Below are 72,089 nucleotides of genomic sequence, written 5' to 3'. Positions count from 1 at the left end.
GGGCCCAGGAATATGCATTTTAAACAAATCCTCCAAGTAGTTGTGATGGCCAGGGAACTTCTAGACCTGCTTCATCTATCTGCCTATATATGGAATTTTCTGGGCCTTTGGGCTTATTTCTCTCCAATACTTAGCTCCTCAAACCCATCTTGAACCACTACATGGATCCTCTTGCCTATAGCTGGGAATACACAAGCTATACTATTAATTGCAAATAAATAGTCTGATTGATTGCTAAACAATCTGTCTACCAGGTCTCAGTCACAGGTGAAACTATTCAGAACTGCTCACCAGACATTGCTGAGTACATGCATGATCTTTGTCATATGTGCCCTTAGAGAGTAATAGTTGGTGCGAGGTTCCAGCCTTCAGATTTTGCTAGGTTCCTGCTGCGGGTCATTAGAGACAGATAAAGAAATGCTCTCTGTATTTCAAATACAGTGCCAGCTCACACCTCCCAGGTGTACAGGCTCAATACCAATGGGGCTGGAGGAGGGGACAAGAGTAGTGAGAGACACAAGGCACAGTGCTTTTAAGGTGCTTTTGTAGAAAAAGGATGACCAGCAATTTTGAAGCAGAAGGTTAGCCGAATGAAGCAAAGTCCATTCTCATGTGTGCCCCCTCAGCACAAGCCCCACTGATTAAAGGCAGTTCCATGGTCTTTGCTCGGCAACACTTCTTAGCTACCTAAGCAGCAAGATTTGGTGGAGGGAAAATTTGCAAAATCCATAGACATAACAATTTCCAGAAAGCTAGACTTTCTGTTTGGATCCAGGCTAAGGCAATGATTAGACAAGGAAGTAGTCAATATTATTTCTCATCCCAAATCTACCACTGACTTGCTGGGGACCCTAGGAAAGTCCCTTATCCTCTCTGGGCATTAGTGTTTTCCTGATGATACATCAGTGCATTTGGATTCTGAGCCCTGTATATAAACAGTGGCATTCTAGAATTCCCTCTGTGAGCTACTAACTCAAGTTCAAGTCTGTTCCAGCCTTCAGAGGCAACGTTTTAAAAATACTGAACAAACCCTCATAAGGTGATCTCCTTTTCCCCTAAGAAAATTCATCGTGTATTTGTTTAGTTTCTTTTTTAGCTCCCTAAACTTTCTTGAAATAAAGCCTGATTTTCCTGGAAAAAAAATAAAGCAGTCCAGAGAATTTAGAGACAGCCTTCATCTCTGGGCCTCCCTACCATCAAAGAATTATTTTCGTATGAGTGAAAGAGTATGCTCTCCCTACTTCAAAGCCTTCACCATCCTGAGCATAGATGTGGAGGATACAAATACTTTAGCAACCTAGTGGGATTCAAGAGAGTTGGAAGCCTGGAAGATATCTTTCAGGTTTTCAGTGAGTGCCACAATCTCAGAGCCAGGTCTGAATCCTTTCTTCCTAGTGTTGTTCTCTCTCCCTAGGGCTCTTCTGTAGGAGTGACTACCTTGAAGGTCAACTGCCAAGTATTGGCATGACAGGAAATGCCACACATAGGTGCTTTTTTCTGACTGAGGCCAGGTAGCAAGGTAGTGACCACAAATCTTGAGGAATTGGTGACTTCTTCCTTGACCTTGGTTAAGTATGAGCTTCCAAATTTCAGATTTCTTATAGAGAGGGAACACAAAACATAAAGACCCTTACATAATTCTTGTATTAGTTGCTGTAAACTTAAGCTACTAAAACTGAACTAATAATAGAGCTGTTAAAAACTAAACTGAGGCATATTAAAATTTTTGAGTTTATCTGAGCAAAAATTAATTCAAGTCAGGCAGTGCCAAATCAGAAGTAGTTAGGAGTGGTCCACCTAGAGGAGCTAGAGGCAAGACTTTTGTAACCGTGAGGCACTCATAGGCTTAGATTTTGGTTTGGTTACATAGGCCACCGTAGCATTAGAGCCACCTCAGTCTAATGGCCTCCTTGTTTAATTAATTTAATAGAGTGGATTAAAGAATACATATGATATATATCACATATATGTCATATATATTTCTCTTTCACATAACAGACAATGTGAAAGATCCAGATCTGCATCTCAAGATCATTCTGGACCCATTTTCTTTCCCTCCAAGTCATTTTCTCCCATCCACTTTATCCTTCAGGACACGTCATCTTCTACATGATTCAAATTCAGTAGCCACCAAAAAGAATTTCAGCCAGCAAGAATGGGAAAGAGAGCATCAACTCTCTTAAGATCCATATTTTATTGTTCACACCAAATTGCAGAGAGTGTTGGAAAATGTAGTTAACATGAACAGCCATGTATTATCTTATAATTCTATTATATAGAAGAAAGAGAAAGTGGGATTTGATAGACAATTGACAATCTTCATTACAGTCCACCTCAATATTTGTATGTGCCTGTCTTTGCACATAAAAAACATAGTTTCCACAAGGAAGACAACCCACAACTTCATCCAACTACTACATGCACCCATTATCCAAAGTCTCCAGGTTATAAAATTTTGGAGAATATATATTTTATGGGAGCAGATTTAGAGCTTAAACAATCAAGAAATTTGGCAGATCAAGGTTGTGATTTGTGTATGTGTGTGTGTGTAACAACGTTAATGAGATATAATTTGCATATCATACATTCATTCATAAAGTTTATAATTCAATGTTTTTCAGTATATTCACAGAGTTGTGCAATCATCACTACAATCCATTAGAACATTTCTATCACTTCAAAGAGAAACCTCATACCCTTTAGCTATCACTCCCTCCCCAATCCCTTCATCCTCTCCAGCCCTAGGAAACTGCTATCTACTTTCTGCCTCTATAGATTTAACTTTTCCAAATTTTTAAAATATAAATGGAATCATACAATATGTGACTTTTTGTGACTGGCTTCTTTCACTTAACATAATGTTTTCAAGTTTCATTCATGTGGTAGCATATATCAGTACTTCATTGCTTTTTGTGACTGAATAATATTTCATTGTATGGGATAGCACATTTTGTTTATTTGTTTATAAGCTGATGGGAATTTGGGTGATTGTAGTTTCTTTACCAATAAGATTCTCTCAAAAACATGCAAGTCAAATCATTATGTTGTACACTTGAAACTAATATAATGTTATATGTCAATAACATCTCAATAAAAAATAAAATAATTTCAATTTACATGCAACATATAGATAAGCAGTTATGCATATACAAGATACACTTGCAAATTAGTTTTGTGCACTCACCTTCATACATGAGTGTGTCTGCAGATAGACAGACAAAATACCCAAATATTAATTAGTATTCCTGTTTCCCAGCAGTGTTAAAAGGAAATTTGCATAATATATTTGTTTGTATATAATTGTTAAAATTATTTTTAAGCATTCAACATCAACGAAAAAGAGATGTGGATCTTAATAATAAGAACAATGCACCCTATACGAAATCCCATTGAATTTATTGCCCCAAGTCAAAGATTCTCCACAGGCTTCCCAGTTATTTCCAAGAGGTCCCCAGGTGTTGCCTTAAGGGTGCTCAGGAATGTTCCACTGTGGCCTCCAGGCCAGGTGTTCCAGGTACTGAAAAAAAGAACATGTAAGTATGTTCATAGATTGGAAAACTCGATATTATAGTGATGCCAATGCTCTCAAAATTGAGGCATAGATTCAACATAATTCCCAATCAAACTTCCAGCAGGTTTGAATGTGTATGTGTGTGTGGTGTAAATGGATAATATGATTATAACATTTATATGGAAAATTAAAGGTCCAAAAATAACCAAGGCAATCTTGAAGAAGAACAAAGCAGGAGGACTTACACTACCATAGATATCAGACCTATTTTAAAATTATAATAATAAAGACAATTGTAACAGATAAAACAGAAACAAACCCACACAAAGTGTCACTTCATTTGTGACAGAGGTGCCACTGTAATACTAGATCAATTTGATATCCATTTGGAAAAATATGAATTGACTCCCTACCTCATACTACATACATGAATCAATTCTAGAAGGATTACAGAACAAAATGTGAAAGATAAAATACTAAACCTTCCAGAAGACAATATAGGAGCACATCTTCATAGTATTTGCATATGAAAAAATTTATAACAAAGGCTATAAAAATCCTGTAGAATGGGAGGAGATATTCACAATGTATCTAACAAAGGGCTCAAATAAAGAATATATAAAGAGATTTTAAAAATCAACAAGAGAGAGACCTTCAAGATGGCGGAAGAGTAAGATGCGGAGATCACCTTCCTCCCCACAGATACACCAGAAATACATCTACACAGGGAACAACTCCTACAGAACACCTGCTGAACGCTGGCAGAAGACCTCAGACCTCCCAAAAGGCAAGAAACCCCCCACGTACCTGGGTAGGGCAAAAGAAAAAACAGATACAAAATAATAGGGATGGGACCTGCACCAGTGGGAGGGAGCCGTGAAGGAGGAAAGGTTTCCACACACTAGAAGCCCCTTCGCGGGTGGAGACTGCAGGTGGCAGAGCGGGGAGCTTCGGAGCCACGAAGGAGAGTGCAACAACAGGGGTGCGGAGGGCAAAGCGGAGAGATTCCCGCACAGAGGATCAGGGCCGACCGGCACTCACAAGCCCGAGAGGCTTGTCTGCTCACCCGCCGGGGCAGGCGGGACTGGGAGCTGAGGCTCGGGCTTCGGTCGGAGCGCAGGGAGAGGACTGGGGTTGGCAGTGTGAACACACCCTGCAGGGGTTAGTGCACCACGGCTAGCCGGGAGGGAGTCTGGGGAAAAGTCTGGACCTGCCGAAGAGGCAAGAGACTTTTTCTTCCCTCTTTGTTTCCTGGTGCGCGAGGAGAGGGGTTTCAGAGCGCTGCTTAAAGGAGCTCCAGAGACCGGCGCGAGCCACGGCTAACAGCGCGGACCCCAGAGACGGGCATGAGACGCTAAGACTGCTGCCGCCGCCACCAAGAAGCCTGTGTGCAAGCACAGGTCACTACCCACACCTCCCCTCCCGGGAGCCTGTGCAGCCCGCCACTGTCAGGGTCCCGTGATCCAGGGACAACTACCCCCAGAGAACACATGGCGTGCCTCAGGCTGCTGCAACGTCACGCTGGCCTCTGCCGCTGAAGGCTTGCCCTGCATTCCGTACCCCTCCCTCCAACTGCCTGAGTGAGACAGAGCCCCCTAATCAGATGCTACTTTAACTCCCTCCTGTCTGGGTGAAGAACAGACACCAAAGGGCAACCTACATGCAGAGATGGGGCCAAATCCAAATCCAAATCCAAACCCCGGGTGCTGTGCGAACAAAGAAGAGAAAGGGAAATCTCTCCTAGCAGCCTCAGGAGCAGCGGACTAAATCTCCACAATCAACTTGATGTACCCGGCATATGTGGAATACCTGAAGAGACAATGAATCATCCGAAATTGAGGCAGAGGACTTTAGAAGCAATGATATATTTTTTTTTCCTTTTTCTCTTTTTGTGAGTGTGTATGTGTACGCTTCTGCTTGTAATTTTGTCTGTATAGCTTGGATTTTACCATTTGTCCTAGAGTTCTGTCTGCCCATATTTCTTTTTGTTGTTGTTGTTTTAGTATAGACTTTAGCACTTCTTATCATTGGTGGATTTGTTTTTTGGTTTGGTTCCTCTCTTCTTTCTTTCTTTGTTCCTTTTTTAATTACTTTTAATTTTTTTAATATTTAATAATTATTTTAATAACATTGTTTTATTTTATTATTTTTTCTTCCTTTCTTTCTTTTTTTCTCCCTTTTATTCTGACCTGTATGGATGACAGGACATTGGTGCTCCGGCTGGGTGTCAGGCCTGTGCCTCTGAAGTGGGAGAGCGGAGTGCAGGACATTGGCCCACAAGACACCTCCCAGCTCCACGTAATATCAAACAGCAAAAATCTCCCAGAGATCTCCATATCAATGCCAAGACCCAGCTCCACTCAATGACCAGCAAGCTACAGTGCTGGACATCTTATGCCAGACAACTAGCAAGACAGGAACACAACCTCACCCACTACCAGAAAGGCTGCCTAAAATCATAAATAAGGTCACAGACACCCCAAAACACATCACTGGATGTGGAGCTGCCCACCAGAAAGACAAGATCCAGCCTCATCCACCAGAACACAGGCACCAATACCCTCCACGACGAAGCCTACACAACCCACTGAACCAACCTTAGCCACTGGGGACAGACACCAAAAACAATGGGAACTACAACCTTGCAGACTGTGAAAAGGAGACCCCAAACACAGTAAGTTAAGCAAAATGAGAAGACAGAGAAACACACAGCAGATGAAGGAGCAAAGCAAAAACCCACCACACCACACAAAAGAAGAGGAAATAGGCAGTCTACCTGAAAAAGAATTCAGAGTCATGATAGTAAATATGAGCAAAATCTTGGAAATAGAATGGAGAAAATACAAGAAACATTTAACAAGGACCTAGAAGAACTAAAGAGCAAACAAGCAATGATGAACAACAAAATAAATGAAATTTAAAATTCTCTAGAAGGGATCAACAGCAGAATAACTGAGGCAGAAGAACAAATAAGTGACCTGGAAGATAAAATAGTGGAAATAACTACTGCAGAGCAGAATAAAGAAAAAAGAATGAAAAGAACTGAGGACAGTCACTGAGACCTCTGGGACAACATTAAATGCACGAACATTCAAATTATAGGGGTACAAGAAGAAGAGAAAAAGAAAGGGACTGAGAAAATATTTGAAGAGATTATAGTTGGAAACTTCCCTAACATGGGAAAGGAAATAGTTAATCAAGTCCAGGAAGCACAGAGTTCCATACAGGATAAATCCAAGGAGAAATACGCCAAGACACATATTAATCAAACTATAAAAAATTAAATACAAAGAAAAAATTTTAAAAGCAGCAATGGAAAAACAACGAATAACATACAAGGGAATCCCCATAAGGTTAACAGCTGATTTTTCAGCAGAAACTCTGCAAGCCAGAAGGGAGTGGCAGGACATATTGAAAGTGATGAAAAGGAAAAACTACAACAAAGATTACTCTACCCAGTAAGGATCTCATTCAGATTCGATGCAGAAATTAAAAGCTTTACAGACAGCAAAAGCTAAGAGAATTCAGCACCACCAAACCAGCTTTACAACAAATGTGAAAGAAACTTCTCTAGGCAAGAAAAACAAGAGAAGGAAAAGACCTACAATAACAAACCCAAAACAATTAAGAAAATGGGAATAGGAACATACATATCGATAATTACCTTAAATGTAAATGGATTAAATGCTCCCACCAAAAGACACAGACTGGCTGAATGGATACAAAAACAAGACCCATATATATATGCTGTCTACAAGAGACCCACTGCAGAACTAGGGGCACATACAGACTGAAAGTGAGGGGATGGAATCATATATTCCACTCAAATGGAAGTCAAAAGAAAGCTGGAGTAGCAACTCTCATATCAGAAAAAATAGACTTTCAACTAAAGACTATTACAAGAGACAAAGAAGAACAGTACATAATGATCAACGGATCAATCCAAGAAGAAGATATAACAATTTAAAATATTTATGCACCCAACATAGGAGCACCTCAATAGTTAAGGCAAATGCTAACAGCCATAAGAGGGGAAATCGACAGTAACACAATCATTGTAGGGGACTTTAGCACCCCACTTTCACCAATGGACAGGTCATCCAAAATGAAAGTAAATAAGGAAACACAAGCTTTAAATGATACATTAAACAAGATGGACTGAATTGATATGTATAGGACATTCCATCCAAAAACAACAGAATACACTTTCTTCACAAGTGCTCATTGAACAATCTCCAGGAGAGATCATACATTGGGTCACAAAACAAGCCTTGGTAAATTTAGGAAAACTGAAGTTGTATGAAGTATCTTTTCTGACAACAACGCTATGAGACTAGATATCAATTACAGGAAAAGATCTGTAAAAAATAAAAACACATGGACGTTAAACAATACACTTTGAAGAAATCAAAGAGGAAATCAAAAAATACCTAGAAAAAAATGACACTGAAAACACGATGACCCAAAACCTATGGGATGCAGCAAAAGCAGTTCTAAGAGGGAAGTTTATAGCAATACAATCCTACCTCAAGAAACAAGAAACTTCTCAAATAAACAGCCTAACTTTACACCTAAAGCAATTAGAGAAAGAAGAACAAAAATGCCCCAAATTTAGCAGTAGGAAAGAAATCATAAAGATCAGATCAGAAATAAATGAAAAAGAAATATAGGAAACAATAGCAAAGATCAGTAAAACGAAAAGCTAGTTATTTGAGAAGATAAACAAAATTGATAAACCATTAACCAGACTCATCAGGAAAAAAAGGGAGAAGACTCAAATCAATAGAATTAGAAATGAAAAAGAAGTAACAACTGACACTGCAGAAATACAAACGATCATGAGAGATTACTACAAGCAACTATAGGCCAGTAAAATGGACAACCTGGAAGAAATGGACAAATTCTTAGAAAAGAACAATGTTCCAAGACTGAACCAGGAAGAAATAGAAAATATAAATAGACCAATCACAAGCACTGAAATTGAAACTGTGATTAAAAATCTTCCAACAAACAAAAGCCCAGGACCATATGGCTTCACAGGCGAATGCTATCAAACATTTAGAGAACAGCTAACACCTGTTCTTCTCAAACTCTTCCAAAATATAGCAGAAGGAGGAACACTCACAAAATCGTTCTATGAGGCCACCATCACCCTGATACCAAAACCAGACAAAGATGTCACAAAGAAAGAAAACTACAGGCCAATATCACTGATCAACATAGATGCAAAAATCCTCAACAAAATACTAGCAAACAGAATCCAACAGCACATTAAAAGGATCATACACCATGATCAAGTGGGTTTATCCCAGGAATGCAAGGATTCTTCAATATACGTAAATCAATGTGATACACCATATTAACAAATTGAATACTAAAAAACATACGATCATCTTAATAGATGCAGGAAAAGCTTTCAACAAAATTCAACACCCATTTATGATAAAAACCCTCCAGAAATTAGGTACAGAGGGAACTTTTCTCAACCTAATAAAGGCCATATATGACAAACCCACAGCCAACATCGTCCTCAATGGTGAAAAACTGAAACCATTCCCACTAAGATCAGGAACAAGACAAGGTTGCCCACTCTCATCACTATTATTCAACATTGTTTTAGAAGTTTTAGCCACAGCAATCAGAGAAGAAAAAGAAATAAAATGAATCCAAATTGGAAAAGAAGAAATAAAGCTGTCACTGTTTGAAGATGACATAATACTCTACATAGAGAATCCTAAAGATGCTACCAGAAAATTTCTAAAGCTAATCAATGAATTTGGTAAAGCAGCAGGATACAAAATTAATGCACAGAAATCTCTTGCACTCCTATACACTAATGATGAAAAATGTGAAAGAGAAATTAAGGAAACACTCCCATTTATCATTGCAACAAAAAGAATAAAATACCTAGGAATAAACCTACCTAGGGAGACAAAAGACCTGTATGCAGAAAACGATAGGACATGGTTGAAAGAAATTAAAGATGATACCAACAGATGGAGAGATATTCCATGTTCTTGGATTGGAAGAATCAACGTTGTGAAAGTGACTAAACTACCCAGAGCAATCTACAGATTCAATGCAATCCCTATCAAGATACCAATGGCATTTTTCACAGAGCTAGAACAAACAATTTCACAATTTCTATGAAAACATAAAGACCCAAATAGCCAAAGCAATCTTGAGAAAGAAAAATGGACCTGGAGGAATCAGGCTCCCAGACTGCAGGCTATACTCCAAAGCTACAGTAATCAAGAGAGTATGGTACTGGCAAAACCCCAGAAATATAGATCAATGGAACAGCATAGAAAGCCCAGAGATAGACCCACACACATATGCTCACCTTGTTTTCGATAAAGGATGCAAAAATATACAATGAAGAAAAGACAGCCTCTTCAATAAGTGGTGCTGGGAAAAGTGGACAGCTACATGTAAAATAATGAAATTAGAATACTTCCTAACACCATACACAAAAATAAGCTCAAAATGGATTAAAGACCTAAATGTAAGGCCAGACACTATCAAACTCTTGGAGGAAAACATAGGCAGAACACTCTATGACATATCACAGCAAGATCCTTTTTGACCCACCTCCTAGAGAATTGGAAATTAAAACAAAAATAAACAAATGGGACCTAATGAAACTTCAAAGCTTTTGCACAGCAAAGGAAACTATATACAAGAAGAAAAGATAACCCTCAGAATTGGAGAAAATATTTGCAAATGAAGCAACTGATAAGGGATTCATCTCCAAAATTTACAAACAGCTCATGCAGCTCAATATCAAAAAAACAAACAACCCAATTCAAAAATAGGCAGAAGACCTAAATAGACATTTCTCCAAAGAAGATACACAGATTGCCAACAAACACATGAAACAATGCTCAAGATCACTAAACATTAGAGAAATGCAAATCAAAACTACAATGAAGTATCACCTCATACCAGTGAGGATGGCCATCATCAAAAAATCTATAAAGAACAAATGCTGGAGAGGGTGTGGAGAAAAGGGAACCAACCCTCCTGCACTGTTGGTGGGAATGTAAATTGATACAGCCACTATGGAGAACAGTATGGAGGTTCCTTAAAAAACTACAAATAGAACTACCATATGACCCAGCAATCCCACTACTGGGCATATACCCTGAGAATAACATAATTCCAAAAGAGTCATGTACCACAATGTTCATTGCAGGTCTATTTACAATAGCCAGGACATGGAAGCAACCTCAGTGTCCACTGAGAGATGAACAGATAAAGAAGATGTGGCACATATATACAATGGAATATTACTCAGCTATAAAAAAAGAAAGAAAATTGAGTTATTTGTAGTGAGGTGGATGGACCTAGAGTCTGTCATGCAGAGTGAAGTAAGTCAGGAAGGGAAAGACAGCTACTGTATGCTAACACTTATATATGGAATTAAAAAAAAAAGGTTCTGAAAAACCTAGGGGCAGGATAGGAATAAAGACACAGATGTAGAGAATGGACTTGAGGACATTGGGAGGGGGAAGGGTAAGCTGGGACAAAGTGAGAGAGTGGCACGGACATATATACACTACCAAATGTAAAATCAATAGCTAGTGGGAAGCAGCTGCATAGCACAGGGAGATCAACTCGGTACTCTGAGACCACCTAAAGGTGTGGGATAGGGAGAATGGGAGGGAGACACAAGAGGGAGGGGATATGGGGATATATGTATATGTATAGCTGATACACTTTCTTGTAAAGCAGAAACTAACACACCAGTGTAAAGCAATTATACTCCAATAAAGATGTAAAAAAAAAATCAACAAGAGAAATGTGGAAACCCCAAGTGAAAACTAGATAAAAGAAATTAAAGAAAAAGAGGATATCCAAATCGTTAGGAAAGACATGAAAAGATGCTCAATATCATCATAGAAATGCAAAATAAAAGCACAATTAGATACTACTATACTCCCAGTCGAGTGATCAAAATGAAAAATGCTAACTATAGGAAACATTGGCAAGGATGTGGAACAATGGCAAGTTTTCATACACTGTTGGCAGGAATGTAAAATTGGTGTAGCCATTTTGGAAGACTGTTTAGCTGTATCTACTAAAGCTAAATATATGCATACCCTTTAATCCTGCAATTCTAGTTTTTAGAGTATAACCAACAGAAATACATGCATATATCTATATATACAGGAATTTTATAGGTTTATTCATAATAAGCACCCAAATTGAAAACATCTAATAAGAGCACAATTTTTAAAAATTTAATATATTGATAAAATGGAATACTACACAACAATAAAAAATGCCAAAACAATCTTGAGAAAGAACAGAGCTGAAGGAATCACACTCCCTGACTTCAGAGTATACTACAAGGCTACGGTAATCAAAACAGTATCGTTTTAGCACAAAAGTAGACACATAGATCAATAGAACAGGATACCTTCTTCTGATTGGCTGAAAAGTTCCATTGGAACTCTGAGAATGCCAGTGATCTCTCTCTAGCCATTTGGACTTTCTTAAGTTTTTGCCTTTACTACTAGAGACACATCTTTGGACTATCTTTATTTCCTTCTATTTCATATTGCAAATTGGGAAAATTCTCACCTGAGATCAACCCTTTTTATTACTTTCCTAAAAGCATCAAGGAGCAGCCAACATAAACATTCTGACACTTCCCAATCACTTTTTCTAGCACTATAGTCTCAGTAAGCATTAGACTGCATTCAAAGTTAGTTTAAGTGACAGTTTTACTCTGCTTTGTCATGGCATGGAAGGAGTTACCCATTTTCAAATTGATAGTATCAATATCTTTGTCCCCACCACCTACCTGCTAGGCTTTTGTTATAATAGCACCCTATTTCAAGACACAATTCTACTTTAGTTAAGATAAAGCTGAGTTGTTGTAACAGAGAACCACCATTAGAATGGCTGAGATAACAAAGCAGTTTATTTCTTTATCACTTAATAGTCCTGATGTGAAGGACCTGGTTGTCAAGTGGTTCTCCCCTTGAAGTCATTTAGGAACCCAGGTTCCTTCCCAGTTGTTACTTGGTTATTCATTGGGACATTGGTATAATTTACCTAATTAAATGTGCATGGTCATCATAAAGGGGTCCAGTTGATGGAAAGCAGGGAAGAGGACAAGGAGGCAGCACAGCGTGGTCTCAAGGTGAGTATAATGTAGTCACATGACAGCATCAAGCTGCAGGAGATTCTTAGAAATGTAGTCTAGCTGGGCAGTTATGTGCCCAGCCACAATGTTATTATTATAACATTGGAAGAAGAAAAGGAAGAAGAAAGAAGAAGAAAAGGAAACTAAATTCCAGTGTACAGCTAGCAGTCATGACCACACACATTTCCCTTGCTTCTTCCACACCCAGAATCTAGGTTAAAATGTATTTTTTCATTTAAACCCAAAGATCTCTGTACTGCATAGCATTTTCCATCTTCTAACATATCTTGTACTTATTTTTTAAAGTGTCTCCTCCCATGAAATGCAAGCTTCATGAGGCCAGGGACTTCTTCTGCTTCGCTTACTTCTGTACCCCCAGCCTCTAAAAGAATCTCTGACATACGATAGGTGCTCAGAAAATATTTGCTAAAAGAATGAATAAGCCGTGGTTAATGAGAATACAACTAAGAAGAGGGGAAAAGGAAAGCCTCAGAGCAAATGAAATCATGATTATGAAGCCCAAGTTCCACACTTTTATTGGGATTGGGGGTTCAGGATTTCAGTCAGAGCCCAGAAACTTTAGTTTACATAAAGTTCTATGAAATGTATGTATCTAAGTTCCAACATCAAAGCAAATGATAAATAGCAAAGAAAAGTGATTTCATGCAAGAAGCAGGTTCACTGACAATCATGAGAAGTGGTAGTTGACAGATTGGAGTCAGTAGGAAGAGGTTACTTATGTCTGGTGTGCTTCGTTTTGCTAAGATAGAAAAAAGTGCCATACTTAGAAGATGTGTTTTTACCTCCTAATACATAGCTTAAAATAATCCTTTTCGAAAACCTTGATGCTTAAAGTGGTGAACTTCATTTAGACACCTTCATGCAGATTCCTCACTACCCAGGCTGGAAAATGTGATATAAGAAATATGATTGTTCTTAGCACAGTTCTGCTGCTTGCTTTCTCCTGATCTGAGGATGGGAATAAATTGCCTACAATTTCACTGAAGACAGGAACCAGAGCTTCCATTGTCTTCCTTAGCACCCTCGTTCCTCTAACTCACCCCCAAGTTGACTCTTGCCTTTTGGATTTTCCTCACTGCCTCTTCACAAGGACCATCTGCAGGATTGCCCTCTAGTTTACAAAGCCCTTGTTTCTGTCTAATACACCATGTGAACCTTCACTGGGGTTTGTTTGCCAATCGAGCAAATTGCAACCATTCCTTTGTGACCTACTGGGCAAGACAGTAGGCCTGAAAGGGAATGAAGAAGCATGTCTGAATTCATTCCTCCCCAGTAATGTTCCCTGGGCTTTGGCACCCAGAACCTGAAGCCCAGCCAGCCTGAAAGCATGGACAGAGTCCAAGACCCAAACAGGGAGGCCTGGGGTGGGTGCTGTGAGTCAACAATCTAGGGATGCAGCCAAGGTTCAGAACATCAAGGCACAGTTAACAGAGCCAACATACAAAATACAAATGAGTGACTTCAGTAGAAGCACAGGGAGGAGGGAGATAGAGTAGGTATGGGACGAAACCTGGGAAAGGCAAAGTTGCAGCATCCCCAGGACTAAGAGCAAGGTCTAAAGGCAAGTGGAATCATAACATCCCATTGATCAGAATTCTGCATGCCCAGCTGCAGTCAGTTCATGTCTACTTCCATGAAAACTCCAGAATTTCATCTGCCAAACACTCTTCTTGCTCTCCATAAGCTTTATGAGGGACCTCAGCAATTCTCATGGCTTCTCCCACCATCTCTGTGTAGCTTACTTTGCCATTTTGAAGAACAGTGGGAAACATGTAGAATTTGGCATTAGGGGACCTGAATTCTAGCCCCAGCTCTATTAGTTCCTGACTGTGTGATCTTAGGCAAGTCATTTAATTTCTGTGGGACTCAGTTACCTCAGCTGGGAAGTAGAAAAAATAATGTCTACCTCATAAAATTGGGTTAACGATAAAATAAAATCATGATGATGAAGATGCTTGTAAAACACAGAGCTATATAATATCACTCATAATATTAATAAGTCAATCTCTAACCTAGACTTCTATCCTAAACGCAAGCCTCATATATTCAACTGCCTCCTGGAAATTTCCCACAGACACCTCAGAGTCAACATATCCCAAACTAGAGGCATTATGGGGCAACGCCTGGAATTTGAAGGTCCTCATAGGCTGAACCCTTCCTCACCACTCACATCCAATCTATCACCAATTACCAGGCTAAGACTAATACCTGAAGGACTTTCAACCCTTTCTCTACATCTCCTCTGCCCTGACCTAGACCATGTTCTCAGTATTTCTGTCCTGTAATATTGCAACAGCATCTTAAGGGATACAGCTACCTCTGGTCTCATCCATCACCTCCCCAAATCTGTGTTTGCCATCACGGCCATACAAGTCTTTCAAAAACATAAATCTGACCATGTCAAACTCCTCTGCTTAAATCATTCAATGGCCCCTAATAGAGAAAACCTAGTCTTACCACCATGGCCCTAGAGATAACATGCCAACTTCACTTCCTACACTATCCCTCTAAGTATCCAATGTTCTCACCACTCGTAATAGGAGCATCCTAAACATATCATGTCCTCTCAAACCTTGTTGACCCTTTTCAATTCTGATATACCCTCAACCTTATCATGGAATTAGATCCTTCTTAGAGTTGTGGGACTTTATAGTCAATTGGACATCAAGTGCTCCCCTGAGATAGCTTTCTTCAACTTCCATTGTTTTTTCCCAACATAGCCTCACACAGAAGGCTATTGGAATATCTTCAGTCCTAAGAGAGCATAGGGAGTGGACAGAACTCTGGGTTAATTGTCAGTTGACTTTAAGCCCAGCTCTTATTCTAGTTCAAGTTCTTCCTCGAAAGAAAAGAGCAAACATAGACAGCATTGTGTTGTCTTTGAGATGGTCCTCAAAGACCACACAATTGAATTAAGCAATACAATAACTTAATTGCTTACTGAATTAAGCAATCTAGTAACTCACATACCTCTGGACTTCCTTTAATAAATGTTTTTGTTGTCTGAGTCAATCTAAGTAAAGATTTTCATTACTTGCAGCTAAAGTATTTGGAACTGTATGTACACTAAGTGTAAACAGGCTCTGAGTAAAGTCCTAAGGGCTTGCCTGTGAAAAATTCGCAGAAGCCTTAGTGTTGACTCTGGGGCATTCAAATGAGTGTGATGTCTCTAAACTATTGGCTAATCTTTGGTCCAAATAGTATCATAAGTGTTAGGATAATGTGTCACCTACTTAGTTTTAGTGTGTGTGAAAATGATTACTGAATGCCACAGAGTGGATACCTATAGAGGGGGAGATCAAACCATGCCTGCCCATGTGGGCAGGGCAAAACAGTAGTAGGGACAGGCTCTCTAATTTCAAGTTTAAATGTTCTGTCCTGGACAACTTAGGGTTGAAAAGAAAGGAGAGTCTGATTGGCCCCTCTACCTTCTTTCAGGAAATTCTTTACTTATCATATCAAAGGACTTCTTTGCTATAGAACTAGTCTAAAAGTGACACAGGCTGCCCTGTGAGTACTGGGCTCCCCATCCCTGGTTCAGTCTAAAGTTGAATGCCCCACTTGTGAGGGAGACTATAACAGATACTCCTATTTCAAGAGGAAGTTAGGACCAGTTTCATCAAATCATTTATAGTTCCTTCCAAATCCTGATTCCTCTTGTAGTCCATCATACTAGACTCTTAGAGATAAAAACATATTATTTTTTCCTGTTAAAATTGCCCATAGAAATAGGAAGCCTCAAATTTATCTAGCCCACCTCAGAGCGCTTTCTATTATATACAAGAGCACTAGCCCTAATAATTTTAGAACCGAGGCCCAACCAATGATGTTATAGGTGATGCATCAGAAAAGAGAGAACACCTGCTCTTTACAAAGGCCTTTTTACATTGAAAGTACATACTTCCTTGGTGAATTCACCTCTAAATCTGTTGGAACAAATCTTTTGTAGAACAGGTTGCTTTGCATTGTAGATTCAATGGTGAAGCTTCCATCCAAGGAGGCTCCCAGAGCACTTGACCAAGCCCAACAATCCCAACTGTTACAAATGATTGGCAGCCGGGCCCAGCAGGCATTATGAAATTGTTAATCGGTTTTCCACAGGTTTGGGAGGAGAAATGCCTTTCATTAAATAAGCTACATTTGTCCAGAGCACCAGGGAAAATGTGCTCCTCCTGGGAATTCCAACAAGAGACTCCCTAACCTACAAAAAGGCAAAGAAGTGTGTCTGCTGAGGAAGGGCAAGGGAACCACAGACTCTTCCATCTAAGTGCCTAGCTCCATCCCCACCAGGAAACCACCCTACTCCCAATTGTTGCTGAAGCATTTGTTTGTTTCCTTGGGACCTTTGACAGTCGGGAAAATCTTACTTAGAGCTGGGGTGAAGAAATATAGCTCCTCAGGGCTATTCGTGCTCAGAAGCCCTGTCCCCTGAACATCAGGCTTGGGAAAATAGGCAAGCCAGTAAACCATCAAGACTGTTGCAAAGTCCTGCAGCTCTGAAGGATGAGTCATCTGCTTTTACCACCACTTGAAATAAATGATAATGGCTTGGCAGCCTCTCATATATTAATAGCCTTGTCATTTTACCTTCCTCCTGCTCCCTTTATTTCTCACTGGAATTAGAAATGGCAAAAATGGTTTCAGAGCTGATTGCCCTGATTTTCCAAGCTGCCCAGAAAGCCCAGGACATTCCCTGCACCCTTGCCAGATTGACACTCCACTGTTTTTATCCTATAGTCATTCTTGGCTATATTACCAACTTTAACTACTTCATGCCATTTCATACTGGAAATTATCAGATTTGTTTGCTTGTCTGTGTATTGCATGTTTCCTTGCATAACAATGTAAGCTTCATGAAGGCAGGGAATTGTCTGGCTTGTCACTGTATCCCTAGCACCCAGAACAGCATTTTGAGAAAGGAGAGGGGACGCTGGAAGTGTTGACTCCTCTCTATGCAAAGAAGGATACACGAAGGGGGCAAGGGGTGGTAATGGAGGAAGGGTCTCATGAAGGGGAGAACAGAACTCTCCGTAACCAGGGGCTTTTTGATACAAATTAATACACACAAGTCTCTTGCATTCCTATAAATTAATGATGAAAAATCTGAAAGAGAAATTAAGGACATACTCCAATTTATTGATGCAACAAAAAGAATAGAATATTTAGTCATAAACCTACCTAAGGAGACAAAAGACCTGTATGCAGAAAACTCTAAGACACTGATGAAAGAAATTAAAGATGATACCAACAGATGGAGAGATATACCATGTTCTTGGATTGGAAGAATCAACATTGTGAAAATGACTATACTACCCAAAGCAATCTACAGATTCAATGCAATCCCTATCAAACTACCACGGGCATTTTTCACAGAACTAGAACAAAAAATGTCACAATTTGTATGGAAACACAAAAGACCCCGAATAGCCAAAGCAATCTTGAGAATGAAAAACGGAGCTGGAGGAATCAGGCTCCCTGACTTCAGACTATACTACAAAGCTACAGTAATCAAGACAGTATGGTACTGGCACAAAAACAGAAAGATAGATCAATGGAACAGGATAGAAAGTCCAGAGATAAACCCACACACATATGCTCACCTTGTTTTTGATAAAGGATGCAAAAATATACAATGAAGAAAAGACAGCCTCTTAAATAAGTGGTGCTGGGAAAAGTGGACGGCTACATGTAAAATAATGAAATTAGAATACTCCCTAACACCATACACAAAAATAATCTCAAAATGGATTAAAGACCTAAATGTAAGGCCAGACACTATCAAACCCCTAGAGGAAAACATAGGCAGAACACTCTATGACTTGAATCACAGCAAGATCCTTTTTGACCCACCTCCTAGAGAAATGGAAATAAAAACAAAAATAAACAAATGGGACCTCATGAAACTTAAAAGCTTTTGCACAGCAAAGGAAACCATAAACAAGACCAAAAGACAACCCTCAGAATTGGAGAAAATATTTGCAAATGAAGCAACGGACAAAGGATTAATCTCCAAGATTTACAAGCAGCTCATGCAGCTCAATAACAAAAAAACAAACAACCCAATTCAAAAAGGGGCAGAAGACCTAAATAGATATTTCTCCAAAGAAGATATACAGATTGCCAACAAACACATGAAAAAATGCTCAACATCATTAATCATTAGAGAAATGCAAATCAAAACTACATTGAGGTATCACCTCACACCAGTCTGAATGGCCATCATCAGAAAATCTGCAAACAATAAATACTGGAGAGGGTGTGGAGAAAAGGGAACCCTCTTGCACTGCTGGTGGGAATGTAAATTGATACAGCCACTATGGAGAACAGTATGGAGGTTCCTTAAAAAACTACAAATAGAACTACCATACGACCCAGCAATCCCACTACCGGGCATATACCCTGAGAAAACCATAATTCGAAAAGAGTCATGTACCACAATGTTCATCGCAGCTCTATTTACAATAGCCAGGAGATGGAAGCAACCTAAGTGTCCATCATCAGATGAATGGATAAAGATGTGGCACATATATACAATGGAATATTACTGAGCCATAAAAAGAAACAAAATTGAGCTATTTGTAGTGAGGTGGATGGACCTAGAGTCTGTCATCCAGAGTGAAGTAAGTCAGAAAGAGAAAAACATGTTAACACATATATATATAGAATCTAAGAAAAAAAAAAGGTTATGAAGAACCTAGGGGTAAGATGGGAATAAAGACACAGACCTACTAGAGCACGGACTTGAGGACATGGGGAGGGGGAAGGGTAAGCTGTGATAAAGTGAGAGAGTGGCATGGACATATATACACATATACACATATATATACCAAATGTAAAATAGATAGCTAGTGGGAAGCAGCCCCATAGCACAGGGAGATCAGCTCGGTGCTTTGTGACCACCTAGAGGGGTGGGATAGGGAGTGTGGGAGGGAGGGAGATGCAAGTGGGAAGAGATATGGGAACATACATATATGTATAACTGATTCACTTTGTTATAAGGCAGAAACTAACACACCATTGTAAAGCAATTATACTCCAATAAAGATGTTAAAAAAAATCAATGAGACAAACATTAAGAGGAACTGAATATGACAAAAACTGGTTAGAACCTACTGGGCCCAAGATGGCGGAAGATTCCACTGCTGGTTGGCCTTGAGACTCATTATATGCTCATTGGAATACATTAGTATGCTAAATGACACACCTACAGTCACCATGACAGTTCTGAGGCTGACCAAAAAGTCCAAAAAGTGAATGGTGCCCCAACTCCTGGAAATCCTCACCCCTTCTCCAAGATAGAATAATCCTCCCACTTGTTACCCTATGATATTACCCAGCACATAAAAGCTAACCACCCCCATACCTCAGGGCTCTCTCACTTTCCAAAGAGATGACGCCATGCCCTGGGGCCGCCTCTTGCCTTCTGAGACAGCCCACACTCTGTCTATGGAGGTGTGTATCTCTCTAAATAAACCTTCTTTCACTTTACTATGGCTCACTCTTGAATTCTTTCCTGCTTGAAGCCAAGGACCCTCACTTGGCAGCCCATCCCAGGGACTCTCTCAAGACCTGGGATGTGACCCTCATCTCATGCCCCATTTTTTCCTATAACGGTTCTTTCTCCAGCTTGCCTCCCCCAATATCCCAGGTATTTCGATCTTGCTGCAAGCCCAGATACTTAACAAGCTAAGAGTCTTGCACAACTTCTCGGGGCTTGTATTTTTCACTTGGCCTAACAGGAAAAGCACATTGTGCATGTGGTACAGTTTGGGCCAACCTAGGGCAGGAATACAAAGACTTTTTGACCAGAAGCTCTGGTTTTACCACTAAACCACGTTTATAGCAGGGCATATGTGATTGGATGTTGGTTATTAAATGTGATTATTCGCAACTGACAAAGGAGTTGCTCATAGCTATTCTGATGAATGGGTAGTTTGGTTTAGTGATGAAAATACAGCTACTATATTAGCTTTTTTGTTTATATCCAGCTTGAATATCAAATTGAAGAGAGACATATTTGGCGTACAAACAACCCAGGATAAAGTGGGCACATGCACATGGGTGTGCACATGCGTGCGCACACACACACACACATATCTAGACAGTAAATGTTAATGTTCTTGGAATATTAGAAAGTGAAATGCAAAATGCCAGAGTCTGTTCTCACTACCATGACTAAAAGCTCTTCCCCCTCCTGCCTTCTCTATTTCTGTTCACCACCCTGGTCACCTGGGGATGACCCTATGTCTTCTCCAGCAACACTCCTTCCTTTGCCTCCTCCCCTACTCCATCTAATGAGCCATCAATTGTGTCAGTTAATCCTCTCCCACAGTGCTCCTTCCCTTCTAACCATCCATGTGGCTCTGATCTCATTTAGATCCTTATAACTCCTTTTTCTAAGAGAAAGGAGGTTTCAGTCTATTCTTCCTGCAAACACTCTTGCCTGCCTGCACCAGAGGGATCTTCTTTTTTTTTTTTTAACATCCTTATTGGAGTATAATTGCTTTACAATGGTGTGTTAGTTTCTGCTTTATAACAAAGGGAATCAGCTACACATATACATATATCCCCATATCTCCTCCCTCTTGCGTCTCCCTCCCACCCTCCCTATCCCACCCCTCTAGGTGGTCACAAAGCACCGAGCTGATCTCCCTGTGCTATGTGGCTGCTTCCCACTAGCTATCTATTTTACGTTTGGTAGTGTATATATGTCCATGCCACTCTCTCACTTTGTCCCAGCTTACCCTTCCCCCTCCCCATGTCCTCAAGTCCATTCTCTAGTAGGTCTGCGTCTTTATTCCTGTCTTGCCCCTAGGTTCTTCATGACCTTTTTTTTTTTTTTAGATTCCATATATATGTGTTAGCATATGGTATTTGTTTTTTTCTTTCTGACTTACTTCACTCTGTATGACAGACTCTAGGTCCATCCACCTCACTACAAATAACTCAATTTCATTTCCTTTTATGGCTGAGTAATATTCCATTGTATATATGTGCCACATCTTCTTTATCCATTCATCTGTTGATGGACACTTAGGTTGCTTCGATGTCCTGGTTATTGTGAAGAGTGCTGCAATGAACACTGTGGTACATGACTCTTTTTGAATGATGGTTTTCTCCGGGTATATGCCCAGTAGTGGGATTGCTGGGATCTTCCTGAAGAACAGTTCTGACATGCAGTGTCCCTTTTCAAAACTCTTCTGTACCTTCCCCTTTGCCTACAAGATCAGGTGCAAGTTCTTGGCTTGGAATTCAAGGCCCAGCATTAGCCTATTCAGCCTCCCACTCCAGCTTTCTCTCCCACAAACTCCTCCTTATTCTCTATTAAGCACCACGCATTTCTGATTTCAGCACCTTGGCTGGATCTCTGCTTGGAATGCCCATCTGTGAACCCCTGCCTGTAAGACCCATGTATGGCTGCAAGGTTCAAGTCCATATGAAGGGCAGGATCCTCCTACCTACACACAGCTTCCAGGACTGCCCAGTCAGATGGAGGCCCATCTTCCTAGAAACTCCAGGGCAATCATGACTTCCTAACTTGTGCTAGTAATTTCTGAGAGAAATCCCCTCTCCTGTCTTGAAACACATGTGAGAGCCAAGAACTGCGTTCGAGGCCTTACTGTATATTCATCCATCACCAAGTCCAGGGCCTGGCATAGACAAGCACTTGGGAAGTACTCAGAGAACCACAACACAGTAAAAAGGCCTTGCCTTTTGGAAGGCTCCAGAGTTTGCAAAGGTTCTTGTAGTCATCCAGTGGATGAGGTTTATAAGGAAGATGGCGAAGTGTGATTAATCTCAAGCCTTAAGAGAAAGCTGCCCTGGGGGTGTCATCTGATGAGGAAGCTGTAACCATCTGCCTCTTTTGGTGCCTGGATTCAGTCACTCATTCAGCAAATATAATTTGCCAGTCATTGGGCACTGCACTCAACCCAGGGGAATACAGGTAAATCAGACAAACCTCCATCTCCTGGAGCTCCAGTGTCAGTAGAGAAAAAGACATTCATCTAAGACAGTTCAGGTCCAAGGCTGGCTACAGTAAGTGCAGAATCGCCTCTCTCTGCAGCAGTCTGGTGCTGGGCAAAAAGGCAGATTTCTCTTTCTAGTAGGCTCAGGAATGCTCTGCATTTGCCTGTTCCCTGCTCTGTAGCATGTTTACCTAGGGCAAGAGTGGCTCCTAACTTGCAGGGCCCAGGGAAAAATAAAAATTCAGGGCCACTTGTTCAAAAATTATTAAGAATTTCAAGAAAGTAACAGCAAAGCATTAAACAAAGCATGGGGGCACCTCTGCGTGCAGGGCCATGTCGAGCTGAAAAGGCCACATGCCCGTGAGGCTGGCCCTGCCACACAGCTGGGAAGCATATACACAGGAGGCCTGAATGTGTCCTGCAGTCTTTTCTTCTCTCTTGCACAGTCTGAACGGAGCCAGATCCCAGTGAACTCAGTAGCACTTAGACACACACAGGCCGGTAACAAATTTTTGTTGGGTGCCCACTGTGTGCCCAAAACTCATCTTAAGTTTCAGGGATATGGTGAAAAATCCAGACAGACACGTTGTTTGGTTTTGTTTTGTTTTCTTTTTTGTTACTGAGCTTGCTCCATAAACGAGCTCACAAAGAAATGCCCAAGAAAATCATCAGTTAGTGAGCAGTGTTGTGAATATGACAAAGCAGAGTGATGAGATGGGGGTGGGGTGATGGAGAGGGTGTATTAGATTAGCGTGGTACAGCAAAGCCTCTCCAGGGAGCCGTCCTGGGGGCTGGGATGCACACAGCCCGTTCTAGAGCAACAGGTGAGGATGCTGCTAGTGTTTGGCATCAGCTTGACAGGCAAATCTCTGCAATCCCTTCCCCTCTGACGTGAATCATGAGGGTCTAGGCAAGAAAGATGAAGTCCGAGGATGCTTGAGACTTGAGATGTCCCCCCTGAATGGGGCCACTGACCCCTGCACCCCACCTCCACCCCTAGTGCCTTCTCACTTCTGGCATCACCAGGAGCCAGAAAGATATAGGCAGCCAATATTGGAAAGAGGATTTCCAAGGTCCCTCCACCTCAGGTGGTCCCTCTCACACCCAGGCCCCTGGACTGAACTGTGAGCCACATTGTGTCATTGTTTCCTTTGGGATCAGAGAAAGTCCTACCCTGAATGCCTTGGGCTGGTCCTCTGTTGGTGGGTCCTCCCCCACCCCTAAATACCTGGGGAAATGGCCTGTGTGGTAACTCAGATCAGAGCTTCCTGGGGAGACTCCCAAGTCTCTTTTTTTCCTCTGTGCCAAGGAAGATGCTAAGTTACTCAGCTTCCTTTGGATGCCAAAGGATGTGCTCTGAAGGACTGGAAGGTGTGTAGTGAGGGTGGGGGAAATCTCAGAGGTCAGGGGACTTGGGAAAGTGATGATATGCAACAGGTGGTGGGGGGAGCCAAGGGCTGGAAGCCACAGTCTGACCCCAATGCGCACCAGCGGGCTGAGGGAGTCGCAACCCCCCACCTTGCCCCTGCCAGGCCCAGTCTGCAGCCTCTCTCCCAGCCGCAGCGGCGGGCCGCCGGTTTCCCCGCCTGGGGCCCGCACACCGCAGGCTCGCCTCTTCCTCCCTCCCCCGCGTCCCCCGCTCCTGGCTGTCTGGCAGCGCTGCGGTGGTGGCGGCGGGGGGCGGGGGGCCTTGGCGACAGGGCTCCTTCCTCCTCTCCCTCCTCCCTACGCCCGCCGGAGCCTACCCCTCCCTCCGCAGCAGCAAACACGTCGTCGGAGATTTCCATCGGGGCTTAGGGGGCGGGGCCAGGATGGGGGGCGTGGGGCGGGGCAAGTGGGAGGAGTGAAAGTTGGAGCCCAACAAAACCCTCCACACTGCGCTCAGTGCGGCCAGACCTTGCGCAGCGACCTCCGCACAGGTGGTCGCGCCGGTCCCCGCCACGATGTTGACCAAAGTTCTCCTGATCCTACTGGGCACGTTCATAATCCTTCCGTCGAGGTAAGTCTCCAACCCAAGACTCAGGATCCCTCCGAGCCCAGCTCCCTCTCTCCGGGAGCGAGGCCGGCTCCTGAGACCCCCGCACCCCGTGTTCCTCGAGCCCCGCGCCCACTCTGCCCCTGGTCCTCGCACGGTCTAGCCTGATCCCGCGTCCCCTCGACGCGCGCGGCAAGCCTCCGCACCGCTTCCCCTAGGACGAGCTCCCTGGGCCCCTGAAGGGGCTCCCAGGAAGGAAGACAGGACGCCTGTCACCTGGCCGCTCCTGTCCCCCCTCCCTCTACTCCTCGGGACTCCCGCTCTCCAAACCACCGCGGCGGCCGGGGAACGAGAGAGCACGTCCCTCCCTTTCTGAGCCTTTCGAGGCAAGAGGCGAGCGGCCAGGGCAGGCTCGCGCTTCTGGGGACTGGGGGGATTGGGGGACTTTGGGAAGGTGGCGCCCAGAAAGTCGTGCGGGCAGTGGGTGGAAACTGCGCTTGAAATGTTTGAGTGTTGACTAGTCTGTCCTCTCGTTCAAAAAAAAAAAAAATATATATATATATATATATATTTTTTTTTTCCTGAGCGCCTAGTGAGTACCAGGCACTGTGCCAGACAACTCTGACTTTACTTACTTCCCTTCCCACCACTCCTCTTGGTGCCAGTCCCAGGCAGGAGCCCTGGTTTAGTCTAAGAGTTCCCACCCCAGCTGTCCACCTCATCCCCCCTCTGCTGCCAGCTTCTCTCTTCCGCCCTTATCTCCCCAGACACCCTGCTGGGTCTTGGGCAGATGGGAGCCAGAGGCCAGAAATGGTAATCTCTTAGGTCTGTGGTTTGGGTCCTGCATTTCAATACCTCTCCGCTTTTCCAAAGACTAGCAGCAGGTTTCCCCTGAGCAGCCAGCTTCCCTCACACCTTCTTCTGGCCCTGGGACTTTGCCAGGAAGGTTGTCCCCTGCATTTCTGGCTTTTTTTTTTTGAGGGTGGAAGATGACTGCTTCATATTTTTGAGATGATTTCCCATTGGGCACAAACTGTCACAAGTTCCTAAGCTTCCTGATCTTTCCAGCATTCTAGAAGCCTCCATGTCACTGGATTTGTCTTGCTTTTCTGTTTTGGGGAGGGGGAGAGGGGAGATGGATTCTCTCCCCACCCCAAAATGCTTTAGCTCCTCAAGGGAGGGGCTGTGGGGCTCCCTGCTGACTCATTGGTGCACTGGGGAGTGGAGGGGCTGGCCTCATCAGGGGGCTTGGTAAATATTTCTGAATGCGTGCTAGGAATTTCCAGTCATCCACATCACTCCAGATGTGAATTGGACTGGTTGGGAGAGATGACATGGTGACTGGTTAGGGCAAAAGAGGGGTCTGTGGTGCAGAATGAAGGAGAGGGAGCAGAGAGGAAAACAGCAGAGAAGAGGGGCCGTTGTGATGGAAACTAACCTTCCAGCCAGGGGGAAGGGCTGCAGTAACTGACGTTCAGACACTGTCAGCAAGGCAACCTGTGATGTCATTAAAGAGCTGGGGAGGTGGCAGCGGGGTGTGCTGGCAAGGGCCACCTTGAACCACCTCCCTCTGGTCCAGGCTCAGCTTAAAATCACTTGTGTGGGCACAGCCCCTCCCCCCATTTGGGCCTCAGTTTCTCTATCTGTAAGGCGAAAAAGAGGACTGATTTGGAAAAATACAATCCAGTGGCCCTTCTCATGGTCCCTTCCCTCTCCCTAGCTAGTTGACTGAGCATCCTCATGGGGGAGGGGTTGCAGAAATTCACCTCCATCTTAGATCATCACATCTAGAGGATTGTGGATGCCTGAAAAGCCCCCATGGAAAGATCCCACTAGTCCAGTGCATGAGTATTTTCACTTTTCTGTTATTTCTAGCTTTGAAAGTGGGCTTAATGGCTAGCTGAGGAAAGGTATACATTGTCAGCAGCCCCTTAACCCCAAGGATCCCAGGATGAGGGTGTTTTTTTTGTTGTTGTTCATTTGAAATTTTTTTACTGACAAAAGCTATTTGTAGGATGACAGCAACCTCAAGACCCTCTGATCTCACTTTCATAGCAGACGTAGTCTGGGAGCAGAAAGGCTTTGGTGGTCTTACGGCCTTTGCTTGTTTGTTTGCCTCTTGAACCTCGGGGTTTTGTTGTTGACTTTGGACTTCTGGGAGGGGTCATTGCAGGCTCTTGGGTGGTCTTGGCTAACAGTGCCAGTCCTGATCATGCCTTGCTCCCATTCAAGTCACTCATTTTGCAGGGTGCCAGTTCCCTAGTTCTCCCTCCTCCCCTCCCACCGTGGCTGGCATGATCTACTCAGATGACTGGGGGAAAAGCCTCAGGGAAAGAGGACATCTCTGGATATGATATTTGGAAATGGAAACTGCTTTTCCCAAGCCCAGTTCTTCCCTTGCCCACAGTGGGAATTAGCCACTTCAGACATAAGAAATGGCATAGACTTGGCACATCTGTATGCCAGTTAAGCAATTCTAAGTGCTTGAAATATGCAGGAAAACGCATTTTGCTGCTCAAGTTGGCAGTTCCTTGGTCTGCAGTACAGAGACCATGCCCCCGTCTCCTGCCTTGTTAACCCCTCATTTGCAGAAACAAGTTGTCCAATTGCCTTTGTAAAAATAAAATCATTTTGGAAGTGTAACAGAATATAAAAGTGTAAAAATCAGGAGTAGATTTTCACAAAGTAAACATGCCCATGTAACCAGCACCTAGACCAGGAAATAGAACATTGCCAGTCCACTCCCCCACCCCTCAAAAGCTTCACTACATTCCCCCTCCAAGTACACCCTTCTCCCCAAAGGAAAACACTCTCCTGCCTTCCAACATCACAGATTAATTTTGATGATGGCTTTTAAAAAAGCTTTTAATTATAAATTTTTTTCAAAGACATATAACAGTAGAGTGAATCTCCATGTACCCATCACCAGCCTCATTAATTATCAACTCATAACCAGTCTTATTTTCTCTGTATCCCACCCACTCTCCATTTCCAGCTTAAATTCTTTTAAAGCAAATCTCAGACATCATATCATTTCATATGCAATTATTTTAGTATGTATTTCTAATCATAAGGACTTCAAAAACATAATAAAATACCACTATCACACCAAAATTTTTAGAATAACTTCTTCATGCTGAAGAAACTAACCAGTCAGTATTCAAATCTTCCTTATTGTGTCATAAATATATTTTTGTTGTGTTGTGTTTGTTTTGTTTTTTATGCTTTGCCTTTTAAAATCAGGATTCAAATAAGGTCCATATATTTGCAGATTTCAAAATACTTTTTATTGAATTAGAACATATATGCAGAAAAGTGCTCAGATCATAAGTGCACGGCTGATGAGTTGTCAGAAAATGATCACACTGGTATCAAGACACCCCCTGGTGCCCCCTTCCTCACTGCCTCCCAGCAAAGGTAGCATGGCCCTGATTTCTAACACCATCAGTGAGCTTCATACATTAGCAGATGGCTTTTTTAAGTTTTAAAAAATTTTTAGTTTAATTCTTTATATTATTTTTTGGCTGTGGTGCATGGCTGTGGCACTCAGGTTGGACTCCTGTTGACCATCTATTTCCTGAATGACAGTCTTTGTCTTTTCTCAGTGCTCAGAGCTTCCCCTACCCCCAGCCCCCAACTCCAATGCAATGGAGTATCCCAAAAGCAAAGAAATGCAGAATTTTCCCAGTGTCCTAGCCCCCGCTGGGAGAGTGCTGTGGCTTTCCTGAGCATTCCTCAGCAATCCTGGCCCTCTGCCTGCCCATTTGCTCCCAGGTGTCACTAGTCAGGCAGACTAAGACCAAGGCTGGTAATGGCAGCTGATTGGCCAGAGCTCATACACCAATACCCTCTTGATTTTACGTTAAAAATTCTTTTAAAATCTCAAACTTGCTTTTGTTATTGATTTTTTTAAAATAAAATATGACCATAAAAAAAAGGATAGCATGGGAAGTTCCCAGAGAGCAGCAGCTTTAGAAGAAATTAACAAGAATAATCTGTTACTGGCTCTTAATTTACTGTTACCAGTCATTCTTTAACTATGCCCTGGGTTGCAGGCTTATTTTGGTTTGCTTCCGTCCCAAGAAGTACCAGCTAGGTCCCCTACAGAGCAGAGGACAGAGCTTCACTTGTTTGTTTTTATGTTCTAGGATTGAAGGACCTCATGTTGAATCAGAGAAGGGACCCTCTGCCAGTGATGATGATGTCTACGGCCCCAAACCCCAGGCTCCTGATAAGGAACTCCCCCCTGAAGAAATAAAGCCCACTGCTATTGATACCCATGACAGACTTGGCAAAATGCCAACAGCCACTGAAATCCTGGATGGTATCTTGAATAACTATGACTACAAACTGCGCCCTGGCATTGGCGGTGAGTAGCAGAACATAGTTCTCCCCCACCCCGGAGGGGAGGAGGATTGAGGGCCTAAGTGTGGAGAATGGGCCTGGGGTGTAGGTGATAGTGCCCTGCATGTGGGCAGGAACAACTTTTGCTGACCTGCCAGGTAAGAGATGTCAACTCTAGTCTCAGCAATGCCATTGACCTTGGTCTAGATTTTTCCCTTCTCTCACCCTCAGTTTGTCCAACTATAAAATGAGATGACTGGACTAGGTGATTGACCTTCGAGGTATGTTCAGCTCTTAACAGTCTATGAATTGGATCTTGCCATGAAAGAATAAAGAAAGAAATGGTATCGGATGTTGAAACCATGTAGTCCAACCCTTACCCCCTTTATTCCCCACTGACCACACCCTCCCCTGCCCCATGCTTCTGTTTAACACTTACCTCTGCCACTTCTGCTTACTTTACAGAGAGGCCCACTGTGGTCACTGTTGAGCTCTCTGTCAACACCCTTGGGCCTATCTCTATCCTGGACATGGTGAGTACTGAGCTTTGATTATAGTGGGGCTTTCACATACTTGTTTTTTCTGTGTGTCTGAAACAAGAGTTTTTGGGGGGAGAGATTTTAACAAACATGGACTTGAGAAGGAGGCTGAAAGGAACAAGTCCCTTGCTGCCTGAAGAGGACCTTCAGAATCCTGACTGTATCTTCCTGTCTTTCATTCAAAATAAAAATAATAAAGCAACTTTAAACAACACAGTGGATTGCTCTTTTCTTCTGATAATGAATTTTTTTGGACTTAAGCCTGTAGTTACCAACTCTTCCTCTAGGAGTGTTTCTCTAATTTTGCCCTAGTTCCTTGTCTCCTTTTCTTTCTTTCCTTTTTTTTTTTTTTTTTACATCTTTATTGGAGTATAATTGCTTTACAATGGTGTGTTAGTTTCTGCTTTATAACAAAGTGAATCAGTTATACATATACACATGTTCCCATATCTCCTTCCTCTTGCGTCTCCCTCCCTCCCACCCTCCCTATCCCACCCCTCTAGGTGGTCACAAAGCACTGAGCTGATCTCCCTGTGCTATGCGGCAGCTTCCCACTAGGTATCTGTTTTATGTTTGGTAGTGTATATATGTCCATGCCACTCTCTCACTTTGTCACAGCTTACCCTTCCCCCTCCCCATGTCCTCAAGTCCATTCTCTAGTAGGTCTGTGTCTTTATTCCCGTCTTGCCCCTAGGTTCTTCATGACGTTTTTTTCCCTTAAATTCCATATATATGTGTTAGCATACGGTATTTGTCTTTCTCTTTCTGTTGCTATCATCCCAGTGTCACTACTGTCCCCAGTTAGCCTCCATTATCTCCCACTTGATATAACAAAACACAAGGTCCCTGCCTACCCCCCAATCTACCTACTAACCTGGCCTCCTGAGAGATGTGCCTCCTGCAGTCCTGACCCTGCTTAAAGCATGAAGTTCAACCCCACACTCTAGCAGTCAGGGCTCTCCATGGCTAGAGCCAACCCAGGGCTCTATTTTTATTTCTTTTCACCCCTTTAGAGACCACATACACTAGTCACACTAGCATACGGGTGTTCCCAGGCTATCTGGTACTCCTGAGCCTTTGTTCAAGCTGTTTCCACTTTGGGATGGCATTGTTCCAATTTTCTACCTTATCCTTCAACTTATATCACACTTGTTTACCTGACCTTCTCTACCTCACTGTACTGTAATTATGTACTCTGTCTGCCTTGCTCTGTCAACTATGGGTTTCTTGATGTCAGGGACCCAGTATATATTAGCTGAGCAAACGAATTATAAAAGATGTTCTGCAAATGTTACTTTCATCTGCGGAGCCTGATAATGAGGAAGGCTGTGGTAACCAAATCCATCACAGCCATAACCTTGACCTGGCTCAAGTCAGACACAGTTTTAGCATACACACTGGTACCCAAGAAGCACCATGTGAGTGGGTGAGCTCAGAGTCTAGGCTCTGAGATGGCACTTGCAAATAGACACTCAAAGGTAAGTAAACATTCATGGAAGATCAAGGTGTTTACATAGGCTGAGTGGAAGAGTGGGGTTTCCCACTGTGATGCTTTGTTTGGCTGCCTAGTTCTTGAGGCACAATGTACTTATATATGGCTATGCAAAAAAATTACCCTAAAACACAGTGTTTTAAAATGACAAGTAGTCATTAGGTCACAGCTCCTGTGGGTTAGGAATCCAGGCATGACTTAGCTGGGTCCTCTGTTTCAGGGTCTCACAAGGCTGCAGTTAAGGTGTCAGTTGGGGCTGGGGTCTCATCTGAAGACTCGACTAAGGGAGGATCCACTTCCAAGTTCTCACGTGGTTGTTGGCAGGGTTCAGTTCTTCTCTGGCTGCTGTCTGTAGGCCTTCCACAGTCCTTGCCATGTGGGCCTCTCCATCTGGCAGGTGGCTTCCCTTAGAGTGAGCAAGAGCATGAGAAAAACTGCTGAAGATGGAAAAGCCATGAACTTTTGGGAAATAACAAGGAAGAAGAGAAACATGAGAGGAGACAGATCTTTTTGAGTTTCTGTTGACATTTTAAAGCTCTTTTTTTCCTCTTCCCTTGATGTCAGATTTACTCTTTTTGCTGTTATCAATGTGCTTACCACTAAGTGAGTATGAATTTAGCAATCAGTTTGATTAAAATTGTTGATAAACTAAGAAACGCTGGGTTCTGAGCCAGAGGTTGAGTTCTTCTGGTCCACCATCATGGCCACTGTTTACTGTTAACAGGAAAGGGACCTTTCAGATCATTGGTGGGGGGATGGAGAAAGTGGCCTGAAGAGTAGTAGAATATCTGTGGCTACAATCTCCTTGCTATTTGCGTAAGATATAATTTTGGGAAACCTATTTCTATCATCTGCAAGAGCCTGTGTGGCAGCAGAGCAGCAGCCCCACTCACAGTAGCTGAATACCCTATCCCTCTTTGCTCTATGCCTACTAATGTTGGCAGCATTGGGCTCACCTGAAGTGATGATACCTGACAAGCCTGAGAGATACAGTTTAATAACCCAGCAGTCACCGAACCTGGCATGCAACACAGAGCTGGTCCAAAGAGGAGCCAACAATTTGATTTTCTTTGGCCGGTAACATAGTGCTATCGCCTGGGCCAAGTGCCTTTAGAACATTCCAAACACTTATGTGGTATTAAATTTCCCGGAGAAGTCTGGCTTTCTATATACTTCCAAATAGTTCTTTAAAGCTGTGGGAGGTCCCAGTCCTTGTACAGGCTACTTTTCTCTGGTGATTCTGTAGAGTCCAGTACTTGGTGAGGAGGAGTTCCAACATCCTTCAGTCAATCAGAAGTTGCGTAGAGCTCAGAATTTGTCCTCAGGGAGAGAAAACAAGCCCCCTTGTCAAACTGGGGAAAAACTGAACCGTTAGTTGTCAGTTGATGTGTAGTGAAGTTACAATTGGAATCTTGTTAAATAGAAATTAAATGCTCATTTGAAACACTCTAACATAGAGCAGGAGCCAGGCGTGGATTGTAGAGGGGAAGGCTTCCTCTGGCTACCCAGAAGTTCTGTAGGCCAATTTGGAACTGCCAGCCACTTAGGACTGCAGAGCCACCCTGAAGGCCACTTGTAAAGGCTGGTGTGGCTGGGCAGGGCAGGGCTGGGGGCTCCCATGTGACTGGTAGCCAGGCTGCCAGCTTTTTTCTGTGTGATGCTCTGGACTCCTCGAGGGAACATTCTCGGCCTGGGGGTCTGGCTCCCTGCAGTTTTGCAGTGGATCTCACCACCTTTTGGCCTGATCAGCAAAGGCAAGCAGGGATTGTATTGACCCTCTGCATCCCCACCCTGAGGGCTCTACAGGCCTCCCAGGTTGTGGGTTTCCAGTTGGTGTTCATTGTTTGATGCAGGATAACTCAGGGGAAAGACCTAGGGGTCCTGCAGAGGAAAACTGGACCTTGATCCTAAAGAGATTCTTGGAGCAAGTGAAGTAAGCACTGGAGAGGAAGATGGGTGAAGGTCGTCCCAGGGCAAGGCCATGTTAACGGTGCTCTGAGCATCAGAGCCAGTATGTTCCCATGAACTGTTTGAGTTTGAACTTTGAGGCTCCTTTCTCTCTGAGCCTCAGTGTTGCTACCTCTAAAATAAAGGAGATTGGCCTAGCCCTCAAGGTTCTACCTTGGCATAGTTCTGGTACTTGCTGTTCCAGCAGCTTCCTTCAGTTCTATTACAGTCTGTTTTTTCTCTCTTCAATACCAGTGGTGAGATTTCTAGCTTCTCATGCTTCTTGCTATTAAAAATTCTTTTTGATGTTTAATAATTTATAGGCTAATGAGAATTGTAAGCTTCTTGAAAGTCCAATCATGAGAATTTTGTTCACATAGCATTTGTCTGGTACATAGAAAACTCTCAATACAATCCTCCCTCAGAATATGTTGCAGATTGGTTCTAGGACACCTCCCACCCCCACAGATACCAAAATCTGAGGATGCGCAAGTCCCTTATATAAAATGGTGTAGTATTTACATATAACCTGTGCACATCCTCTTGTAAACTTTAAATCATCTCTAGATTACTTATGACACCAAATACAATGTAAATTCTATGTAAATAGTTGTGAGTGAGGGACAAATTCAAGTTTTGCTTTTTGGAACTTTCTGGAATTTTTGGGGGGGATTTGAATCTGCAGATGTGGAACCCACAGATACAGAGGGCTGACTGTAAATGTTCTGGTTAAATACTACAATCCCTTAAAATTTCTTTAATTAGTTGCTACTCAAACCTCAGACTACCTCCCTCTGCATGTCTGTGAGTGGTAAAGTTTTATTAAATTGAATCCTTATCTTCAAAAAAAATAATTTATGGGCTATGCAATATCTAGAGACCAAATAATCATGGGTTAATTAACATCTGTGCTCCCCAAATAAAAGCTGAAAGGGGCAACTTCACTGTATGCAATCAAAAGTGTGTGTGTTTGTAAATGTTTAAAATGATTTTGACCTGAGATCTTTGATTTGCTATGGAAATATGGGGGCTGAGTGGGTGTTGGCCTGCTACAAGGGAGTAGTTACGTGATGAGGCCAGCCTGTACAATTAAGCCAGCATCACCTGTGTGTTTCTGGATTAAATGCATCTTCCCAGATTGTTGTTCATTCAGGAATGTTTTTTTCTTTTGGGAATACCTGGAAATAGAAAACATCCTACAGCCAAGCTCATGCTGTTTTCCTCTGTGCAAACCTAAGTGGGTCCCTATCTACTTGATAGGCCCATCACAGGATGGCATGGGAATGTTCTTTGCCTGCACAGCCCCAAATGTGTGCTTTTCTATCCTTGCCACCAGGAATACACCATTGACATCACCTTCTACCAGACTTGGTATGATGAACGCCTTCGTTTCAATGGCAGCTTTGAAAGCTTTGTTCTGAATGGCAACTTGGTGAGCCTGTTATGGATCCCAGACACCTTTTTTAGGAATTCTAAGAGGACCCAAGAGCATTCGATCACCATGCCCAACCAGATGGTCCGCATCCACAAGGATGGCAAGGTGTTGTACACAATCAGGTATGTCAAGCCTCTGGAGTCTTGCCTCTTGAGACTCTTCTTCCCCTCCTGAGAATTTTTGCCAAAGAAACATGGGCAGAGGTTTCATCCTGAATGATACTTCTAAGGGCCCCTCCAGCTTTCCTAGACCATGAGCTCAATCCCCTCATGTACTGACACACACACTAAGGCCTCAAAATAGAAAGATATTGCTTAAGACCACACACCAAGTTTGTAGCAGAGCTTGGACTGATATCTAGTTACTTGGCTCCAAGTCCAGAGCTCCCCCAACTAGAATGTAGCACGGTGACTGTGTTGTGTAGACAGTTCCACCCCAAGTGGGCACTGGATGTAAAGACATGTCCACAGTGGTGGAATTGTCCAGGCGGAGCAGCAACACAGCAGTTGGAAAGATACCTAAGACCAGGCTGGATACTTGAATGCCTGGCTGGGAAAGGTTGTGTACAGGTGATAAGGTGGCAGGGAGGCAATAAAGAGTGGGAGAGTGTTGGCAGGTCCTTGAAGGTGGGATGGGCAAGAAGCAAAATTCCATCTAAGTTAGTCCATACGTTTCTCTGATGATGGAGACCAGAGTAGCCAGATATTTCCAAGCTGTTCTTCCTCTCTTTTTGTCTCTCCTTTGAGCTCTTTGTCTCAGTTCCCACCATTGCCACACATTGGTGGTGGTCCCCAGGCCCAAGCTGGGTGGATACCTAAGTGTTCAGGGTCAGCCTAATGAGGCTCCTTTCTCCCTTCCAGGATGACCATTGATGCTGGATGCTCACTCCACATGCTCAAATTTCCAATGGATTCTCACTCTTGCCCTCTGTCTTTCTCTAGCTGTGAGTACCTTCTTAGGTTTCTGGGGCCCCAGAGTCATCATGCTGGGCCCCTTCTTTTTCTCATCCTTTCCCTTTACATTTTTCTGCCTCTGCTTTTTCCCCTAAGATGGTGCCAAAGTTGTCCAGGACCTCCCAATCCATCCTCATCTCCTTTCCTGCTAACAATACTGTGTTGCTTAACCTGGGCTTCACGTTGGGTTCATCCTTCTCCTGTCCACCCCACCTCAAATCAGTCACCGGCCTCTGAAGTGTATCTCAAGTATGTCGGCTTTCCATCTCCACTGTCACTACTACCTTGGTTTAGGTCTTTGTCATATTCCACTTGGACTTTGCAACATCTTCACTTTGAAGCTGAACATGTTCAAAACTAAATATATGGTCTCCACCGAACCTCTACCCCCAAGACAGATGTGTTGCTTCTGTGTTCCCATTTGTCTCATTGAAAGGCACCATCACCCACTCTGTTGTCCAAGCCAAGAACTTTGATGCTTCTTTCTCCTTCACCTCCCCATCTATTCAATCAACACATCCTGTTGGTGTTCCCTCCTGAATCTCTGTCGATCCTATTTCTCTGCATTCTCACTGCCACAGCTTCGAATCCTGCCTTCATTCATTTTATTGTGCACTGGTTACTGAACTGGCCTCCCATAACTGGTCTCCCTGACAACAGGCCATCCTCGTATAAGAACTAGAGTGACCTAGCTGAAGCATCATCTAGACTAGGTCACTTCTTAGTTTCAGATCCTTCCTGAACTCTCATCGATCAATTCCAAATTGCTTAGAATAGTCTTCAAGGCCCTTCATGAACTGACCCGTGCTATCTACTCCTACATACCTCATCCATCCTCTGTGGGCTAGCCATCCTGAACTTTTAACATTTCCATAATACATCAGGCATTTTCATCTTTCTGTGCATAGAACACCCTCCTCACCCCTTCAGCCTCATCCATACAGAGAATGTTTATATTGGACTTTTAAGACTTATTGGGAATGTCACCTACTCTCTGGAATCTTTTCTGGGTGTGTCCCCAACTGATCTTTCCCTTCTTTGTTTCCACACTCTCCCATGGGTGGAGGCTTCTCAGATGTATTCCAACAATTACAGATGTGTACTTACTGTCTTACTCAATAAAATGTGAGTGCTTGAGAGCAGGGCTCCTGCCTTGCTTGTTTCTGTATGTCCAGCACAGGGCGTGGTACTGAGGAATGCTCAGTAAATGCACTTATTGGATGGACTTCAGCAATGAGGTAAGAGAGGTAAGGTCCCACAGCTGGTGAGGCCAGAGTCAGACACCATGCTGGTGGAGACCTCAGCTGGGCTTCCCAGTCTCACATGACTCTCCTTCCCACGTTGCCTTACAGTTTCCTATCCTGAGAATGAGATCATCTACAAGTGGGAAAATTTCAAGCTTGTAATCAATGAGAGTAATTCCTGGAAGCTCTTCCAGTTTGATTTTATAGGAGTGAGCAACACGACTGAAACTATCACAACCGTAGCTGGTAAGTGTGCCTTTGAGCCAGGGCTAGGCAGCAGAGGCCCAGGAGGGTGGTAGGGATGACTGGAGGTGGCCATCCATTCATCCAAATGCTTATGTAATCATCCCATGAAAATACTGTAGAACATGGCTCCTGTTTTGTAAATGCTAAGCACTTACAACTGTTTGCAGAGGAAACTGAGACTTTGTAACTACATCTCAGTCTCATCTGCAAAGAAGTAAGTGCTTTGCCAAGCCCCGCAGAGGGTAGGTAAGTAGATTAAGTTTTATTGCTGTCAAAATTTGCAACTAGGTTTGTCATGCACACCCTTCAGTTTCGAAGTCTTTGTTACAACTGACCTACTTGGATGACTTTGGGAAATGGAGGTCATGTGACTTCTACATACTCAGAAGCAATCCAAGTGGTTCTAGTTGAGTGGGATGCAAAGCCCTTCCTAATGGGAGGTGGAGGCTTGAGTTGTGTCATCAGCTAGGTGAGGGCTGGGATAATATGGAGGAGGTTTCAGCAGCTACAGTGGCTGCTATATCAACATTTATTTTAAAGGAGCAGGTCTGATACGCACAGATTCCTGTGAAAGACTTCATGGTGGATTCAATGTGGACATGGTGATCACTGGTTTTCTGACTTTGTCCCTAACAAGGACTAAAGGGGAGGGTCCTGGGTCTCTTAAACTTTAGCTCCCAATTAGGTGTGAGTGTCTTTGCTTGTGTTCCTAGGTGATCTGAATGAGGAGCCAAGGGACCTCCCTAGCGTTGCTCCCAGAGCAGCCCTGGAAACCCTCTTCACACATACTGACCAAGTCAGGGCAGTGGCGGCACTGCCCTCATCGTTTCCAGAATACGGATGGAACCAGTCACCCAACCAGCCATTTGCCATGGGAAGCGTCTTGCTTTGCTTCCATGTGGCTAGGCGGAAAATCTGCTTTTTCTTTACTTGTTGAATTGGTCACTGGGTGAGGGATAGCTCATGCTCATCCGGCTAGAGCTTTGCTTGCGCAGCACTAGGCAGGGGCAGAGGGCTGCTTTACAAATGCTTTCCTTTTTCTCGGGGGCTCTGGGTAAACAATTTTACTACCTTTGACTTAGGACCCTTGCTCTTCTGCCAGCTAACCATTGGCATGCCTCTTGCCTTTCTGCACCTCAGTTTCCCCAGACAGGTTGGGGACCCATCATCAAAAAGCAGCAGAGGAGACAAGGCCCAGGGGCTTTCAAGTCACTAGTGGTTCCGTTTAGTAGATGGTTGTGCATTGTTTCAAAATGGTGCCCTAGTGACTACAAAGCCCCAGAGCCAGCATCATCACCAAAGCAATGACAATAGGTAAGCACCAGTCCTCCTTGGGAGAGAAGAGGTTCTTGGGAGAAAGGAGAAGGGCTTTTTTCTCTTCTGCTAGAGATGAGTTGATCTTGAATCATGGTTTCTTCAGTATCATAGTTATCTTTGGGACTGGACCCAAACTCTTTCAGTCAGTCCCTGGGCAGTTCTCTCCATCTGGAACAAACTTATGTACTCAGCTCCTAAGCATTCAGAATGAAGTGGGAGCATGCTACTCTGGCCACCTTGGGCCTTCAACCAGAGAATCCCTGCTTCAGGAGGCATTCAGAGAGTCCAGCCTTGCCCCCAGTGAGTGAGTCATCTTTCACTGTTGGCTGTTGAGCTTTTGATAGAATTTTACCCATGATTAGGATTTTGCTTTCTCGCAAGTGAGTTTCTTCCTTCTCTAGACAATTCTGTTCATCAGAAAAATCTCCCTGTTCATCTGAAATTGGAGTCTCTGGAACTTCCACCCATTAGACTTAGTTCTTTTTCCCTACAAATACTGAGCTTACAGTAAGTCCAGTGAGTCTTCCACCGGGTCAAGATAAAAGAACTAGTATTATGGTTCCAGCCCTGGGTCATATTCTTTTATAGACTATACAACCATAGTTCTTTTTTCTCCCCCTTGTTCTTCAAAGCTTTGGCTCCACTCATCCTTCTAGTCCCAGTCCTCTGGACACAGTCTTTTTGATTGTGTTCCTCTGACAGTGCAGTGACCAACTGTGGTCTGGCTAAAGCAGATAAGAGCAGAAAGCATCTCTAGCTTTTTCCCCCTTTGGCTCCTTAGCCCCAGGTATCTTTTTTCCCTTACCCATGCTCCTCCATTCCTCAGAAATAAGAAAGTGTGTGTTAATATCCTTCACTTGGCCTTAAAAGACAAATTCCCATCTCTTGACAAGTAGAGAAGGTTCTTCTTTGCTGAAATAAATAAAATAAAAATAGAAAAGGCTGATAGAATAATAAATCTTGTTGTAACAAGAATATATAAACTCAGCAAAGTTTTGTGGGGAGTGGTTGTAGCTGAGTAGGGCTGTCTTAAATTGCAGTCAATACCCCAGGACAAGGGAACTAGGATCTTGATAAATACATTCTGGCTAGTAGGCAAGTGTGAGTGGTCCCTGCAGCAGCCCTGGAGGAGGAGTTCTATCCACAAAGCTACTATTCTGGACACAGGTATTCAACTGACCCCAGGCTACTTCCTTGCCTTTTTCCAGAAGATTCTGAGAAGTCTTGCCCCTTGAGTGTCAGTGCTGACAAGGTGAGTAGGAAAGGCTGCTCTTCTCATTCAGTCCCAACATACCCAGAATTGCTGGGCAGGTGATCTATTTTCTAAAATAAGAAGACACATGGACAGGTTAGTGTTCTAGTCTGCCTTACAAAGCTGTTGCCAGGAAGTAGCAAGAGTTGTTGAGCATCTGCTAGGTTCCGGGCTGTGCTGTGCATGGATGGGCAGGAGCGTAGCAACAGGGCTCAGATGAGCCCTGTCGTGAAGGGGTTTAAAAACCCACCTAACTCAAGGCCAGGGAATTCTACAGCATCACTGAGGTGGAAAGTTGGAGCTTAGCTTCACTAAGGAGCCAGAATTTGAACTATTATAAATCCAACATGATGTGGAGAGGAAAAAGGGATATTCTGGCCTCAGAAAAGACTCCAAAATCCCTGGAGTCATGGTGAGCATGCAGAGTGTTTGGGATGGGTGTGTCAGAGTATAAGGCAACATGAAATGTACAGTAGAAGATGCCAACTGTAGATATAGGTTGTCATCAGGTCCTGTAGGAGCCATCACTATCTAGGCTGAGAGCCAACATCAAGGACATGATACCCAATGAATGCGAAGACCTCAGTCTGCCTTGTGGATGTATACTCTGCAGACCTGACATCTAGAGGGCTGACTGAAATTTTCACTTTCAACTAATTCTTCTATTTTCTTGAAACACTCAATTTGGGCTAGGGTAATAGACTAAGAACAGGGAGTCCAGGGTTTGAATATTGGTATAAATATATGCATGATATCTCGGGGAATCTGAGTAAATGGGGGTTAGCTTAGAGTAGGGTGTACATGTAAGATGTCAGTTGGAGCCAGGTTGTGGTGAGCCTTTAGTGTCAGATTACAGAGTGTAGACTTGATTCTGTAGCTCCTGTGGAGCAGGAAACCATCAGAGGTTTGGGGTAGGCAAGTGATTTCTTTTGGCCATTGATGGAACAGTGCTAACTAAGGCATTTCACCAGCATATGAATGTATAGGAAGGAGGCTGAATAGCTTCTGTGCTTCCCCCACCACAGATCACTTTTAGTTCATTTCCTGAGAGTATAAGGGTGTAAGGGCCAGTAGTGCACGTATAAGGCAATGATTCTGCAGACTAGATATGGCACCTCAGTGGTTGTAAAGGCCTCAGTCAGCCATCTGGACATTAACTGTATGGTTCTGATATCTAGAAGCCTAACTGATTTTACTTCTTTCATTTGACTATTCTGTCCCCCATCCTGGTAAGACAGATGTGCTATGTGGGCCAGCGAACTGAGAAAGAAGTTATTAAGGTTCTAGCCCTGGCTTAGCTCTTAACTGACCACGGGTCTTGTTGTGAGTCTTCTCTCGGGCTTCTTCTGATCCTCCATGTGTGGCATTGGATTAATGTGCCTCTATCCTAGGACCGTGGTGGTCATCCCATGAGCTGAACAATAGGACCCTTAATATGCATGTCTTGCGTGTGGGAGACCCTCATGGCAATGCTGTAATGAAGTGATATTTTTAAAATATCTTCCAGGCGATTACGTAGTCATGACGCTTTTCTTCAACGTGAGCAGGAGGTTTGGCTTTGTGGCCTTTCAAAACTATGTTCCTTCTTCTGTGACCACGATGATCTCCTGGATCTCCTTTTGGATCAAGAAAGACTGTGCTCCGGCCAGGACTTCTTTAGGTAAGTGGGTAAGGTGAGCATACACATGAGGCACAGAATTGCATTTTCAGGGGTCCTTTCCAAAGTGTAATATATAGAACAGTAGCTCCGCCCACCTCCACTCCTGTGCTTTCACAGGGATCACTTCTGTACTCACCATGACCACTTTGGGCACCTTTTCCCGGAAGAATTTCCCACGTGTCTCCTATATCACAGCCTTGGATTTCTATATTGCGATCTGCTTCATCTTCTGCTTCTGTGCTCTGATGGAGTTTGCTGTGCTCAACTTCCTGACCTACAACCGGACAGCATCCCGTGGTTCTCCGAAACTTCGTCATGTATGAGCTGGGTATGGGAGTGGTGGCAAGGCTTTGGAGTACGGAGGCATGCAAGTGAGGGCACTAGGACTCATGACACATGGGTGGCCAGCTCACCAAGTGATGGGGGTAACCTGGGGCTTTGGGGGGAGTTGAGTAAACTTTCTGATGTGATGGTGGGAATTCTGGGGGGAAAGAAACAGTGTGCCAAGGACGGAATCTCCAGGAAACCCTGAGGCAGCACCTAGGCTTGGTTCACCTTCCCTTGCCTTGTTCTGACTTCTTCCCTTGTTCCTTTCAGCCTCGTGCCCATGCACGTGACCCAACCCCTTCCCGTGTCCGTGTCATCGAGCATCCGGAAGCTTTTGTGTGCGACATTGAGGACCCCGAGGAGGAGGAGGAAAGTGAGGAAGAGGAGAGTGAGGAAGAGGAGGGCCCATCTTGCCCAGCCCGGCAGTCCGTCAGGCCAGGCAGCACCCCTCGCCCTGGTGGCTGTTGCAAGTGGTGCGAGAAGTACTGCTGCACGGTCCCCACTTGTGAGGGCAGCACCTGGCAGCAGGGCCGCCTCTTCATCCATGTCTACCGCCTTGATAACTACTCGCGAGTGATTTTCCCAGTCACCTTCTTTTTCTTCAATGTGCTCTACTGGCTTGTTTGCCTTAACCTGTAGGCACCAGCTGGTACCCTGTGGGGCAGCCTCCCCAGTTCCCCAGGAGGTCCCACAGCCTTTGCCTAGGGAGTTGGGGGAAAATAGCAGCAGCAGCAGCAGGAGCAAACTAGAGAGTGTCTTTCCTTCCCCCTTGCCCAAATAGAAGCCTGCAGGGAATTGGTCCTTGCTGGCCCTCTCCCCTACCTGGCCCATTCACTGAATCTCCTTAGCAGCCCATTTCAAGTAAAATGACACCCCTCTCTGTTCCTCAAGGGGCATTTATGATGCTCAGGCTTCAAAATGTAGGCTCTCAGTGACCAGCTCCCTAAGATGGTGTCCATGTATGAGTGGATTAGCTATCTCCCAAAAGGGCTAACACCCACTGCCTTTTCCCAGAAAACCAGTACTGCCTTTGTGGTGCTCCAGGCCCAGCTCTGGCCTCAGCCTCAAAGTGCACAGACCAGCTACTTGCCTGTTCCTGACACCTCCTTAAGATGCTGGGCAGCAGTGTTAAGAGCAGAAGGGAATCCCCATCCTTAAGTCAGATTATTATTTTCTTGATTCTGTCTCCCTGCCCTCCCTTCCCCTGCAGATAGACGGACACTGACATTATCCCTTTAGGAGGAGGGGAGTCAGCAATTGAGGACAGTATCCCTCCCTCTGCTGCTGTGACATCTCCATCTCCCTTCCCCGCTGGCCTTCATTCCTCATCTGCAGTACCAATTCAATACCTTGCATCCAGTGGGTATCTATTTTCGTGTGTGATAATACTATGACCCCCTGCTTTTTATGCCACCTTCTTCCTCCTACTTGACCCTTGTGACTCTTTCTGTAACTTTCCCAGTGACTTTCCCAGCCCCGACCCAGGTGCTAGGCCATGGTGACTTCCCGGAGCCAAGAAACTAAGGGAACTCTGCTTTGCAGTGGGCATTACTCGCATTGATTGGTGCCCAGCTAAGGCACAGCATAGGAGTTCTGCCACTTCCTTGGCCCCTGGACCCATGAACCAGTCCACTCCTATCCCTGGGGCACTCTGACAATCACAATCAATCAATTGAATTCCCTTAAATTTGTATAGCACTTTACCTTTTGCAAAAGCACTTTTGACAAATTATTTCTATTTTGAGTCTCATAGCCCTGTGATATATTCAGGGAAGGATTCTTATCCCCATTTTGCAGATGAGAACCCTGACGCACAGATTTCTATGGGACTGTGGATCTCACTGGAAACTACCCAGGAGCCCACTGTCACCTTCTATACCACATGACAGGGCTAGGCAGCTCTTTTCACCATGATTTGATTCTATAGCCTCTGCTGGCACCCCAGTGGCAGGGCCCAGAGTGGCAGCCTCTTTTCAGCATTGGCCTGCTCAATTCCTGGGCCTCAGGTGCTCAGACTGCCCCCTAAGATCTAACCTCTCCTGGCTCTGGTAACCCAGTGAGGTGAATTTGGACACGCCCCAATGCTTGTATATGCTGAATGAAATCTGTGTCTGTATTTTATTGGGGGGTGGGTAGGATGGGGATCCATCTGCTTTTTGTCACCATCAAGTGAGAAGGGGAAATATATCAATAAATATATCAGCAAAGCATAGAAGGTATGGCTGGTTTCTTGGGCATTCAAGTTTGCTCTCAGCTCAGGTTTTAAATCTTAACTCAGTGACCCAAACATTTGTCTGTTACCCTCTCCCATCCATGACTCCCAGACCTACCATGCACACACCATGTCCCCTTCTCTCAGTGGAGAACTTAAGAGAAGAGAGTGACCAAGTGGGTGGCCCCCTTTTACTGATTCCCTTACTTACTCCTATGCCACTTCTCCCCTCCATGTCCCTTTTGCTTTGCCCATGATTCTAGCTTCATCTAGTCACCTAGAAGTTTCCTAAAGACCATCAGACTCACAACACTCCCCACCACCACCATTTAAAGATGGGGATGCTGAGGCACAGAGCGGAGTGTCTATTATCACACGACCAGTCAGTAGTGGAGTGGGGCCAGACCCCAGAAATCCTAATACCCTGTCTTGGCTTAGAGCAAGCCTGGAGATCTTGGTTGATTACCCTTCAAACAAACTTTCTAAAGGTATATTGGGAAATGTTGGCCCTGGCATCCTTTGACACATCCAACTCTAAGGAAAGTCAGAAACAGCAATAAGAACTAAGGAGGAGACAAAATGATATCTGAACAGCCAACAGTTTTGCCATAAAGTTCTTGAAATGATGCTCAAACACTTTCCCTGTAAGAAATCCACATGCTTCTACTGTGTATTTTCTAATGTCCTAACCCAGAGCACATTACAAGTAACAATTTAGAACAGGGAAAATATTTCCTCACTTTTACTTATATTAGATGCAGTGGGGGGAAAAGGAAGCCTGGCTCCTGAGCAGTGGAGACATGCAAATTTGTGAGCACTCATATTTAAATGCATTTTGAAACAAATAGTGCAAACCTGATTCCTTAATCACCCTACAGTAAAGCTAAAAACAAATAAAATTCCTAACATTTGTAAATTTTAAAAAGCTCATGTAAACAGTTCTTTAAAAATGAAGAAGTTAAAACCATAATTGGGTGCATAAATATCAAAAAATTAAATTAATGAAGAAAAAATTACATGTGTTTTAAAACTCATGGGATGCAGCCAACACCGGACTTGGAGAAAATTTCATGATTTAAGCATTTCAATTACTAAACATAATGGAAGATAAATGAGTTAAGTGTTGAAACCTAGAAATTGGAAAAAGGATAAAAGCATATTATACCTTAGAAAAGCTTTGGGGAAAGAGGAACTTAAAAATTAATTAGTGTCGGGAGAACTAGTTACTCATTTAAAAACAAACTGGGTCTCTCTCTCTCTACATCAAAATTACAGATGAAACAAACATCTTAAAACTTTTAAAGAAAATCATCAGACAATATGGGTGAATATGTTTATATTCTTGAGATGGGAAAGGCCTTTATAAACATGACATAAAACACCAGTTTGTCCGTACTAAGAAATAATAACTAAAGGAAAAGCCAAAAAATGTATAGCAAAACATATTATCACTGGTTAGTTTTTCTGGAAGCAATCTCTGAGACTGAGATTAGCGTGCAGGAGGTTGACTCGGGAGTGCTCTTAGGGTCAATGCAGCCACCATTAGGTCCTCAGCTGTACACATGGGAAGTTTTGGAGTTGGGATGGGCTTTCCAAATTGTCACAAATCAGGGCAAGGGAACTGGGCCTTTATACTCTTGCATTTATCAGTTATTGGATGTGAGCATGAACTTGGAAGGGACATGAACTTGGATGTGTCTGGAGAAGGACTCAGTTGAAGGCTGTGAGCCTCCAGCAATCTCAGCTGTTGGAGAAATGAAAGCTTCAGTCCCAAAGTGACACGGATGTGGAAGGTCTTGGTAGCACACCACAGTACCCCCTATAGTTCATTCCTCACTTTGTTCAGGCTCATTTGCTTCAGATAAATAAAATCTGGAGAAATTTACCCATGGTTACATTGAGCTTCTTTTCCTGAGGAAAACTTACAAGATCAATGAAACACACTATAGCACCTGCCACTGCAAGTGGTCTTAGAAACTTAACTGATAATCATCATGTCTGTGTTACACTACCAATTCTGAATTTCCTCTCACTCTCAGCTAGTATCTCTCCTGATCTAGGTAGCTTACCTGGTCAAGTGACTATAAGCTTCGTCCTTGAAGGGTCTGAGATCTTGCTCTTCTCAAGTCATGGCTGGAGGACTTGTTCGTCATTTCTAAGGGGTACCTAAGTGGGTCACCTAGACATCAAACCTATTCTTGCCTGTCCCCACTGTATAGCAGTGCCCTTATCTCCTCCCAATTATTAGAGTCGATTTTCCCTGTCAGGATGGTTATTTGTGTTCTTTTGGCTGGTGCCAAAAGTGATCAGGCACCAGCCGTGGATTTAAATTTAATGGGACTCATTGTTGTCCTCTGGTAAAGGCACAATCTGGGAGCCAAGAACTCTAAACCTGCAGAACCCAGAATTATTAGGATGGGAAGTACAGATTACCCCAGTGGATCTCTGGGAGTGATGATAAGAAGACAACTCCTATTCCTACTCCTTAGTTCCCAAACCTATATATCCTCCTTTATAATGGTCATTGATTTAGGATGTATAATGCTTCCTGGTGGGTAACACCCCATCCTCTCAGGGTATCATCTCCAAGCTGACTCTTCAGTTGTGCCTTCAACACACCATTTCATCATTCTATCTGGCCAGCACCTTCTCAGTGGAGTGGTATATAATAGAATCCCAGGTATGTGCCCAATGTTGGACTCCTTTGGCCAGAAAGTGGATCTATGGGTCCATATCAAGTTATATAAAATCCTGTCCCAGTAGATCAAACACTCTATGCTGGTGAATAGTGGAGCTGGCTGAGGTCCTCCAGGAAAGAAAGGCAAACCCATATCCATAATGTGTTGATTGCAATTGAGATGAATCATTGCCCTATGCAAGTCTGAAGAGGCTCAATGTAGTCAACTTGTCCCCAAGTCACTTGTTGATTTTCTCCAAGAACGGTGATATATCAGGACTCATCATTGGTCTCTGTTGTGGGCAAAATCAATAGCTAAGTTAGCCTTAGTGAGTTGGTGACCATGCTGTTGTGCCTACATAAAACCTTAATGTAAATGAAAATCCAGGATATCCAGTTAAATTTGAATTTCAGACAAATAACAAATATATATTGGCATAAGTATGCTTTATTTGAGGTCACACTGTCTGTGGGCTGCTCCTAGCCTAGGACTGAACACTGCAGGGGTACTAGAGTATGCACACCTCTGCCAAATGCAGATGGACTCCTCCAACAAGCAGTCTTTGCACCAGAGCTCCCCTTAAGTCAGTGAGACTTAGTCAAACCTGCTTTGCAGTTCGAGGGTCTTCCTCCTATTTATCCTTGCTTCTCCCTCTCCTTTTGGGTGTCAGACCTTATTCCCACGTGAAGGTTTCCCAGCTTACTCCTGCTCCTTCTTCCTTTATTTTTCACAAACATTTGCCCCAACAAATCTCTTGCTCTTCTAATCCCATCTTGGCATCTGCTTCTCAGACCACCTAAACTGACCCAGTTGATACCATGAAAAATACAAGAAAGTACACAGTAAGATGGGGTTCTGGGATCACCCACCACCTGGCTGGCAAGGAGCAACCCATCCTGAGTTTGGGGCACATATAGTATCTGAAACAATGTGACAGCCCAATTCCTGAAGATTCCACTGGTGGTTATCTCAGGAAACATCCAAATGGAGGGAACCATGTTGCTGATTGAAGCATATTTGAAGGTTATGGGGGAAACATTGTATATAAAGACCGTGGCATTGGCCAGTTAGTAGTAAATGTATTGATGCTCCACAGAGAGATAAGGAAAAACTGAGAATAGTTGACGGTAGTTTTAATACCTTAAAGGGTAAGGATGAGAGTCAGAGGGCCTCTCTGGAAGCTTATAAAGAGAACATTATTGCCTTCGGTGGGAAAGCAGACAGAGATGAGGAGAAAATGCAGAACTTAAGAGTTACGCTTGCAAAAATCCAGGATATGATTAATTGTCCAGCCAAGGCATATCTCTTAGGCTAAAATGAGGGCACTGTTTGAGAAAACTTGGGACTCTGAAACATAGAATGGGAACATGTGAGTGAATACCTTCAAGGATTGAGGCTTTGTAGACTTTCCTGTATAGGTGGTTCATTGCTCCCTGAATAGGGCTAGCACTTCTGCAGTACTGGAGGACTCTTTAGAGACCTTTATCTCTCAAGGCAATAGGTGCTCCCTTCAGGAGCTGTCCAACTTCCTTTCCTGGCTGCCAACCCAGCTAGAGCTAAATCCCAGCATAATCCACTGGGAAAGTACTAGGTCTAATAAAAGAAGAAAGAGATGACTCTGAATGAGCTATAGGAATTAGCTAGCATATACCAGGAGGAGTCAGGGGAGTAGCACTGGGACTGGATTTTGAGGATGCTTTATTACAAGGGCTGCAACATAAGAATGAATAACCATGAATCCATTGACATGGGGACACTTTCTCAAGACATGAGATTTAACACCCTGGCAAGAACCCCAGGGGATGGGTCAAAATCTCTGCTATGGTGGCCCTTAGAAGCTTAGAGAATATGATGACCAATGCTGAGCAAAGCGGAAATGCCTGAACTGCACTGGCAGACAGTAAAGGAAAGAATTCAAAGGTCTGAGGGAAGTGCGCCTGCTAGAATGTATAGGTTAGGCCTGTACGCTAGATGAGGCCAGGAGACTGCCCAGAGAGGATTATATTCCATGAGAGGGCCCAGAAGACATGATATTCCTCAAAGCCATGAAGAATGCACCAGTTAGAGAGGCACCAACATCGCTAAGAAGTTCAGTAGTAGTTCTCCTCTGCAGGCCCGGGCTGACCATAGCAGAGACATTAGCTTGGATGGCTAATAGCAACGAGAATGATGGTGCCCTGAAGCAATGGACACCAAGTGGTAGTACTTAATCACCAGAAGTCAGGGTATGAAATTATCTTAACCAGCAAGGTTGGAGGGACAGCCAAGGGAGCTTGACTTACAGGAAGTTGAAGAGACAGATAACAGAACAGGCAAAAATAGATGAATAGCTAACAAGAGTGCTACTTAAAATCTACAATCAGAGGCAAGACTGCAGGAACAGAAAGCTGAGTGTGATTGCCCAAATAAAAAAGTCATGATACTTTGCTCAGTTCTTGCCCCTGAGCCAACCTTCAGAACTGGAACTCATTGACTGAATAGATTTCCAGGTCTCTAGGAGGAAGTACTATGCAACTCCATGAAAAGTATATACTATGATTATATCCCCACTCCTTCCTCAAAGGGTTTTATAGCTATTTACTCAGATGACTGCACACTTGGGATAGAAGGGAATACCAAGACATTTCAAGAACTCTTAGACATAGGTCTGAATTAACATTGCTACCAGAAGACTAAAGCATCATTTGACTTCCCAGTTAGAGTAGGGGGCTTATGGAGACCAAGTAATAAATTGAATCCTAGATAGATTACAATTCACAGTGGGGTGACTAGGTCCACAGACCCATTCGGTGGTCATCTTGCCATCCTATAGTGCATAATTGGATTTGATATCTCTGGAAGTTGGAGTAACTTCCACATTGAGTCCTTGATCTGTGTTATAAGAGCTATCATAGTGGGAAAGGCCAAGTGAAAACCTCTGAAAATACCCTTTCCCAGCAAATACAGTATAGTAAAAATATCACAAACCAGGTGGGGGAATTAGTGCCACCCTTCTAGATCTCAAGGAAGTCACCATCATATCTCCATTTAATTTGCCAGTCTGGTCCCTGAAGAAACTAGATGGATTCTGGATAATGACTGTATGTTGTCACAGGCTTCACCAAGTAATAATACAGATTACAGCTGTTTTGCCATACTGTTACTAGAATAGGTTAATAAAATCTCAGGTACATGGTATACAGCAATTGATTTGGCAGATGTGTACCTTTCCATTCCAATTACAAAAGAGGATAAAAAACAATGGTAAAGATAAGAATATTTATTTATAATTTTCCCCAAGGCATTTTTAATTATCACACCCCCAGTCATAATATAGGCTTGGTTTATAAATAAGTCAGGTTTCATAGTGGGTGAAAATTGAGAAATGATGGAGGCTATATTGCAATCACACTGAGGGATGATCTTAAAAAACAGTTGCAAGGGAAAATTTTCCCAGTGGGTGGAGCTGCAAGCCATACACCTGGTCATATGGTCATTAATTTTGTATGGAAGAGGTTTCCTAGGGACTGAATGTTTTGTCCATCCAAAATTCATGTGTTGAAGCTCTAACTCCCAATGTGATGGTATCTGGAGGTGGGACTTTGGGGAGGTAATTGGGTTTAGATGGGGTCATGAGGGTGAAATCCCTATGATGGGATTAGTGCTCTTATAAGAAAAGGAAGAGACAGGAAACATTTCTCTCTCTCTACATGCACACCCTGAGAAGGCAGCCATCTGCTAAGCCAGGAAGGGGGCCCTCACTAAGAACCAAATTTACTGGCACCTTGTTCTTGGACTCCAGAAATATGAGAAATAAAGGTCTGTTGTTTAAGCCACCCAGTCTATGGTATTTTTTATAGCAGACTCAGCTATAATGTATATAATTCATTGAATGGGTTCTGGGTTTGAAAAATGGCTGACATCCAGAACCTGGGCAAAGGGATCATGACTATTGGGATGGTCCTCATCCTCCTGGTCATCCGTATTTGACTTATTTTGGTTGTACAGATGGAGCAATAACCTTGGTATCTGCCACTAGGACAACTTTCTTCATTCTATCTCCATAGTCTTCTTCAAATTAGACCCCTGGCTGCTACTCTGACCTTGTTGCTCATTCTGATAATTGTGCAAACCTTGCTTCTTATAGTTAAGCACCATAACCTGATCTCTATTATTTTGGGATCCTATTATTGCTAATAGGGATCCCAGTTCTGTAACAGCATCTTTCTGGCTACCCTGACCTTCAGGCAGGCACCTCTAAACTTCTGGGAGTTACTGGTGTCCCTCTCATGAGTTCATTCTTTACCACTTTGGTAAATAGAGTGTCCTTCTGACTATCCCACAAAACAGTCATTTGGATGTGTTTTCTGACCTTATGAAATACATTCACTCTTCCATGTCCATTTTTCTAAGCATTTTAATCTCTTCTTCACTGTTTTTCTTGATGTATTTCACCTTGACTTAATGTGGACCATCACCTTCTTCATGCTTCTGAAAGCCACTCTAACATAATATTAACACTATTCCACAGGGTTCTTGCCAGGCTATTAAATATTGTATTATAGAAGAGTGGTCTCATACCTATAAAATCTTCCTTATCCAACGTTATGTTCTGCCTCTATTAATCCAGTACTCTCAGAAGCCAGTCCTATACATAGTCTCAGATCTCCTGTTGTATATGTTAGATAGATCTTGCAGCCCCTTTAGAATATAGTCTGTTTCATCTATTAGCAGACTCAACATTTGTGTAACCATGTTATGTTGTGACTTAACCCTAGTTATTTCTCTATTAAATGGTAGGGTGAATGGGGACAGATATTGAAGAGGATGTATGTTGTCAAACAAGGCAGAGATTTCTGCATGGCCTTCAAGCAAGTAGGAAGTACTAATTTTTTCACAGGAAGGAATGGTTCACTTTGCAGGCCTAAGGGGTTCAGAGGAATTTGAACAATCAAGATGTTTGAGTACATCAACTCAGACGTCCCCACTCAATGCCCCAGTGTCCTACTCCTTCCCAACCATGGCTCTGATCTTCATGTAGCCAACCTCCAGAAGCCCTGCAGAACATTAAGTCCTACCCAAAACATCCATAAGACATTTGGTGAGTATCAAAATGTTCTTGATATCTGGTCCTGTTCAAAATGTCCATAAGTTATTTGGTCCACATCAAAAGGTTCTTGATATATGTACGACCATTTGGTCCTGTCTAAAAAGTCCATAAGATATTTGGTCCACACCAAAAGGCTAATGATATTTGGTCCTGTCCAAAACCACTTGGCATGGACCAAATATGCCCATGGATGTTTTGGACAGAACCAAATGTCTTCTAACCTCTAAAACTTTAGAATTTAACTTCATCCTCTTATAATTAAGCCCTGGATCTAAAAATCAGCTTTTCCTACCTGCCTTATGGCTGCTGAAACAGAATCTCTTTATATGCTGCCAAGGAATTACACTTTTTTTTAAACATCTTTATTGGAGTATAATTGCTTTACAATGGTGTGTTAGTTTCTGCTTTATAACAAAGTGAATCAGCTATATATATACATATATCCCAATATCTCCCCCCTCTTGCATCTCCCTCCCACCCTCCCTATCCCACCTTTCTAGGTGGTCACAAAGCACCAAGCTGATCTTGTGCTATGTGGCTGCTTCCCACTAGCTATCTATTTTACATTTGGTAGTGTATGTATGCCCACGCCACTCTCTTACTTCATCCCAGCTTACCCTTCCCCCTCCCTGTGTCCTCAACTCCATTCTCTATGTCTGCAGCTTTATTCCTCTCCTGCCCCTAGGTTCTTCAGAACCACTTATTTTTAGATTCCATATATATGTGTTAGCATACAGTATTTATCTCTTTCTGACTTACTTCACTCTGTATGACAGACTCTAGGTCCATCCACCTCACTACAAATAACTCAGTTTCATTTCTTTTTATGGCTGAGCAATATTCCATTGTATATATGTGCCACATCTTCTTTATCCATTCATCTGTCGATGGACACTTAGGTTGCTTCCATGTCCTGGCTATTGTAAATACAGCTGCAGTGAACGTTGTGGTACATGACTCTTTTTGAATGATGGTTTTCTCAGGGTATATGCCCAGTAGTAGGATTTCTGGGTCATATAGTAGTTCTATTTTTAGTTTTTTAAGGAACCTCCATACTGTTCTCCATAGTGGCTGTATCAGTTTACATTCCCACCAACAGTGCAAGAGGTTTCCCTTTTCTCCACACCCTCTCAAGCATTTATTGTTTGTAGATTTTTTGATGATTGCCATTCTGACCAGCATGAAGTGATACCTCATTGTAGTTTTGATTTGCATTTCTTTGATGATTAGTGATGTTGAGCATCCTTTCATGTGTTTGTTGGCAATCTGTATACCTTCTTTGGAGAAATGTCTATTTAGGTCTTCTGCCCATTTTTGGATTAGGTTGTTTGTTTTTTTTGATATTGAGCTGCATGAAATGCTTGTAAATTTTGGAGATTAATCCTTTGTCAGTTGCTTAATTTGCAAATATTTTCTCCCATTCTGAGGGTTGTCTTTTGGTCTTGTTTATGGTTTCCTTTGCTGTGAAAAAGCTTTGAAGTTTCATTAGGTCCCATTTGTTTATATTTCCATTCCTCTAGGAGGTGGGTCAAAAAGGACCTTGCTGTGATTTATGTCATGGAGTGTTCTGCCTATGTTTTCCTCTAAGAGTTTTATAGTGTCTGGCCTTAAATTTAGGTCTTTAATCCATTTTGAGTTTATTTTAGCGTATGGTGTTAGAGGGTGTTCTAATTTCATTCTTTTACATGTAGCTGTGCAGTTTTCCCAGAACCATTTATTGAAGAGGCTGTCTTTTCTCCATTATAAACTAAAAATAGAACTACCATATGATCTAATTTGCTGTGAGAATACATAAACTTTATGTAATTGAACTAAATTGACTGTTTTTCTTTAAAGACTGTACATAATCAGGCCTTTGACCAATTTATAAGGCTGGCCTCCATTTCCCATCATGTCCCCCCACAGCACAGCCAGTTTCTTTCCCTCTATATAATGAACAGGCCCAAATCTGCTCAGCTTCTCTGGTTTAATAGAGTAAGAACGGCAGGGAAAAGGAAGGAAGGAAGGAAGGAAGGAAAGGAGGGAGGGAGGGAGGAAGGAAGGGAGGAAGGGAGGAAGGAAGGGGGAAAGAAAAGGGAGTGAGGAAGGAAGGAAAGGAGGGAAAGAAAGAGGAAAAGAGGGAGAGAGGGAATGAGAAAGAAAGAAAGAAAGAAAGAAAGAAAGAAAGAAAGAAAGAAAGAAAGAAAGAAAGAAAGAAAGAAAGAAAGAAAGAAAGAAAGAAAGAAAGAAAGAGAAAGAAAGAAAGGAAGGAAGGAAAAAAGAAAAGGGAGTGAGGGATGGTAGGAAAGAAAGAGGAAAAGAGGGAGAGAGGAAAGGAGAAGGAAGGAAGGAAAGAAAGAAAGGAAGAAAGAGAAAGAAAGAAGAAAGGAAAGAGAGAGAAGGAAGGAAAGAATAAAGAAACCAAAAGAAAAAACATTTCAAAAAGCAAAGCACCCAGGTAGCTATCACCATGTGCAAAACTAGAACGGTGTAGAACATTCTTACACTCATTTTACGGTTTATACAATAGCCAACCATTATTTTTTAATTGCAAATGTGAGGGTGGCATAATCTTTTCCTTGTTTAGGGTCTTTTAAACTCATAATCAAGTCCTGTTCTGGCGAATTCAACCACCTGAAGCATGAGTGTATGAGGCACAGGTGTGTGTGCCTCTTGGGGAATGGCAGGGCTGACATAAGCATGTTTATCATAGACATCTTTGCTGCAAGCATTTTCTCCTCATAACTAATTCTCCATAAGGTAATTTTGCTATAAAATATAAAATAATGAAAAAATAAAAGGGGGACATATTAAAAAGGATAAAATGAACCATGAGAAGTGAATAACAAAATTAAGAAGACTTTATTGAGAAATACAAAATACTTGAATACATTTAAAATGTGTAAAAAAATAAAATTAATTTAACCTTAAAATAAAATGTGTGTAGATTCATGGCAATACTACATAAATAACAGATTTTATTTTGTGGGTTTTACCTAACCACTTGTCTTCCAACCTTTCATTCATAGTATTTTATCCTTCTTTTTTTTTTTTTTTTTTTGCTTGTTGATTCCTCTCCTCATTTGACATCACTTTGTGACTGCCTGGAGGGGTGGGATAGGGAGGGTGGGAGGGAGGGAGACGCAAGAGGGAAGAGATATGGGAACATATGTATATGTATAACTGATTCACTTTGTTATAAAGCAGAAACTAACACACCATTGTAAAGCAATTATACTCCAATAAAGATGTAAAAGAAAAAGAGAGAGATATCAGTTTCCAAATACTAACATGCATATGTGTAACTGAGCTTTGTATTGCATTGCGAAAGACTTCTACACTGTTGTTTGTTCTTGGCATATTGTCACATGTCTGTTGATAGAAGTACCGGAGTTCTATGGGAAACGTGGGTTCAACTCTGCGCCTTCAAATCACCAAAGAATTTGCAAACTGATGTTATCATTTTCTAGTATAGTATGCAATCTGGCTTTACTCTCTTATTTCACACTTCCAGTAAGTTTTATCACCATATTTTCTATCAAATCAACATACATAGTTGTTATGATCAACTATTTTAAAGACTGTCACGTCTATTTGTCACTGTGTAGACCATTATGACGGCTAAGATTCATGTCATATAAAAATGGGAGTATTGCGTCAATGGAGAAATGAAACCAAACTGTCAAACTGTCAGTTAATTTACCTTTCACAACAAAATTGCCTTACAGCCAATTAGTTATGTAGCAAAAATGCTTGCAGCAAAGGTATCTATGGCAAAGATGTTTATGACAAAAAATACCGGACACGTGGAAAAGTATGTGTATTTTATGTGGACTTTATTTGAAGTGTGATGGGAAAGCACTAGAGGTTTTTAAGCATGGGGGAAAATGAGCTCGTTTAGCTATTTAAAAAATCCCTCTGGCTGCTCTGGGGAGAATGGATTGGAAGGGCCAGGAGTGGATGTGGAGTGGCTGACACGGTAATCCAAACACAAGATGTATTGGTCACTGATGGAGTTGAATGAACTTTTTGGGTTATACCTCTATTAAAGAGTTGATTTTATTTAGCTTCTCTTTGATCCTCTTGCTTCACTATCAAATTTCTCCTCACCCTATTCATTACCCAGTTCTGCAAGTGAGCCAGAACTTTTTCTTGGCAAATCTGGCCAATGGAATGTGAGGGAATGGTGGAATAGGGTGACTGAAAGAAGGAGGGAATGGATGGATGGATGGATAATTGTGATGGCCCATGTCATTCCTCTATGGCCCCAATGCCCAGCAGAGATCCTTGATGCAAATCGGGTCCTCAATAAACAATGACTGAATGGATGAAGGAATAAGATGATAAATAAAAGTCAGTTTATCTCCAAAACAAACAAGCAATCATGGATCCTGTGGATTTCATGATGAAGGGATTATAAACTTTGAATTAGGGAGAATATCTATATTTCTCATAATGGATTGCAAAACAAGAATTTAGGAACAATCTTTGGATAAGGTGGGCTCCACTTGGAGAAAATAGTTTTGCTGTTTCTAGGAAGAATTGACTGAGAACAACAAACACATGCTTGTTGGTGATGATATGGCAAGCATGAAGGATTTGGATTAGTTGTAAATAAGTTCTCAATGTCCCAAACAATTCAGGAACGCCCTTCTCAAGTTTTCTCCATCTCAGTGCGCTGAACCACCTTCCACCCAGTTTCCCAAGCCAGAAATCTGACAGTTATTCTAGACTCCCCTCTCTCCCTCATTTACTGCATCTAATAAATCTCCAAGTCCCATCAATTGTACCTCTTAAACATCTCTCTGATCTACCCACTTCTCACTATGGCCATTGATACCACCTTATTCCAGGCTGCTATTATCTCTTGCCTAGACCTCTGTGAATGCCTTCTAATTGATCTCTCTGCTTCCACTCTTGTACATCTACAATCCATTCTCCACCTAGCAAAGTGATCTTTTTTTTAAAAGAATAATTCAGATAATTTCTTTCCCATACTTAAAATCCTCCAACGACTTCCTCAAATGTGTAACTCTCCAGCTTCGTCTCACATCTGTCTCCTCTCTTGCATTCTATTCTCCTGTTATATTAGAATTCTTTCAGATTCTTTTTCTGGAACCTGGGCCTTCAAATGCTTGGTGTATTCTGTCTAATGTGCTATTGCCTCTCCCCACTTCTTCTACTGCTCAGGAGGGGTTACTAATCTTAGAAGAGACAGTCCAAAGGAGTAAGACAGGCAGAAACTCTCAATCTCTACCCCCACTACAAGTCAGGGATCTAAAAGCAGCAGTTTTTCTTCTTAGCCTGAAGTCAGGCAAGGCAAGAAGGGGAGGAAAAGGATGGTTGGACCGTTCAAGTCCATCTAGGACTATCTGGTCTCTTCTCACCTAATTTTACTTCTCTTCCTGGTTCTGTAATAGGACTAGAGGTCAATGTGAGCCAAAATAGTAACCTCTCATGTCAATGTAAGTTATAGCTATAAGTAAGGGGACAACATTGTCTAAGATGATTTATTTCTGACCAACCATTTCAGCCAGAGCACTGGAGAATGCAGATCTGGAACAAAGGCATGCAGGAAAATACAAGCACCATCAATATTCTGTATGGTTTCAAAGGCCATGCTAGGGCCGCAGCCACTTCCAATAACACAGTTTAAAGCAATACACACTCCCCAAGTCTCCCTGGTAATCCAGTTGCCTTGGAAACACAATGATGCTAGGAATGACACACACAGCTAATGGTTGCTGCTTACCCTTATTGAATGAAAAGCTTCACTCATCAGGGTTTTGAAAATTCTGGTCGCTTTTTAAACTTTATCCCTCTGCCTGATAATTCTATTCTTATGCCAAGAGCCAGCAGCAGCCCCACGTCCATCCCTAACTGACGCAGAGACTTTTTCTGGTCTTGGATTTTGCTACTCTCTAATTGGCTATTAACTTTTGACCCCAGGCTGCTGTTTGCAGCACACCAGGAGACAAACAAATTAAAAGTGTAGAGCCCGTGAACTTTCTGCCTTATCGGTTCCATCCAAAAGCAGACTGAGTTAAGAGCCTGACGTATGTGCAGAAAGCCTTTCTCTTCTCACAAATAATGCTCACTGACTTGTGAACTTGCCAAGGGATAAAGGAGTGAAGCGTAGGTACATTTTCTGTAGCCTCTACCTTCCCCCTCCAATCCCATCCCCAAGACAAACAGGTGTGGTCCACGACCTGACTTTGACACTGAAACACCAAATGTAGAGGGTGAATGTACACTTTCACTATCCCCTTATGATCAAAATGCACCCCAAATGTGTAAGCCCTCCTTTCTTGCCTCATCCTCAACAGCGTTCATCTGAGCATTGGCTCTTGCTCAACGTTTAACAGGACTAAAGCCTTGGAACCTTGTAGAAACTAAATCCAGGAGTGATGTTCTAAAATTATGAGAAGAAAGCATAAAGGTAGGAGTGGAGAGAAGGCAGGGATCAGGAGGCAAGGCTGGGCTTTTGTTGGTGGGTTAGCAAACACACTAAAATGTATAATCCTTTGGCCACCCGCTACACATGTTCCACACTTTGCTTGCACATTTACACTGCTTCCTCTACCACTTTTTCATTGTAGTCCTAAACATGGCTGTATGGTTAAGGCGTTTGGTTTCTGGAGGTAGATCTCCAGGGGGCAATATACCAGCCTTATCATCCCTTAGTTTTGTGACTTTGGGCAAGTTACTTAACCTCTCTGGGCTTCAGTTTCTTCATTATGTGTAATAGCACCCTGCCTAATGGTATTGTAAGGATTAAATGAGATAATGCACGTAAAGCACTTAGAATACAGCCTGACTCTTAGCATGCCAAAAACGTGGTCTATTACTATTGTTTTTATTATGAAAACAGATGTGGAAAAGGAACCACTAACCTGAACTGCAGGTACACTTGCTCAAGTATGTCTGACTATTCAGCTTCTGAAACTTCTTTGTCCCCCAGCTACTGCAGCTACACATTTGCCCCTCCCCCTAGAAATCCTCTCTAGCTGAGACCCCCAGACATCCAGGCTACTTCTAATCCCAACTCAATACCCCAGTCCCACCTTGAAACAGTGTCATTCTTGTGAAAGGTAGAAAATAAGGAACTACATATTAAAGGATTTCAGAGATGACGTCAATTTTTACTAGGAGAAAAAAGTTTCAGCCAAAGTCTTTTTATATGCAGATATATATTGCATTACACAGGCTATATAATAATTGTCTGGGCCGTAGCCATTGCCACATACTTTCTATATTACCCTTTAACCAGAGCATAGCAATGTACTAAACTTTCTGGATCATTCTCTATTTCTGTTATTCCTGAGTTTGATCCCAATAGTACTTGATATTAGTAATCTTCATTAAGTTTTCCTTTTAAAAATAGCCTATAACCTTTCATGTGTAATTTGCTATTTTACTTATTTTCTATCTCTTTCCAGAAAGTTACCATTATCTTTTAGCCTTTTCAGATGGCCTGTGGACTTATTATTTTTGACCCTCAGAGTCAAGTCAATATGGAAATATTCTTTTAATGAATATCTATTGAGTACTCTATGTCAGAATATTCCATATTATACTGCAGTAACAAACAATGCCCTGCAAACTTAGTGGCTTACTTTAAACAAAGATTTATTTCTTATTCACACTGCATATTCATTGCTAGAAGGCTAGAAGCCTGCTCCATGTCTCTTCACTCTAGGAAGTAAGCTGACATATTAGCCATCAACTTGAATGCTGCTGGTCACTGTGACAGAGGGAAGAAGAACTCCTCCAGAGCATTTTACACTGGAGGTTTGATGCTCTCTGTGGGAGTAACATGCAACTTTCACTCAAAACTCTTTGGTCAGAACTATTAACATGGCCATACTCAACCGCTAAAGGGCCAAGAAATGTATTCCTACCATGTGTCCTGAATAGAGAGCTAGAAGCTGGTGAACAGCATTAATGAGTACCATGAGTGCTTACCATATGCCAAACACTGTGTCAGAGATGGGGATACATAAGTGAACAGGATGGATAAGGTCCCTGCTTTCACAGAGGTCACCTCTTTGTGTGTGTATGTGTGTGTGGGAGGGGCATAACTGACATTGAAAATTAACTGCAAATGTGATGAAGGTTATGGAGGGAAGGTACAGGATGCTATGGTGTGTATAACAGTGGAGTTAATCTGGTCTCAGGGGAAAAAGGAGCCCTCCCAACCAACCCTAGGGAATTTACAGTGAGCCTAGACAGACGAACTGGCTTTATCAGGGTGTGGATATGTTTTCAACTTGCTCATGCCTGCCAGGTTTTGGCTTCTTGCTGGCGGATCAAACTGAGGAGATTTGAGTTTTCACTCTTGGTGTTAATCCTTACCACTCTGACTCCATTCACATCCAGCAGGGTTGTTTCCACTGTAGTACTAATTTGCTCCAGTGGGCACTGGGCACACATATCATGACAGTGGGTACAGTATGAACTGCAAACCGGAAGATGTGGATCCACTCACAAACTATATGACCTTGAACAAGTCATTTCACCTCTGAAGCCTCAGTATTTTCATTCATTAAATGAGGATAATAAATAGTCCCTATCAGCCAGTCCAATATCTTCACATTGTCTGATCATGGCCAGGTTCATATGCATAACCTTTGCATAGAGAGTTTCACCTTAGGAGTAGGTTGACTGCCTTAATGGAAATGTCTGCAAGCACCTACCCAAGGGGTTCTCAACAGAGGATGATGCAGCCCCCTAAGAGGCATTTAAAAATGGTGGGGTGTTTTTGGTTGTCATAATGCCTGAAGGGATAAGACTAGAATTTGGGAAGCTGAACACCCCGCTATGTGAAGGATCGTCCCACACAACAAAGAATCCTTCCATCCAAAGTCCCAGTAGTGACCTGTTTGGGAAAACTGTACACCGCATTTTACAGCAATGTGCTAGTGAATGTGGGAGCTGACCTCCTACTATCCTGCTAGGCATGCCTCCCAACTACCTCAGGAAAGCATTCTGCCTGAAATTTCCAAAGCATCCATGCAGCTCTTAATGACTTGGCTTGAAGATTGTAGTAATCAGGATAAGCTAAAGTTTGCTGAAGAAACAAACAACTTCAAATTTTCAATGGCTTAAAACAACCAAGTTTCATTTCTCACTCACATTACATACACATCAGTTGAAAGGCTGCCCTGTTCTTTAAAATCATTCCAGGTCCCAATGTAGAAGTAAGCAGATTAATGAACAAGGAAAAGATCAAGTGGAGCTAACTGCCCTCTACAGAATTAGAACAGTTTTAAGAGGAGCCGAGGAAGCTAACTTTAAATCTGACCTTCACGAAAGGCTTCCCTAAGGAGAAGCCTCTCGAGCAGGATGACCCAGACAGAGTAAACAGCAAATGCATTGTCCTTGCGAGACTGAGGAGCAGCAAGGACGCTGGGGTCACAGGAGAGGAATGGCGGGGAGGGAGGAGGGCAGCAAAACATTGGGGTCCAGAGCATAGAGGGCACTTACTCTGAATGAAATGGGGCCATTGTAGGACTTCAGGCAGAGAAGGGATGTGATCTGACTTGTGTTTTTAAAAGATCACTCTAGTTGCTGTGTGAGACTAGATTGTGGCAGTGGTCCGGGAAAAGCCCTCTTTGCACTCTGCTTACCAGAGAAAGGTGAATAGGACATGGTCAGACTTTAGCTCTGCTTCAGTCATGTGAGTGACTGAGCAGCTGGGAGAAGGCTCTTTTAATACAGAGAGACACCTTTACTTATTTGTCTATTGTTCTTCTCTTTCTCCAAACTCTTTTATTGGCCCAGGAGTGAAAGAGGACAGGGAAGATGACATCTAACCTTCCCAGAGAAGCCTTAAACATGACTCTCAAGATTGTGGAGCTAGGCAGCAGAGAGGCCACCTGATGTGACTGAGGCTGCAGCCCTGGCCTCTAACTCTGTTCTGTCACGCTTTGCTGTCAGACCCTGGACTAGTTCTTGCCCCTCTGAAAATCCATTTTGTCATCCCGGCCCTGATTGTGGGTTTGAATAAGTTTTGTATTTGGCAGGCCCTGTGCCATGTCTGTACCACCACTGGTGATTGGGTTTCCTGCTTCTTTTCTCCCAGCCTCAGTATGTATGTTTGGGCAACTTAGGTGCTCCTAGGATCTGGGCCCTGATGGAGCTGAGGCCACTCTAGAGACTATAGCAGCTTGTAGCACCGGATTTTCTGGTAACTCTTCCTCCCAGAGAAGACTGACTTGGAGACCAAAAATAGCTACAGGCTATTAACAAGGCTTAAAATGCTAATTTATAATAATAGTCGGTGATATTTACTGACTGCTCACTGTGTCCCAGACACTGTGTTAAGTGCTCATAAACCAGAGCTTCAATACCAAAATTAATACATGAAATGAAATATAGTGGAAATACCTGGAAGAACAAATTAGAGATAATCAAATGAAAATGATTGTCCCTGAACTGTGTTCCATCCACCTGGAACCATTCATTCTATGATCATTTCCTTGGTGCCAACTCTGGGCAAGGCATCTTGGATATCATCCTTATACTCAACGGCTTCAATGGAAACTTTTAGAAGTTGTGCCCTAGCATGTTGGAGGCAAGTTATTCAGGTTACTCCTGTCTGGCCCTGTGCCCTGGTCACGAACCAGCCTTAGTCTCTCCCAAAGGTCTCTGCCCACTTGCCATCTTCCCAAACTTATTTGCTCCCTAAAATTGGATGATACTAAAATTACCCAGCAAGGCATTGGAAAATCACAGGTGTCCTGCCCTTGCCCACTACTTTAGGGACTGGCAGAGAAGGGTCATACTTCAGTTTTTCCCAAGCATTCAGGCATGGGATAGTGCTTCTGGGCAGATTCCTGAGAAGTGGTGCAAATCCTGAGGTCCAGATTAATTTGAAGGGCCCAGGCAGAAAGTGGTAAGACAGCATCCATCACTGTGCACAGGAGGATGAGGGGCAAGTGAGGAGCACACTGGTCCGTCTGCAGATGGAAAACAGACCTACCTGTGACACCGCCTTCTCCCACTGCCACCACAGCTCTCTCCTACTGAAAGAAACCTTCTTTCAAGGCTCCCCAATCTTTCTTCAAGTTTTGCCACTATGGAGAAAGAGTAGCTGACATTAAAAGTTTCTGTGACAGAAAGAACCAGAGCAAGGGAGAAATTAGTAGTTGATGAGTTCAGAGGCTGGAAAGAATAGAAAAGACTGGTTTTAAATAGGTCGTATGTTGAGTGTCAGTGGTGGTTAATGAAGTAGTTTATTGAGCTGCATGCTAATCATCTATGGCCAAGGCCAGTCCCTGGCAATGTTTCCCACTGGGAAGGGGCACTCTGAGCAGCCTCTTGGGGGACAGGTTCCCACCTACCAAGGCCCCGGGGCCCTAACTCTCTGTTGAGTCATTCCCGACAGAGGACTTCCCAGGCTTCTTCCCCGGTCCCCACTACCCATAGGACCATGGCTAGTATGGAAAAAGTCTGACCCCATAGTTGCTGCTTCTGAACTACCCCCACTGGGATGGACGCAGTGGAAGATCAGCCCAGATGGGGTAAAAGTAAGAACACCAAGCCAGGAGTCTGAAGTGGGGTCAAATTTGATTTCACCCTTGACTGGCTCTGTGGCTTTGGACCAGTCCCTGACCCATATTGAAGCTTTAATGCCTTTATTGGTACAGTAGGAGTGATACATGAGGTGGAATCTGAGGGCCTGCCCATTCTACATCTGGGATGCCAGGATCCTTGGAGTTTGAGGCTTCCTTATCCTCTTTGCCACATGCCACCCACACCCATCCCCAACACAAGAAGGCTCAGATGGACTGGCTTCTAGGCCTTCACAGATAAAGTCCCCCGAGTGGGTGCCCATCAACCAATCAACAATTCTACAAAGGCCTGAGGGAAAGCATTTAATTCTAGCAAAAGGGGTTTGATCTTTCCATTACTGAGTCCTGGTAATTGCCCCCAAAGGCCTGTAAAAGCTGCTAAAATCATCCTATTACTTTCGGGTGTTTTGCCAACAAGAAAATGAACAAAATTGTTGCTTTTACTCTGAAGGCTAATTTAACTGAACTTACTCCTCAGCAGAGACAGGATCGGGACTGGGGCCAGCTTGGGAGCCTCATGGGGTTTCACATTTGATGAGGCTTTTGGAATTAGGTGTGGCCATCCCTGTGGCAAGGCACCCATTTTGCCCTACCGGGTAAAGAGTAGCCACAGCCCCACTCGAGTCTGTGTGGGCGGTGCCATGCAGCAGACCAGATTAGAAGCTGAAGATTTAACGTGGGCCCTTTCTCTCTTGGCAGCTGTGCCTCACAGACACCTTGCACTCCAATGTGGCAAACCTGACCCCATCAGCTCACCCCCGCTCTTCTGTTCCTCCAGGACTTCTCATCTCAGGAGTGGTGCCTTCATTCTCTTAGGAGATTCATTGGAGGCATCCTAGGAACCACCTTCCTTCTGACTCTCTTTTGTATTTGGGGGACAAACCCTATCCATTCATTCTCTTTCAGTATGTCTTCAATGTGCCCTCTCTTTTTCAACCCCACTGCCGGTGCTTCAGATCAGACCCTCCTCAACTCTTGCTGAAAGCCTTAGAATAGAACTCTATTTTCTCTGCAAATGATCTTTCTCTAGCTGTCTTTTTCAAAAGACAGGTCTTCGTGATTGTCACAGGGCTGCCTACCCCCATGCAGTTCAAACAACTTCCCTGGCTCCAGGGCACATGCTGAATAACACACTTGACAATGTGGCTGTCAGATCTCCGAGGATTGTCCTATCAGGGCTGTTGCCCCTCCTCCATTCCCACTTCTTTACCCTCAAACACCTCAGAATTCATCCTGCTGCCTGAGCGGATTCTGCTCCATATCACTTTTTTCTCTTGCTTACACAGTCCTCTCTGCCTGGAGTACCCTGAGTCTGATCTCAACCCGTCTAAAGAATTGCTTCTCGAAAGACTCAGCTCAAATGCTACCTCCTCCAGGATACCTTGGATTGCAGTTGGATACCTGTTGGATTGCAGTCCCTTTGGTTATTTGGCTACCAGGATAATTTGTAGCTTAGAGAACCTATCACTAATTTCTATAAAATAGCTGATCATAGATCAACCTGTGCCTCCAAATTTCCAACATCAATAGGGCAAGGACCAGGTGTGACCTATGGCCATGTACCCAGTAGAGAAGCTAATAGACACTCTGCAAATGTCTGTGGCATTGAAGCAAACCAAAATACTCCAGAAAAGACCCAAGACCACATTTTACCCTAGGCTGTTTCAACTTGGGACCAGCTCCTGGGATATAAGACTAACAAGTAGGCAGGTACAGGCTTGGAAGTCACATAATGTGCAGGATAGTTTGCCAAAATTTTGCCCAGTCACTCTATTTACACATGTAGTTGGACCCTGCCTACAGATGAAGCTGCAGTGTGGGTAGAGAATTACTCATCCGTTCAAGACACAGCCGGGATTCTTCCAGACCAGAGAGCTGTGCTTGGCAGGGGTACAAATAGCTTCAATTTCCAGATCTTTAACGACTCGGCCTGAGTCATAACTTAGACCTGCCTCACAGCTGCCTGCAGTGAGGGCCCAAAAACCTCAAGCTTTACGCCTGATGAAGACATGTGTCCTCAGAATTAAACCTAAATCCTCAAAGCTCCAGACAGGGGCCTGATGAATAGGCTGAGCCTTGGGACTCCTTGGGAGAGAGAGAACTTTGCTGAGCCTGAGCTGAAGGCCCAACTAAATGAGGCAGAGAAACCCTGGGTGGGCTTTGGGTCTGCTTGTTGCTTCTTGGAGAGCCTGTGGTGGTAGCGTAAAGGTGGCACAGTTCAGATTGCCACATTAAAGGGGCCACAGCAAGCACAGCTGGGTCTCAACTTCCTGCTGAAGATTTTGGGGCACTTGTTCTTTAAAGAGCAGTGGTATTTTTCAATGTCTATAGGCATCTAGGTGAATTACAAGACAGAAATCAAAGTAAACCATAAGAAAAATGTTTCTAGTCCCAGAGACCTGACTTCTGCTCTGCTACTGGGCAAAACTAAAATACCAAGAGACTCAGGTCATGTCCCTAGCAATTGCTCAGTAATAACTGAGAGACTGAAGAATGCATGCTCACTCCCACAAAGGCAGAATTAAATCCATCCTATTAGATGGCCTGTAGTATCCTCTATATGTTCAAAATCAAATTCATCTTCTTCCAAACTTTCTGCTCCAGTCTCCCTCATATCAGAGAATGACAACATTTAATCAGTTATTAAAGCTAGTAACTTCTGATTCCACTATGACTCCTCACTCATCCTCCTACTTTTCGTCTATCCCATCATCAGTTACTTTTGATTCTACCTCCCAAATCCCTCTCTAATATATCAGCTTCTCCCTTACTTCACCATTACCACCCTAGTCCAAGAAGACATTAACTCTGGATTAAACTATAGCATTATCCTCCCTAACTGGCCTTATTGTCTTTACTCTTATTCCATAAAACCCATTCTCCCCTCAGGAGCCTGTGTGAAATTTCTAAAGCACACACTTATCACTCCCCTGCTTAACACACTTAATGGGCTCTGCAGGGTCCTGAAGTCCTAAGTTCTGGCCATGACCTACAAAACAGTCTTACACAGGGTTGCCTAAAAAAACATACCTTAAGGCGAAGTTTGCATCCTAAGATTTTATTTAGAATTTCAGTCACAGGACAGCAGGAGTGAAGGAAAAAGTAAACTGAGGTAAGAAAGGAGTGAAAGCAAATAGCAAGTGATAAATTATGGAGCTGGCCAGAGTTTCAAAAGAAATTTGGTTGGTTCTTCAGTCACATTGGACACCCATGGACAGGTGGAATGGAATGGAACCACCTTGCTTCAGAACAGTCCACCCTATCTCCCGTTGCTTATTGTTGAAAATCCAACTCAGAAGTTATTACGTCACTTGTAATTCCAAGTTGTGTTATCTGGTCCCTCAGGCATCTCTCACTTGTGGAAGACATTTCTCCAAAGAAGATATACAGATTGCCAACAAACACATGAAAGAATGCTCAACATCATTAATCATTAGAGAAATGCAAATCAAAACTGGATGAGATATCATCTCACACCAGTCAGAATGGCCATCATCAAAAAATCTACAAACAATAAATGCTGGAGAGGGTGTGGAGAAAAGGGAACACTCTTGCACTGCTGGTGGGAATGTGAATTCGTACAGCCACTATGGAGAACAGTATGGAGGTTCCTTAAAAAACTACAAATAGAACTACCATACGACCCAGCAATCCCACTACTGGGCATATACCCTGAGAAAACCAAAATTCAACAAGAGTCATGTACCACAATGTTCACTGCAGCTGTATTTACAATAGCCAGGACACGGAAGCAACCTAAGTGTCCATCAACAGATGAATGGATAAAGAAGATGTGGCACATATATACAATGGAATATTACTCAGCCATAAAAAGAAAGGAAATTGAGCTATTTGTAGTGAGGTGGATGGACCTAGAGTCTGTCATACGGAGTGAAGTAAGTCAGAAAGAGAAAAACAAATACCATATGCTAACACATATATATGGAATCTAAGGGAAAAAAAAAAGTCATGAAGAACCTAGGCGCAAGACAGGAATAAAGACACAGACGTAGACAATGGACTTGAGGACACAGGGAGGGGGAAGGGTAAGCTGGGATGAAGTGAGAGAGTGGCATGGACATATATACACTACCAAATGTAAAATAGATAGCTAGTGGGAAGCAGCCCCATAGCACAGGGAGATCAGCTCGGTGCTTTGTGACCACCTGGAGGGGTGGGATAGGGAGTGTGGGTGGGAGGGAGACGCAAGAGGGAAGAGATATGGGAACATATGTATATGTATAACTGATTCACTTTGTTATAAAGCAGAAACTAACACACCATTGTAAAGCAATTATACTCCAATAAAGATGTAAAAAAAAAAAAAGAAAAAGAAACAGTTCAGTTTTCAAATCCAGACTTTGCTCCTTCTCCCTGGGTAAACTTTGGCAAAAATATAGTTTTTTTTTTGAGGCCAGAAAATGACCTGATGCTGTCATTGTCTGGACTAGATGATATTCAAAGAGCATCCAAGTCTAAAACTCAGTAACTCTGCAACAAAGCTAAGGCCAATCACTTTAAAAGGATACTGGAAGACTTTCTGGAATTTAAGCAGCTTTGACGTTGTCTTCAGGGTACACTCTCAGCAGGCCAAGGCACAGTCACATTTTCATTTGTACAAGCCCACCCTGGCTGCCGCGTGGAAAGTAGACTAAAAGGGAAATCATGGAGGCAAGGAGACTGGTTCAGAGGCTGTTAGTTGCCCAGGTACGTGTTAATAGGGATTCATTTACTGGGGATGGGGAGGAAAGACAGACAGCCAGAATGGTGACTGCACCTGGAATGGTAAAGGTGTTTCCCCCATTGACACGTATGAAGTCCCAGAACACCCCAATAGGCACTGAAGAATCAGACTGGGGTTCCAGGCTTCTTCCTTGCATCAGCATGCCAAGGAGTCAGCCAAAGATGATGGAGCAGGAACACAAGCGGAAGTGACAGGCCTCCATCTGCAGGGCCCTGCATTACACTCTGAGGCTTTAATCATAATCAATTGATTCTAAATGGCTGCCAACCCATCTGTTCTGTTCAGGGCCACAAGATTCCAATACAAACCTGAAGGCTCTGCAGAGCCGATCTCTCCAGCATCGCTAGTACACTCAGGGGCAAATGAAAGAGAGGTGGGCTGACTCCAAGCAGCCTCAGGCTGGGGTGAAATTCAGGGAAACAGTACAGAACCCTAAACATTTCCATAGACATGATGCTTTACAATTTATGGAGCAGGATCACATCTATTACCCTGAAGGTCTGTACAAGCACTTCTCCCACTCTACTTCAGGAGCTAGGGTTCCAGGCCTTGACTGGGTCCTGAGTTAGACTAGCACAAGTGGGCCTGCACTCTTCTATCTATGTGGAGTCTTCATTAGTAGGCACATTCTCAATGCTGGGCACTCAGGAGGCTCAACCTGCCCTCCAGGAATGCCTAACCAACCAGTAGGATAGATTTAATGCTGAAGATGCTTTTGTCCATCTCCACTTGAGTGCCTATGATTCCTGAGACCCCTTTCCCCAGGCATGACTCTGCCCTGTACCCTGGCACCACTGCTCCTCTCCTAGAGGCTCCTTCTCTGCTGCCAGGACAGTCTGGATGCCCACAGGATGAAGTCTGTTTTTCTAGACACTTTAGTTGTCCCATGTATTACATCTTTTGACAATATTTGATAAAGACAGAAAAATAAGAGAACATTTTGGGGCATAATGGTGAAACAAACATGGATCCACTGACCACCCAGAATAAGAACAAGAACATTCCCAACAGCATTGCAACCATCTGGGTATTCCTTCCCTAGCTCACCCCAACCTCCCTTCCCATAACAGTGACCATGGTTCCAAACTTTGGGTTTATCAGGCCCCTGTCTTTTATTTTCCAAGTTTTGAAATATATGTTATGCACCCCTACAGAATCTATTGTTTATTTTTACTTGACTACTTTCTAAAAATGGTATCATACTCAATATTATATACCATATTCATAGAATAAAGGACAGAAACCACATGATCTTAGTAAATACCAGAAAAACTGTTGTTTGACAAAACCTAACATCCTTTCCTATTAAAAACATACAGCAAACTAGGAATATAAGGAAACTTCCTCAACCTGATAAAGGGTTCTATGAAAACAAAAAAAAAAAAACAACAGCTAATATCATACATAATACTGAAAAACTGAAAAATTTTCCCCTAAGATCAGGAACAAAATAAGGATATTCCCTCTCACCACTTCTATTCAACATTGGACTGGAAGTTCTAGACAGGCCAATTAGGAAAAAAATGAAATAAAAGCATTCAGATTAAAAAAGAAGAAGTAAAACTATATTCTTATACACAGAAAATTCTAAAAACCACAAAAATACTATTTGCGCTAACAAATGTATTCAAAAAAATTGCAGGATACAAGATCAACAAGTACACAAACGTTAGGTGCATTTCTATACAATAGGAATGACCAACTCAAAAACAAAATTAAGAAAACAATAGCATCACAAAGAATTGAAAACTTAGAAATAAATTTAACAAAAGAAGGATAAAGGGCTTCCCTGGTGGCGCAGTGGTTGAGAGTCCACCTGCCGATGCAGGGGATGCGGGTTCATGCCCCGGTCCGGGAAGATCCCACATGCCGCGGAGCGGCTGGGCCCGTGAGCCATGGCCGCTGAGCCTGCGCGTCCGGAGCCTGTGCTCCGCAACGGGAGAGGCCCACAACAGTGAGATGCCTGCGTACCGCAAAAAAAAAAAAAAAAAAAAAAAAAGAAGGATAAAATTTAAGCTCTGAAAACTGAAGACAGGCATCTAGGTGAGGGTAGTGTAGTTGAGATAAGTGCACAGGACTGAGATAAATTTTGACATTTTTTTCACCATTTTTGGCTGGTAAAATATGTATAACATAAAATTTGGTATTTTTTACTATTTTTAAGTATACAGTTCAGTGGTGTTAATTATATTTACAATGTTGTGAACACATTACCACTATTTCCAAAACTTTTTCATCACCCCAGACAGAAACTCCATGACCATTAAGCAACATTCTCCCATTCTTCCCTCATTCCAGCCCCTGGTAACCTCTAATCTAATTTCTATCTCTATGAATTTGTCTAGTGTAGGTACCTCATAGAAGTGAAATCATATAATATGTGTCCATTTTTGTCTATTTTACTTAGCATAATGTTTTCAAGATTTATTGTAGCATATGTAAGAAATTTCATTTATTTTTATGACCGAATAATTTTCCATTATATGTATATACCACATTTTACTTATCCATTCATCTGTTGATGGATGCTTGAGTTATTTACATGTTATGGCTACTGTGAATAGTCCTGTCATGAACATTGGATAAGTACAGGTAGCTGAGTTATTTTTTTTTCAGTTCTTTTGGATATATACATAGGAGTGGAATTTCTGGGTCACATGGTAATTCTATAGTTAGCTTTTTGAGGAACTGCCAAAATGTTTTATATAGAGGCTGCACCAAATTGCATTCCCACCAGCAGAGCACCAGTGTTCTAATTTCTCCACATCCTCACCAACACTTGTTATTTTCCTTCTTTAAAAAAATTATAGACATCCTAGTAGATGTGAAGTGATATCTCACTGAAGCTTTGATTTGCATTTCCTTAATAACTAAAGATGTTGAACATCTTTCATGTGCTTATTACCCTTTGCATATATACTTTGAAGAAATGTCTATTCAAGTCCTTTGCTCATTTTTTGTGAGTTTATGTCTTTTTGTTGTTGAATTGTAAGTGTACTTTGTATATAATAAATATAAAACCCTTATCAGATGTATGATTCACAAATATTTTCTATCATCCTGTGCAATGCCATTTCATTTTCATAATAATGTACATTGATGCATAAAAGTTTATTTTAATTTTAATGAAGTGCAATTTATCTATTTTTGTTGTTGTTGTTGCTTGTGCTTTTTGTGTCACATCTAAGTATCCATTGCCAACTCTGAGATCATGAAGATTTACCCCCATGTTTTCTATTTAGCTCTTATATTTAGGTCATTGATCCATTTTGAGTTAATTTTTGTTCAAGGTGTGATATAGGGGATGGACCTAGAGACTGTCATACAGAGTGAAGTAAGGCAGAAAGAGAAAAACAAATATCGTATATTAACGCATATATGTGGAATCTGAAAAAAAATGGTATAGACAATCTTATTTACAAAGGAGTCCAAATTTATTCCTTTGCCCATGGAAATCCAGTTGCCTCTGTACCACCTGTTAAAGACACTATTCTTTCCCCCATTAAGTGAACTTGGCACCCTTGACAAAAATCAGTTGGCCATTGATGTGTGGGCTTAATTCTGGACCTCAGTTCTATTTCATTGGTCTGTATCTCTACCCTTATGCCAGTACCACACTATTTTGATTACTGCTGCTTTGCAGTAAGGTTTGAAATTGGGGAAGTGTAAGTCCTTCAATTTTGTTCTTCTTTTTCAAGATCGTTTTGACTATTTGGGGCACCTTGTAATTCCAAATACGAAGTTGAGAGTCCAGCTTTTCTATTTCTTGAAAAAAAAAAGCTGCTGCAATTTTGATAAATATTGTGTTAGATCTGTAGGTCACTTTAAGAGTATTGACATCCCAACAATATTAAGTCTTCTTACCATTAAGATGGGATGTCTTTCTATTTATTTAGGTTTTCTTTAATTTCTTTTGACAATGTTTTGCATTTTCAGCATACAAGTATTTCACCTCCTTGGTTAAATTACTTTATAGATGCTATTTTTCATGAGATTGTTTTCTTAATTTCCTTTTTGAATTGTTCAACACTGGTGTATAGAGACACAACTGGTTTCTGTGTGTTGATTTTGTACACTACAACTTTGCTGAATTTCTTTATTAGCTATAGTAGCTTTCTTATAGATTCTTTAACATTTTTACGTCAACTGTGAGTAGAAATAGTATTACTCTCTCCTTTCCAATTTGGATGACTTTTATTTCTTTTTCTTGACTAATTTCCCTGGCTAGAACTTGAAAAAAGTTCTAAAGAAGTACTATTTGATAGTCAAGTAGTGATGTCAGGTTGACATCAGAGTTTAGAGGAGAGGTCAGTTTTGGAGATATGATTTTGGGAGCCATAAGCATACAGAAAATATTGAAAGCTGTAAGAACGGGTAAGATTACCAAGGGGTAGAGCATAGAGAGAGAAGGGAAGGGAAGGGAAGG

General features: G+C 42.7%; 1 protein-coding gene across 1 annotated transcript; it reads left to right on the top strand.

Annotated features, from left to right (window-relative positions):
• Positions 1–24,597: 24,597 nt before the first annotated feature.
• Positions 24,598–42,024, top strand: GABRE (gamma-aminobutyric acid type A receptor subunit epsilon; the record flags this gene model as incomplete). The annotated part of the gene is made up of 9 exons (XM_082681273.1): positions 24,598–24,653; positions 28,778–28,998; positions 29,439–29,506; positions 34,288–34,508; positions 35,247–35,329; positions 36,692–36,829; positions 40,906–41,058; positions 41,176–41,375; positions 41,656–42,024. The coding sequence occupies 9 exons, from the start codon at positions 24,598–24,600 to the stop codon at positions 42,022–42,024; spliced, it is 1,509 nt and encodes a 502-aa protein (XP_082537399.1).
• Between the last annotated feature and the right edge of the window lie 30,065 nt (positions 42,025–72,089).

Source organism: Grampus griseus, assembly GCF_964374135.1.
Source record: "Grampus griseus genome assembly, chromosome: X".
In the NCBI taxonomy this organism is placed as follows: domain Eukaryota; kingdom Metazoa; phylum Chordata; class Mammalia; order Artiodactyla; family Delphinidae; genus Grampus; species Grampus griseus.
This window is presented reverse-complemented; position numbering and strand designations above follow the sequence as displayed.